The sequence below is a fragment of the Aphelocoma coerulescens genome, chromosome 4, assembly GCF_041296385.1.
Source record: "Aphelocoma coerulescens isolate FSJ_1873_10779 chromosome 4, UR_Acoe_1.0, whole genome shotgun sequence".
In the NCBI taxonomy this organism is placed as follows: Eukaryota; Metazoa; Chordata; class Aves; order Passeriformes; family Corvidae; genus Aphelocoma; species Aphelocoma coerulescens.
The window spans coordinates 38,779,412-38,851,500 of NC_091017.1; the positions used below are offsets into that span (position 1 = coordinate 38,779,412).

The 72,089-nt window shown below is 37.1% G+C and overlaps 1 protein-coding gene and 1 long non-coding RNA gene across 4 annotated transcripts in view; both read right to left on the minus strand.

Annotated features, from left to right (window-relative positions):
* Positions 1 to 24,216: 24,216 nt before the first annotated feature.
* On the minus strand, positions 24,217 to 46,853 carry LOC138109033 (uncharacterized). 3 transcript variants are annotated; one of them, XR_011150221.1, is made up of 4 exons: positions 46,725 to 46,853; positions 46,142 to 46,391; positions 41,826 to 42,019; positions 24,217 to 24,471 (listed from the first exon to the last, which is right to left on the minus strand). It is a non-coding gene; the product is annotated as an uncharacterized lncRNA (long non-coding RNA). The 3 variants fall into 3 exon arrangements; XR_011150222.1 differs by lacking the exon at positions 41,826 to 42,019; XR_011150220.1 differs by lacking the exon at positions 24,217 to 24,471 and having other exon boundaries at positions 41,291 to 42,019.
* Positions 46,854 to 61,138: 14,285 nt separating this feature from the next.
* Positions 61,139 to 72,089, minus strand: part of NAF1 (nuclear assembly factor 1 ribonucleoprotein) — a 19,273-nt gene continuing 8,322 nt past the window's right edge. The window contains exons 6-8 of the mRNA XM_069013617.1: positions 68,439 to 68,490; positions 64,384 to 64,489; positions 61,139 to 61,836 (exon numbers count right to left, since the gene is read on the minus strand). Of these exons, the coding sequence (XP_068869718.1) occupies positions 61,427 to 61,836; positions 64,384 to 64,489; positions 68,439 to 68,490 (568 nt within the window). The 3' untranslated portion in view covers positions 61,139 to 61,426. The remainder of the gene's footprint in view (positions 61,837 to 64,383; positions 64,490 to 68,438; positions 68,491 to 72,089) is intronic.

Below are 72,089 nucleotides of genomic sequence, written 5' to 3' on the forward strand. Positions count from 1 at the left end.
TGTAATGAGAATGAAGTTGTTACAAAATTTGTATTAATATCCGGAAAATAAAGTTGATTGTATGGGGTGGGATTATGCAGACAAAAATAACGTGACCAGTTTACACATACATGCATATGTATGAATGTGTATCAGATGAAAAAAACTTGCCTACAAAAAGTGTGAATTCAATTTCAAAGGCAATTTCAGTTTCCCTGAGAAAATTAGAGTATAAATTTTCTACTATAGCCACTTATTATTTGAATAATTTAACACCTAAAGCTTTCAAGCAACAGACACCATAGGACTTTAAAAAATGAAGAAACAAACTAAGTAGAAGATAGAAGAAAGGATGGAAAAGCTAAAATTAGAAAGGAAATATGTGCAATGTTGGACATAAAAGGCAAGAATCCATGGAGTTTTTTCCTGTCATTCATGCACCGTATGACCTGCATTATTATCTCACATGATTTCCTGACCCTATGAGTTGGATTCCAAGAAACTGCTCTGGTTTAAGCACCATGAATTGGTTTTCTATAGGATTTACTCATAAGTTTGTAACTGTAAAAGTGGTCTCTAACATCACTTAAAATATCGGTACAAATAGAAATATAAGATTCTTCAACACTTCATATCCATTAGCAGATATTTCTCTTATTAAGTTCTTTTTGCTTTTAAATTTGTCAGGTAGTATTGGAACAACTTGGGAAGCATTAGCAGCCTTTGAATTAGGATGTTTTATTTCTATAGTCAGTTATTTACCTGGGTGGCTGAAAAGTAGAAACTTTCTTTTCATTCAGAAGAATGACTCTGACTGAAGTGTTGCTTTGCAGCAAAGGGTATATTTTGCAGCTGACTTCATCCGTAGGAAGAGTGCTGGCAGCATCAGCCCCATGGCAAGCTGGTAAGTGCAGTGTTATGAGCCTACAGAGGGTTCTCTCTGGCCAGTGTAAGCAAGCAGACATACAGATGAAATGGTGGTGGTAGAGATTTTCAGTTAGGCAGACTTTTAACACAGGCAAGTTTTGCAATAACAACACATTCTCTGGTCATCTCTGCTGCACAGAAAGGGAGACCAAGTCCTTCCCAAGTGTAGCAGTGCCACCAGCCCTCCCAATGCAGTTCCTGAACCGCTCAGGGATGCCCCGAGCAGCTCTCTATCTGCACTCCTTAGCTAGTTCCAGGGTTCCAGTTTGTGAGCCAAATGATTGTGCCAAGAAAACTCTACTGAGAAAAAGGTCTGCATAACCACATGCTTAACCTGACAACGTTAACTCGCATGGAAATCTGCAAACAGCTACAACCTGCCCTGATATAGGTCCAGCAAATATTTTCTTACTCCTGAACTAAAGCTTCCACTGGCACTGTGTCAGCATCCTGAATATTGACAAAAGCTGCTGCAGTGTTCCAGAGCTCGAGAGGGAATGCTGAGTGCATGGAAGGCAGATGCATTTACCAGCCCCTGACACTAAGGTCACTGCTAACTCACTCCAGTGTGCTTTTAGCACCAGAGGGTGAAATCAGCTCTCCCACACACATCACCTGAAAAATGCTTTCTTGTCACCATATTGTCTTATTAATTGACTCAGAAAATTTTAATTTGTTTTGGAGACCTATATGAGAACACGTATCCTAGAGTGTATTTGAGACTGAGATTTCTTGTTTTATAAGTAATTTGAAATGTTGGTGTATTTACTCAAAGAACTACTGGTAAGTAAGCTATTATAGAATCTGTTTCTTATCAGTGGCAGAACATAAGTTATGCTACTTAATATAAATATGTATTTAAGCACATGCATAATTTATATTTATGTAAATTTAAATTACCTGTTCATAAGTTGACATGAAGTTTTCGAAATGACTAATATTCTTTGATTCTAGTCCAAAGTCTTTCATGTTAAAATATTATGAATTTTTGATTCAATGAATGTGCTGTTGGGTTATGAAATTTTAGTATCTTTGGTATTAGAAATAGATGAAGGATTTCTACATCAAGAAATTTAAAATGAATTTGTAAGCGCTGGATATTTTAACTAAGAATAATTGCATATTATTATTCAAATATTTTCTGTTTTAGAAATCAGAGTCAAGTCTCAACTATTGCATTTGTGTCATAAATCAAACAAGAAGATATTCCTTATAGTTCAGTTTAAAACTAAAACTATTTTGCAATCAGACAAATATGGTGTAGCTCTGAATCCATTGTTTTGCCCAAATAAAACCTTTCTGCTGTCAATGCAAGAGAAAAACTTTGGTCATGGCACAGCTTTAACATAAAACCTGCAACTGTTTTTCCTTCATTTAGAACATGTACAAATGCAGAGTAGGTACAGCTTTGTCTGTAGAAGATTCTATGTATATATTGCACATGGTTTAGCCTCAAAGCTCACTCTTATTCAGTGAATATAAGAAAGAAGTGAGTGTACAGGGCCACTGTTGGGGTGCTGCTTTCTGCACATTTCTTGTTTTTGCACCGTACTCTGACATGGACAATAAATTATGGTTGAAGAAAACACAAACACAAAAAAGGAGGCACACCCAATTTCCAGGAGATCTTCAGGGCTGACAGAAGCACAGTAAATCACAGATGGTCACTTTAATCTTATTTGTCCTTCTTGTCAATTTAAAGTTATGACTCCTTAAGCAATAAAAATCTTCTGTTCAACATTGATAAACAATCACAGATGTGAATGCTTGTTTTTGCATTCAGCACATTCACCTGGGAAAGAACCAGACATTGCAAAATACCAGGCATCATCTAAATAAAAGCAGCCTTTCCTAATGAGGCAATGTGGATACCAGATGAAATAAGTGAGTATAACATGCTAGGAGAATATTTACCTGTTCTATAAACCCTGGGAAGACTAGAAAAACAATGTATTAGACACACCCCTACTCTTTTGAAAAGATCTATACTGGAAAAGTAACTGGTTAGATCCACAAGACATTTAAATTCATTTCAGATAAGCGAACATTACAGTACTTACTGCAATCAAAATATCTTTTTCTGGGATTATTGTCTTTCCCCATTTCTTATGAACGTGATAAAAATCATGCTGTGTATTTGATCCCAGAGTGTTCATATTTATTTCTCCATGCATGAGAAAATTTGAAACCAACAAAATAATCTAATGCCAAGATGAAGACATAACTGATTACTGTGAAATGTTTGTCCCTTCTGATTTTCAACCCCACAATAAAAAATTCTGATTGTGAGGCACATAACTTCATAAATGAAGGAGGAAAATAATTTTCCATTTATTATTTTATGTCTAGAATGACAAGATTTTGAAACAAAATTAAAAAGAAATTGTTTTATGTTTCAAGGGACTAAGCACTTGCATTTTCACGCTGAATGCCTTTTTAATGCTGTTACATAAATCTCTGAGGTTTCATAGGCCAAAATCTAAGCTTTTACCAATAAAATTTAAAGAAAATAAAGATAGGTTTCTCTTAAAAATAACTATACAAAGTTTCAGATCAGGAGTTTCAACATGTACCTATTGAGTTCTTTGGAAAACTCCTTGGCAGGAGGAAAAAAAAAACAACAAAGAGAACTATTCTTATTTAAACTGGAATTAAGATTGGAAATAGAGCTGTACTCCTTTAACAAGGTTAAAAACCTTTCCAATAAGAAAATATAACAGCTTTTCCTTTCCTTCTCCACAAGAATACACTGAAAAAATATGCTACTAGTAAATTCCTTTTAAAATGTCAAAATCAAAAATTAATTTATTACCTAAAAATAAAAATTAATTTAAACACAAAAGCAAACTGCAAAGATAATCTAGCAGTATTCTTATGACCCTTGTAATGCAGAAAGTCGAGGTGAGGAATCCCAAGAGCCTCATTCTTAGCTCAGGTGCCTGGATGTGTGGGATGAATAATTGCCACCTAATTCAAGCCATTGCCTTTGTTCATCGCACACAACAGGGAGCAGTTTTACAGCTCCTGTTCACAGTTTACTAAAGTACCTCACTGCTACAGAAATTTTAAAATTTGGTCCTAGATATTCATGTGGCAGACCTCTTCAGGCCAGTAATTACATGGAATATTCAGCTCAATGCTATGGTTTGTTTTCTTCACTTATTTTCTTAATATGGCCTGCCACCCAAAAATGTTAATTTGATATCAGTAGTGACTGAAAAAAAGGAGGAGAGGGGAGAGAATCTTACACACCGGGGCTTTTAACCTTGTCCTGAAGCTGCCATGAATACTGAAGAAAGAAACAACAGTGTTGATAAAAGAAGATAAAGTATTAACATTCCTGACTACTAAAACAGATAGTTACTATACAGCACAGGATTATCAAGCAGTGATCTGTTTTGAAGATTACACTGCTACAATGGCTGTAAATGGTTATTGCAGTAGAGTATTTAAATTTTCATTGAGTGATTTAAGGAACAGTGTGATGAAGAAATGCAGAGATCTCATCTAACTACCACTGCTCCCGTATTTTAAACGTGAAGCTACTGAAGTTATGCCAATACACTTCTCATTCCTTTGAGTAAAATTTGTTATTCTCTGAGTATTTGAAGTTTGAGGGAGGACTAGGGAAAAATTTGTGAAATAATAAGTAATGAACAGAATAAAGAACATGCTTTTGAGATATTTAATCTCTACAAACAGTTTTGTACATGATTTCTGAATCCAAATAATAAGAAAAAGTCAAATATGACAAGAGTTTTCTATGGTATACTTAGAATACATTTTGAATACACTTGGAATGCATAGAATTCTCTACAGTGGGTAAGTCATTGTATTTTCTCTTTTTAAAGTCAAAGATATTTATTTTAAGTATGCTAGCATATGTTGAAGACAGACATCAATGAAGTAAAAATGCAAAACCAAACTCAAAAACTTGAGGCTCACCAACAGGATCTGCTCTAAAAAATGGGATTAAACAGAGGCAAAAGTGACCAGTGCAGCTGTGGTAAGAACTAAAGTTAAAAGAAGAAATGCCAGGCTGCTGCTCTTGCACAGCTCCACAGCCTTGAGCCTGACATGTCGTATTTAGTGCATTCTGCTGCTTTATCCCCAAAACGAGTGGCTGTTCAGATTTCTACCAACACAATATCTAAAAATCTTGTTTTCTTCTTAATCTATGTCTGCAATCATTACATTTCCAAAGATGCTAAAATATTACAGAAAAGCAATCTATCTGGTTATAAATGGACCGCATGTTCTGAAATAATACAACCTCTTCAGCCTATTGCTTGACCAGCATTACTGGCATGAATGAGAGAAGGGACCCAGCTGGGTCCTTATTTCTAACATTTTCCCCTTTGAACAGTTCAAAGAATAGAAAGAACAGTGGTTAGGATCGAATCTAACATTTTCAGTCAAGAAGGGAGTGGACCATGTATTAAAGCACAACTTTAAATAACACTGTAAAAACTTTGCAACTTTGATTTGGGAGGAGAATGAATCTTGAGTCCTATCCCAGAACCTTACTATATGCCCAATCTATTTTTCAAGTTGACCTGGATGTACTAGGAATGACCATAGCTACTCAATGTTTGGCCCTTTCTAACAAGGTAACATGCTAAATGCCTAGAAAATAAAGATGGAAAGAGCTGCAAAGTAGAAGTCAAATAACAGAATGAAGTAGAAATCTTAGTTATAAAATAAACATAGGGAATTACATAATTCAGATCTCTGGACCAACTTCGTAGATGGCCTCAGAGACAGCAATAATAAGTAAGCATAATTTGACCTGCTTTTTATGACACTAATAAATTGTGATAGTTATAATTAAGAAAAGCAGAGAGAGGGTGTTGGGGTTTTAGTTTAGTCCTAGTTTTTTTTCTGTTAGAGGAATTTTCTCCCATATGCACGTTGCTAGGGCACAAATGACTGTACTTAAGAAAGACAAAAGGGGCCTGTCCAAGCTTTTTGTTCTCACCTGGCGGGCAGTTCAGTTCGTTCTCAGCGTCTGGAGGGAGAAGGTGCAGAGAAAGGAGCTGCTGGTTCCCGTTTTCGGCGTCTTTCCTTTCTGCTGGAAACAACACCGGGGATCCCAAAGCTGCTTTCCCTGCCCTGCTGGAGCCTGGGCTGCGGCCGCCCTGCACCGCTGCTGTTTCGAGCCTTTGCTGCATTGTAGCCGTGCTTACCCTGCCTGCCTGGAGCCCCGGGGGGTTCCCCTTTTGGATACATCTCGTCTGCCACCCGGGATTTGTGTTTGTGCCTGCCGCTCCAGCCTGCCATTCCAGCCTGCTGTTTCCGAGAACCCGGGACCAGCTGCCCACCGGTTTGTGAAGCTCCTTTGTTCCATCCTTCCCCGGGATCCCAGGGCATCAGAGCAGCCGCGTGTTCCCCGAGCTCGCTCCGGAGCGCCCCCTGCAGCCGCGGGGGAACCATCGCACCTGCCCTGCTCACCGGGAGCCGCCAGCGATCCCTGCCGGCTGCGAGCGGAACTGCACCCGAGGGGAAAGGGCCTGACAGCCCAGAAGGCTGGGGCTGGGTTTGTGTTTGCTGTTACTGTCATAGTTGTTGTTTTGTTTGACTAGTTATATATATATATATATATATAGTAAAGAACTGTTATTCCTATTTCCCACATCTTTGCCTAAAGACCCTTGATTTCAAAATTATAATAACTCAGAGGGAAAGGGGTTATATCTGCCACTCCAAGGGAGGCTTCTGCCTTCCTTAGCAGACACCTGTCTTTCAAACCGAGACAGAGGGGTGGTTGGATTTTTTGCCTACCTAAAAGGAGTCTTCTGAAGTTTAACTACTCTTTTTTGAACCACTGCAAACTGCAGCCACCAGGCTTTGAATCCCCATATTCCTGCTGTAACTACAGCTGGCTTTCATCCACGCTGTAACTTGTTCTTTTATCATCTACTCAGGACAAATAATCAAGAGGGTCATAAAGCCAGAGAGTATCTGTCTTTATCACAGAGTTCAGCAAGACGACAGGCAAGGCCAGGGAATTATTTTTAGACATGAAGGTCATAAATATTGAAATTTGGTGTATTTATAATTTAAAAAGAATAGACCATTAGAAACTGTGCTGTTGGCAAGATGGGTTTTCTCTCTTTTCCTTTATAGACCTTGATTTCATTACATAGCCTACTGATTTATTTTACATCCAAATATATTTCAATAAAACATCTGGAAAATGTAACTATACTTCATTAAAATCTGTAAATATATTTCCCCAGGAGTCAGTACTTTGAAAGAAATCTCAAGAAATCTGTCCTGTTTTTTCTGTTGAGCATGCCTTCCAGGTTCTTTTGCATTAATCTAATAGTTTATGTTAGAGCACGGTGATAAATAATCAAAGAACATTATTTCTAGGACTTTTTTTTGTTCACTTCTCTATCATTAGCTTCTAGTCTCTTTATTTTTAATCAAATTTAGAAAATTTTCAATTACTGAAATGCATTTTTTTACGTAAATTTAATTCAAATTGGTATTTAACATGCACCTAGTATTTTTAATTAGTTTTCATCATCATCAGTTTTTAATCTGCCGCTATCTAGATCTTATATTTTTGTTTCCACACAGAAGAAGCTGCTTACACAAAGTGCAGTGTAGCACAAAGTTTTAGAACAGGACAACAACAAGTGGCTTGGTCATCTCTAGAATGGCTCAAGAAATGCTTTTGCCCATTCTCAGCCTTTGATGGTAAACCATGAGATGGATGTACAATGGCAGCACTTAGAGACAGAGGTCTGCCTTTTCTAGTAAGTGATCCTTCAGTGGGATGCAGTTTAGCAGAATCTGATAATGAACAAACAGGCATTTAAAACAGTCTTAAAACCTTTAAATGCACCAAATCCAGTTGTTCTGGAGGCTTCTGTTCCTAACAGTTATTATTGTTAATGACCCACAATATTTTTTTCCCTCAAGTTATCCTAAAGCATATTTTTGTTTAGACTTTTTACCCAAAATTAGCTGGATTTTCCTTCTGTACTACATCAGAGGAGTGTTTGTTCAGAACCAACATACTTTATCATCTTTCCAGACCCTTTTAACACTGCCTATGCCAACACTAAAACACCACTTTGAAGTATTTCTCATTCTTAGTAACCTCCTTATCAAGATGAGGGATAAGTATTTTTCATTATTAAAAAAAGCCTGTATTATTGTCTACGTATGCTTTACAACCCAGTGTCTGATTTTAATTACTGGGTCTTTTCCCTTTGAAAAATGCTCAATTGTTCTATTCTTTGCACATCTCAGTATGTAAAGGCAAAATAAAAAATAAAATTAAATAAAAAGCCCGAAAACCTGTGACCTTTTCTGTTTAATACCCGTTCTTTTTAAAAATAAAACAGAATGTTTCAGTGCAAGAGCACAGATTTTCCGGGTCTTAAAACTGCTGACAAAAGAACAAACTTCTGCCATCAGTAGAAACTATCACTTCAAGTATGACTAGAGACCACAGCAAAGTATGAACTTTTCTCTCTAGACTCTCATAAAGAATAGGGAAATAACTAAACCTGCTGACATCTAAAATAACAAGGCACAAAGTCAAGTTTTCCTGATTGTGAAACTTTGTGATGCCTCGAAGCAACAAAAAAATCAGCTCTGCACCAGTGATGACCTTTTAGTACTTGTCACATCAGAATGGAACCAGCAGGCTTTTGATTACTTACTTGTCTCCACACAACCTCTTTTTTTCTTATGTTTTCAAAGTCTGTGGCTGCTCATCTGCATGCAGTTGATATTGCCTGAATTATTCCTGCTTTAAGCTTCAAGTTTTGCACCTCTGCTCACAGCCCATAATCTTGGTGTGAGGCAGTTCCCTCAAAATGGGTGTAAATTACTCAGTAGTACATAAATGGAGTTGGTGGAAGAACTGTGAATCAAAAAAAACAAAAAAAAATTAAACTGCAAATAGGAGAAAATGTGATCCCATGGCTTGGAAAATATGTCAGCTATAAACACACTGGAATAAAATTAACTTTGAAACCTCAGCAGAAATAAATAGGGACCACGTTCACAAATTATGTCAGCAAATAAAAACACTAACTGTTGATTCATGTTACCTAGGTGAGCAGATGGGTTGTTGTTTTGTTTTTCTCTTTATGAAATAATGCACCCTTCAGGCACTGATTCTGAAATAACAATACAGTTTAAAACCTGACAAGATTATGTAAAATTAACACTGCTCCTAATAACCATGTTTTAAATTAAAAGCCTGATAGCTCAAGAGCCACGGTGCTGCAAAAGAAGGCTCGTTCCTGTAAAGAATGGTCTTTGAGGGAGCCCTTGGTTACTGTTTTTCTAAAGCAGTATGTGCACACAATCTGCTCCCTGTTGGTGCAAACACCTCTTCCTCCACAGCTTCTGGCACACAAAGCTGTACTTCTGTCTCTCATCCAAGCTGTGTATTTACACATAACTTCATCCTTCTTTCTTTGGAACACTTTTTCAATTGTCTTGCACTCTCTTTCAGTTGTGTTATATACAGTTTAAACTTTTAAGTCTAATTCTCTTAAACGCTGCAAAGCAGTTTTTTTGCAAATGAAGTTTACTACAGGTTACCAAAATCAGTAGATAATTCGCTTGATTTAATGAGTTCTGAATTAGGCTTTCAGCTATGTAAAAGCCACAGTGCACTCAGAATCCTTTCAGTCCTCCTGCATTTAGGTGGCATGATTTGGTACACATGTAATCAGATGGCCCTCATCAGTTTTCAGCTGTCATGACTTGGATAAAGATCCTGTACCAGCTATTTCAGTTTTATTAGCTTTGAGTGCACAGATTGCAACCCCTGAAAAAAAAAAAAAAAAAAAAAACACAAAGGTTTTTCAAAGGTTTTTGAAGTGAGTTAGTAGGGGACATAAAATCATCAAGTTAGGTCAATGGATTCTGTGGTGACTATTACCAACATCAAACCAGACCCTAAATATGAAAAGCTCTTGGTTAACAGCTTTAAAGAAAATCATTTAAAGACAAAAAGGGTCAAACAACCACTAAAGATATATTGACTCCTGCTTAAATCTTTTACACAATCCCACTTTTTTCTGAATAGTGAATGTCGGACAAAAATAACCTGAGTCAAAACACAGAGCTGCTAATCTGCAAGAAAAGCCAACACCTCTCTCCAGGACTAAGACTGTTGCTGCAATGATAAAGGAAGCCTGCCCTACTAACACTGCAGATGTAGCAAAAGTTTCCCTTATCATGGCAAAACAAGCCTTACAGTATCAATAAATCGAATTTCCACATAATGTGGCTTAACCTCAGTAGGCAGCTAAGCATCACACAGCTGTGTCCAGAAATAGATTTGATATAATGAAATTAACTTTTGAAATAATACACATAAAAGATTGGGATAGAACAGATCAAAGCTTGTTAGACAAGAAAATAAATTTTTAAAAAAATCTTTTATAAATTTAAAAGATTTTGTTGGTAGAAAAGTATGATTTCAAAGTTAAAATTTAACAGCAGTGAAGCAGCAAATGGATTATGCAGAATCAGTGTAATGTCATGTCCTTAATTCCAGACAAATGTGCAGTGTATTTTCTCTAGTTATTTGCAAACTGGTCTAACAGGAATTTAAAGATTTTCAAAGGTAGCAAAAGTTACTTACTTCATACTAAGAAAGTGAACAAGAGTCACACAGCAAAACACGAAAATATCAGGTGATAGACATAAAACAGTGTCATTGAGCAGGCATTCTATAAATATATCCTTTTTGCAGAACGCTAAGACAAGATGCACAAAAGGAAACAAGCAGATATAATTCCTTGGGACCTTGAAATTCCTTTTGACAGGGTCCCTGGAAAAAAGGTTTTAAGAAGTATTAATAGCAATAAAATAAGAAGTATGATTTCAGATGTCTCACACACCAGTCAGGCAAAAAGAATGATAAATGGCATTATGATAAAAAAGAACAGCATTTTGTACCAGAGATAAAGACTCAATATGGTTCAATTTTTTTAAGATATGAATATACAAGAGACTAAATTTAAAGATGTACATTATTAGCTGAATAGATAGCAAAACAACACCTGGTATTTTTAATCGTTCCAAAAAGATTTAATTCAACAACATGGTTGAAAGTACAATAAATTCAATTTAATTTAACTTATAAAAGAAGAACCTGTATTATGTAAAACAAAAATGGTTGTGCAATGACTGTAGATGAAATATCACACGTTGTGAAGGAGACAATAAAAAGCTGTATGGATGTAGAGCAATATTTTAAACTGGGTTATCAAGACTGCTCCAGGTGTACAGGAAATATCACTTTCCTACATTATATCCTTTGTCTGGAAAAATTCTTCAGAAGCTGTAGAGGAAGAAGAAATAGTTTTAAAATCCACCACTCTGAGAAAACCTGCAGTTCAAATTTAAATTCTTAGCCTGAGGAAATGGTATCTCTTTTTCTCAGTGCTGTGTACTAAGATTTATTGTACCTTAATGCTGCTGTGCATTCTGATGTACTGAATCTTGGAGCACTTGATGTGTGACTGTCTTGAAAGAAGAATGGCATAGATCAAAATAAAAACTAGGATACACTATTGTTTATCTAAAGACTCAGGTTTGTGTCTTTGTTTATTTCTTCACCTCATCTTTAATATCCCTTAAAAACACTGAAGGAAATTTAATCAAATTGTGTGAAAAAAGAAGGAGGCTACAGGATGATAGCTGGAAACTACAGTTCCTACTGTATCATTAGTCAAAATCCTCTGTCCAGATCTGCTTCTCTCTGAATGTCCTTTGAACCCCAAGGATTTCAGCAGAAAATAAGAAACTCAACTAATGCACTTCTTGGCATGGCACATTTGTTTTTCCAGGGTAACATAATTTTAAATTTTACATTTCATTAATAAGTTTTAACCTCAAAGTTCAATTTTAATTAATTAAATGTGGGGGGAACAAAGCCAGGTGACTTTCATCCCTTCAACTGTAGCTTTCATTTAATCCTTTAAAAGCAAGTATAAACATCAAGCCTAAAATATAATTGTTCTACCAGTAAAAGCTAAACTGAACATAATAACCTGCAGTCCAAATAACCTTGAAATCGCAGAATGCAATTTGAGTCTTAGTACAACTATGTGCATGTGTAAGCAGTCTTAATTTTTCTGCTCTACAAATTGTTTTTTACCTCCCCCTTAAGAAGCATAATAAACCTCCAGGACAGCAAGCTTTGAAGATTCAGTTTTCCCTGGAAATTTTAATCCATGACAAAAGATTTCTAAAAGTACAATAATTCACAGCTAAGCAGGTGTAGTTCTTCCCATTCTTCAATTTTAAAATAGTAATATAAAATATTTCCACTACTCAAATCCTAGATTATATTCTTCTTTGCCACGAGAAATGGCAAAGCTACAGTTGTTCCTTCTCATGAGACTCTGCTATGTATCATTGTAGCACCATTAGCAGGCTCTCTTAGGTTATTATAGTAGTTATTGATACCAATTACTGGCCTGTGAAACATTGATTACAAAACAGAATTTGACAGAAAACTTCATTCAACAGAAGTCTTTGATGTTAGGTACACTTTTCTTCATAAAGTAGGGTGAAAGGCAGCTCCAAAAAAGACCCCCATCTATTCCAGATACAGGCTAGCTAATATGGAATAACAGTGCTTCTATGGGAATGTGGGGTTCTGGAGAATTGTTTGGTGAAAGTAGACATTAGCACAAACAAATAAAACTGTGATATGTCATTTAAATTTGATATTCTTTTTCATCACGCTCTTCTGGCACAGGTCTCTAAAGCACTGCCAAGAAAGTTTGTCCCATAAACTGTTGAACTTACCACCAGCTTTAACCTCTGCTAACAAGATGTTTTGGGAATTACAAAATCCATTGCATTTTAATTCAGTACACCATTACACAGGGGACAGCATTTTGTCACCCATACATATTAGAAAAGTTCAGCTTCACATTCAAAAACTTACTTTTCAGTTATCAGAGAAAATAAAGGTTTTCTACAGTATTTTCATATAGCTTGTCTTCCAAACTGAAACGTTTCTTATATAATGTGGTGGGATCCAGTCCACTTCAAGCATCAAAACCTACTGAACCCTCCAAAGTAGTGTGCAATTTCTCATGTTCCTGGGGGAAGGAGGGGTTATTGTACAAGTCCACTCATCTGTTTCCAGGGTGGTTCATTAGAGCATTACATCTTCAAAATGCCACCAGGCTGCTTACCTGTAACCAAAGGAAAGTGTGCTAAGACTCAAAATCTCAGGTCTCAAAAATACAGCCAACTAACTTATAGTACATTTCTAATACAGCAGAAAAAGGTACAGGGTTCTGTGAGTTAAAAGGCCTACCCAGTCCTACAATCTTTGCTTCTGTTGTCAAAAGTAAATGATGTAGCAAACATTTTATTCTCTACACACGTCTCAAAAATTACCTGCAGGAATGTTGCCTTTTACAGCCACATCCCTTTGGCAATTCTTCCCCATCTGGGGAAGATTTCTGTTTACATTGAATTTACTTTTACTATTGCTCAAGGTCAAAATTGCAGAAAATATACTTTAAATCACAGTTTGAAATATGTGAATCTGACAGAAGCAATTTGGGTACCTAAAGCTGCTTAACTGCATAATGTAGTTTGGTAAATAGTACTTTATATCTTCTTTAAACTAGATGTTACTTTTATTGATATAGCCAATGGGAGGGAAAAAAATTTCCCCAAAAGTAAGGTTATATAGAAATAGTAAATGGAAAAGTTTGGGGTAGAAAGAATTTTCAGGCTTTTATAAAGTACATTAATTTATACTTTTGCTGTGAAAATTAAGGTTTTCCTTATTCTCTTTATTATAAAACCTCTAAATTCCTATAAAAGAAATAACTATAGCCACAAATATAACTTCTACTATTTTAAATGCAATTAAATTACACATGTAAATTGTTTATGATATGGCAAGTGCTTAAAGAGCTGAAAAAAACAACCAGGACATGCTGCAAAACAGATGTGATTTTATAATTATTTCAGCTGTCTTGTATAGACAGAAATACAGATTATCAGTAAACACACAACCATCAGGACACTATTAAAGTTAATAATTGTTCAATACCACCTACATTTGCAGATTACTTATTTTTTTTTTACAGTTCCAAACTGTGTGGGCACTATTCATGCCAAGTTGATAACTTCTACTCTCTGGAAGCACCTTCCCTGAAATCCTGTGTCACATTATAAAATCAGAACATATTAGAGGTGGAACCTGGAGCACCAGACTCAGCTTGCTCGTATCACCCTGGTCGTTTGGGCTGTATAATCCAAAGAGGAGCCTAAACTAGGAAAAGCCAAAGGAGCAAGAGGCAATGCACAAAATGCTGCACCTAGATAACTGCAGCAACCTAACTTCTGTTAGGTCTGGTGTGTAATACCTAAGGACTCCTCAAGCAGCAAGAAATACATACCTGTATTTCACACAGATTAAATGCACACCTGCAATAACATGGATAGCACCATTCTGCCCCCTTTGACATTTGGAAGGTGAATATATGCCTTACTCAAAGTAAATTTACAATGTAAACATACATATGGATGAATTTGTTCTCAAGTACTTCACGTGTTAGTTCAGCATAGTGATTTTTAAAGTTAAGGTAAAAGAGTTCTTTTCACTGCAAAAAAAAAAAATTGACACTTTTTGTTGGTTTCAGAATATTGATGATGTATATAGCAGAAAATATCCACAAAGGCTTACTTTTCCATAATCCTGAGCAGAAGGAGAAAAACAAATATGCTAAAAATCTCATGAGCCTATGACTAGTAACTCAGCTCTTCACACAGAACAGTCCTTTCAAGCAGAAAAGATGGAATTTCTTTCTCAAGGATAGGGCCAAGACAACAGAATGAATTCCCCTATTACAGTTGAGACAGTACAAACCATATTCCAAGTGCAAGGCTCATTCCCTTGAATCGCCACCTCATAGACCATGCAGGCTACAGATACATAAATCACATCTGCCAAAGGAAAACAGTAAATAAAAAAGCTCTATCAAAACAAGGTGCTTCATTTTACATTCCCTTGGGGATAAAGGAAAACGAATAATATAAAAAGGCCTCATGCCAGACACTGACACATTACTAAATGACAGCTAAAATATAGCATTTTTTATGGAATATGATAATGAGTAAAACAGAAATAAGACTAATAAGAAATAGAAGATGGGTGGACACTGTCCCTGTGAGTCCAACCTGGTTTCTAGAATTAAGAGAAATTATTAAAAAACATTGTTGTTTTCATTGGTTATTTGTGTGGTTCAGCCTTTCAGGAGTAATAAAAATAGTCAGTCAGAGATCAGGTTTGTATGGTAATGAACATTTCATAGATATCTGGTGTGCTTTTCTTTTCCAGAGAGCTCCCCTCAAAATCAAGGGAACCACTTTGCCTACACATTTCATTGCCTAGCGCTTCTAACTGGGAGGTGTAAGACTGTGTTCCAAAATACATTCATGGAAACTGTGTGCATTGCAATATATATGAATCACAAAAAATTTGTCAAGGTCCCTTTGTTAGTAGTTAAAGCACAGGCTAAAAGAGCCAACTCAAAATCCAACATGAGCAATGGCTTTAATTTTTCAAACAAAAAAATCAATATATTGAGTACGCAGTTTTATCATTAATAGAATAAAGGTCAAAGAGGCCCGTTGGGGCAAGACTGGCAGTAAACCATGCTGTATTCAAGGACAAAAGTACTTCACAGAATGGGTAACCCTCTGAATAAACCTCCTCAATTACAGTTCAGGCTTGTAAGGGAAAATTATATTTCTAACATGTTCATATTAAAGTAAGTAGAATAATTGTACCATAGCAAGGACTACACTTTTGTTATTTTTTTATGTTTATCACCTTTAAAAGTGGGACATGTGAAAGCTTTTTAAAAGGTGAAATATTGCCATTTTTATTAAAAATTTGAGTGTATTTCTCTAGGTGAGGATTTTTTTATTAATGGATAACACGGCTAAACCACAAGCAAGTTTTGTGCATAACAAATTTAATTGTTTCTGTAACAAAAACAATCACAAACCTCTTCTTCTTTCATAGGAGTTAAGACTTCTAAAAATATTACTTAGCTAAAGGTTTCTCCAAAAGGTCAACAGAAGAAGCAGCTAGAAAACCCAAGGGATACAATTTGCTTTGTGCTTATGCCCTGGGTCCTGTTTTTATTTCTTGTCATTCAAGAACAGAATCTTCCCAGCAGGTTTTCTAAAACCACCAGATGAAATTTAGTCGGGTGACTTTTTTGGAGCAGTCCACGTGGAGAGCTGATTGACAGCCACAGTACGCGCTCTGCAAAGCAGCTGGCAAAGGCCATTAGTGCCTGCTTTTCCTCATGCTGCCCTTCCACAGCAGGGCCCCAGCTTGTGCCTGCAATTAGGCCATAAATAAATTATTGATCTGTCACTTCTGAGTTCACACTGTATTCTAGCCTTGAGATATCATCGTTCTCAAATATGTCCTAGGGATCACTAAATTTGCAGAGTAACGGAAAAAATTGTTAATGCACATAAATCCAGACTTTTTTTAAATAGCTGTGTGAATCTGGGTCTCTCTTATCCAGAATTAGACTAAGAAATCAATTAGCAGTTTTTGAATGAAACATATTTCCCATCTCTTGACCAAGGAGTTACAAATAATAGAGAGAAGCAAATAAATCACAGTCATGCAAATGCACATGACAAACTTTAACCTGCCTGTGACAACAACCATTACACATTTGATATCTACAGAAACATCACAATGTCTGTTTGGCTAAGAAAATACTACAAAAATCTAGCTAAATATCAGTTTTATTGTAACTCATTGGAAATAGTGGCCCCGGAAATGTCTCAGAACAAGAGAGCCAGATTAGGGTAAAATATGGTTGGATAAATGACTGCAAATGACAGCTGAAATATCTGTGTATGCAATATACATAAGAGAATTATATTTATATACACAATAACATTTAATTTACATATATAATATTACATTAACATCTACAAAGACAGAGAAACTGTATATGGAAAAATGTAAGTGGTCTGTATATGGAGTATGTAGAGAAATATTGTGCATTTGGAAAATAGTTACAGAAATACATATAACAATAGAAATATATCTAGAAATATATATATAATCATATTTCTCTCTATAAAAAAAAAAACATAAGCAGAAATCAGAAAGAAAAATTACGAAAGAAAAAATAAGGCACAAAAGAAAATCACAGAAATCTGACAAATAGACATCATCAGATAATGGGGGAGGGAAAAAAAAAAAAAAGTGATACAAAACTGCACTGCTCCAGGATCACAAATCAAATTTCATCTGTAAAACAGGAGAGGTTTCCAGATCAAGGAATAAGGTAACATTTTGCTTGCTTTGTTATTTCTATTCTTTTCTATCATTCCAGGTTTTCTAGTTCTCTTCCTTTAATTTTTCACTTTTAATAGAGCAAATAATATCACTTCCTTTCCTTTCTATTTTTCCACGTTTTTAGTACATGGTTTGATTTTTAAACCCAGCCATCACACTTCAGTTGTTTTAATTTTTTAAAATATTTTGTGCTTAGTTCTTTCAGTTATAAAAACCAACATTATCCTTTTAATATTTTGTGAAATGTCATTAAAAAGCCAATCATCAGTCTCAACCAATTTAATGTTCCTCAGAGCACTACCGAGTCACAAAAAAGCCAATAGAATTTATTAGCATTTACCTTACTTCTCCCTCTTCCTTTGTTTTGTACAACTTAGCTGTTCTCGCAATAAATGTGAATATTCAAAATCCCTTGTTTGTTGTTCTGCATTTTCTTTTTCTTCTTACTTATGTAGCCATCTTTTTCTTGAATCAACAACTCTGTGCAAAAATTAACTAAATAAAGTAAGAATTTCTATAATCTTGGTCTGCACAGGCTGTACTTGGCTACTTTTCATTGTTATTGCCCTACTTCAGTGGGTTTTCTAAGTATTTGAGCAGCCTTACATTCAGATATTTTTTGCTGAAAGAATATCATGACTTTTGCATAAATCTTCTTTCCATTAAAATATATCAACAAGAAGCCAGTGCTTGAAAAAGATAGCGCTTGAAATATTCCAGTGCTTTGCAATCAGAAGTGCCTGGCCTTCTTTTGTGCTTCAGAGCCAAAATGTTGAAATGTTCATCGTAAGTCATTAATAGAGGCTACTGGTATTTTGTAGATACTGCTGTTTTACCCCAATTTTGAACATTTTGGAACATAGTCAAACTTAATGAAAGCTGTATTTTTTCTCAGTATTCTGATTGTAAACAACTTCAGATGATTCTTTCAATTCTTTCACCACTTGTGAGAGTCAGATAACTCTTTCAGTCCTTCCCTAGGCTGTTCTTTTCATAGTGCCTGCTCTAGAAATGCCATTGGTAACAACTCCTGAAGAAAGAGAAGCAAAGCAAAACAGTGAACATCACTCCTGGTGAGGTGAATGCAGGAGGGCACCGGGTAAACGGGGAAAAGAACAAGCTTATAAAGTGGGACTATGGCACAAGGGTGCATGTCAGGCTGGAAAGTGAGGAGGGTGAAAGCAGGAGGCTGATGTCCTCATCTGAAAGGAAGGAAGAAAATTTGAAATTGTGCTATGGAAAAGGAAAGAAAAGAAAGGCTCGTGACTATTTGTGATGACATGCAACCAACTCGTTCCCAATGATACTATTTATTCTTGCCAACGGTGTTGGGGTCCCTCCCCCGCGCCATGTAGCCCTGAGGGAGGCACGGGGTTTCCCTGCCCCTGCTCAGCCTCGTTCCCCATTGGTTGGTTTGTGTTCCCCTGCGTGGGCAAAGCAGCTCGGGCCCCGACTGTAAGAGTCCCTCAGCAGAGCCCGGCCATGCGGCTGGGGAAATAAACATCTCTGAAACATCTAGCAAGAATCCGTCCGTATATATTTGTTTCTTTTCCACGGGACTCCTGGTTTGATATAGGCGTGTTGCAGTATCCCCACTGCAACATAATGGTGGAGAATTGAGGGCAGAACGATCCCCGATCCCTAAGCGACTTTGTGTGAGTAAACCCTGGAAACTTTGGATTCTTCTTCTTGGTTTTGTTTTGCTATTCCATATCTAAACTATGGAGGAACCGTGGGAAGACTCTTGGCTTTCAGAGCCGCATATGGACATTTATCTTAAACTTAAAATAATTCTTGAACAACGATTTGTAAATTTTAGCTTGATTCAAGCTCAGAAAGAACTGAAACACTTCCTGGCATGGTTGTTTAAGAACTTTTTCTATGTTTCTTGGGATCTAATTCTTACCAAGAGCTTTTGGAAGACCGTTTGGACCCAGTTAATATTTGAGTCAAAATATATGCCGATGGAAGAATATTTTCGTGAATATTATTTAATAACCGAGACTGTTGAGCAATGTCAGCTGTGTCCTGGCGAAGAGAAGCCTGGCTCAGGGACCGTGCAGCCTCGGCCACGTGCACCGAGCGCTCTGCGAGCAGCAGCAAGGCAGCTCCCGCGCGCGGGCGGAGCCACGCGGGCCGCAGTGTCGGCAGCAGAGCGAGGCGCGGCAGGAGCGGCGAGACCCGGCAGTGCCCGCCCGGCCCCGCGCAGTGCGTGGTGGAGCGAGCCCCGTGAGCGCCCGAACGAGAGGGGCGGCGCGCAGGCGGCAGCTGGTGGCGGCGGAGCGGAGCCGTGCCCAGCCGAAACGCGCGCTGGAGCGGGGCACGGGGGGGTCATCACTCAGGGGCCTGGCCGAGATGCAGCGCCTGGCAGCGGCAACGCAGCTGCGACCAGAGGAGGCGACGCACAGAGAACGGAGTGGCGCGGCCCGGCCCGGCCCGCGCGGCCCCAAACGTGACCCCGGGAAAAGGGCGCTGGAACCAGCAGCGCCGATAATTCCAACACGGGAGCGACCGAAAGAGAGAGCAAAGACACAGCGAGACAGAAAACAGCAGCCACTCGGAAAAAGGAAAAGACCATGGTAGCTAAGATCTTAGGGACAGTGAAATGGTATAATGTTAAACAAAATTATGGTTTTATAACAAGATGTGATAACCAGCAAGACATATTCGTGCATAGAACTGCTATTAAAAAGAATAAACCTGAAAAATGCATCCCAAGCTTGGGAGATGGAGAGGTGGTGGAATTCAAAATCATACAAGGTAGAAAAGGGTTACAAGCGTCGCAGGTCACTGGGCCTGATGGTGTTCCTGTAAAAGGCAGTATATATGCAAAAATCGTAGTCATGTTAGACAATATCTCCATTGTAAACCCCCCCTACAGTCTCCCTTTCCTAATCCCACCTTTCCCTTTTACCCTATGTCCTATTACCCCCAGTGTATTCCCAATCTGTTTTTTCATCCATGGTTTCCCTCACAAACCCCTGCCTTTGCCAATTGTTTCCCCAAAAATCCCTTTCCGATGCCGATGGGGGGATGAAAAGGGGGAGGAAAGAAATTAAACCCTCTCCTGCCTCAGTTTCCCCACAGGCATGCTCAGAGAGTTCTGTCTCCCTTCTGTCAGCCCTGAGATGTTCCACAGAATTTGTTTGGACATTTAAAGACTCAGGAGGGTGGCTTGTTTTGTTTTGAAACTGTTCTTGTTATGTTTATCCAATTATCTTCATTCTCCTTTTATTAAAATAAAACGGGTGAGATGTTGGAGTCCCTCCCCCGCGCCATGTAGCCCTGAGGGAGGCACGGGGTTTCCCTGCCCCTGCTCAGCCTCGTTCCCCATTGGTTGGTTTGTGTTCCCCTGCGCGGGCAAAGCAGCTCGGGTGCGGACTGTAAGAGTCCCTCAGCAGAGCCCGGCCATGCGGCTGGGGAAATAAACATCTCTGAAACATCTAGCAAGAATCCGTCCGTATATATTTGTTTCTTTTCCACGGGACTCCTGGTTTGATATAGGCGTGTTGCAGTATCCCCACTGCAACACAACGGTACCTAAAAAAAAAAAAATCAAAACAAAAAACCCATAATGAGGCTTGTGAGTTAGGGCTTAATAATTTTCAGCATTTTACTCACCCTGTCAACATTCTCTCCTAGTCACAAAATATACTGGAAGGCTGGAACATTGTACACAATGAAATATTTGTGAGCTTTGGGCTCAACTGAATTGTACTCCATTGATAGCACATCTAGCTGCTCTTCAGATCATTCAGGGACAAAAGCATAACATTTGTCACATCAATATGCAAGACTATCAAGTTCCAACAAGACAGAAACTGAGATTTTGGCCAGCACAACTAAATATCATTTTTAAACACAGTTGGAAATCTTGCCCAGACAGTCTGTAGTACTTCTGAAGCCAAGGCATAGTTCTATGACTTAAATGGGATCAAAGTGAACCTGAATTTAACTCCAAGTTTGAAACATAATTAGAGGTCTAAACCTCAATAACCACTTGCTCATCCTGGGAAGGCAGAGGACAAAGTATTCCTTTTCCATTTGTTCAGGCCATAAGAATATTTTTACACTCAGTCCCTCAAGAATTGTTCAATTTCTTAAACACTTAGGGGACTAGGGACGAGGTATCTTTCTCTAAGATGGCATAACTTCAAAATTCAGTGTTGCTTTTTAAGTGCAGAATTACTACAACCAGGATTGCAGTAAATTGGTCTTTGACAGGTTGCTTTCAGTCTCATTTAACGGTAACTACAGCAACAGAGTTCTGCAATTATCAATCATGAGTTTATTGAAATAAATAAAGAAATAATCTGCCTTAAGTCTTTTATTACATCTGCATAATAAAGAGCTAATCACAAGAATTTTAAAGGGATCTTTGCATTATTGAATTTTTAATCACGTAATAGTATTGATATTTGGGTAGATGTTTAACTGCAGTCTGAACATACATTACTAGCAGAGATAATTGTCTCAGTTTGAATAGGCACTGCAAAATTTCACCAACTGGGAGGAATCTGAACCTGTGAAAATTACTTCAGCTTTGGTTAAGAACCTGTATGACAAATATGGGGAAGAAAAGTAATACAGGTTACATTACTATGAAAAATCAAAGACAAGTTTCTAAAGTGATCAGTTGTGAGAGATCTGTATTAGTTGCAGTATTCTTTAATAGGCTACTAGTGATAAACATTGTGATATTTTAAGTTATTGCTAATGACTTAGCCTAGTACTTAACAAATTTTATAATAGTCAAGAAACTATCGAATATTGTTGCTATATGTGAAAGTCTTACCTTTCAAAATATATCTGTTCTATCCAAACTCTCATGCTTGTATCTAGAATTTTATTTCATCTTCTGTTTGTGACTCCATGACCTTGCTCATCTACTGCGCTGGAATCTATAAAAGGTTCCATTGAGTGAAAAACAGACACTTCTTCTTAAGTTTTCAAAGATACCTTCCTAGTTGTGATATGCAGAAATAATTTTTTTTAATCTCTTTTTTTCTCAATTCATCACTTGTAGCTCTGTAAATATTTATAATACCCTGCATAAGTGTCAGCACTGAAAAATATGAGTGTAGTCCTGTGCTTTAAGCAAAAAAAAAAAAAAAAAAAAAATTACTCCAGATGAAATTTAAAAGATCTTCATCTAATAGGACATTGTTTTATAGAGATTTAAAAAGCATTTGATTTGAGTATTTTGAATTCTTGATTGTTTCTTAGAGAAAAATAGAATTTCTGTGTAGTGTGTCTGTTTCTCAGATGCTGAAATCTGAATACCAGAAGTCAAAGTTAACATCTGGGATATGTTCCAAAGATGTAACTCTATATTATATGCAATCCCAAGCTAACTTTAACCATCCTAGCTTGGATACTAAAAAGAATACAGATGAGGTACCAGAGTCTTCAAAGTGATTTCCACAAACATGCTCAGCTAAAGTCCTCATCACCTAGACCACGGCTGAAATTAAGATATAATTTTAAAGCTGATCTTCTTTTAAACCAAAGCTTTTTGTTTTATCTATGCTGCATTCATACCTGCCCATTCAATTACATATTGAGGGAGAAAAAGACATTAACAGGGAGAGGAGCTATTCAATTATCCTTGAACATTTTATCTTCAAGTGAAAAGCACGGATTTGTTTCCTTCCTCTCTAACATTGTTCAAATTGGGAAAATGCACTCAACAGGATAGGCACAGTTATTAGCAGGTGTTACCCATATATGCTGTTACAGAGATAATAGGTCTTTTGAATGATTTAGAGACGTTCTCTTTGTGAAGAACTGCCCCATTGGCTGCTAAAAAGCAAGCACTGTTCAATGCACAACTGAGAACATTGTTGAGCTGAGCACATGACTAACAGCAGTGGCTGTTGACACAGTTCTTCCTTTCAGAAAGGTGTACAACTGTAATAAATAAATTCCCATTGCACTTTTTTTGATAATATTACCCTTTGCTGCTTGCAATTCAACCAAATGGATGGCTATGATTGTTAAGGGAACATCAAGGCTTCTGTTTTCAGTCAGGTACATTTAGTCAAACACACAAAACATGAAAGCTTTACACAAGGGTGGAAGACATCAAGCCAGAAAGAAAATTTTAAAATGTCTTTGACACAAAAATCATTCAAGTAATGCTTGTCAAGACACAACAGCATCTATTACTCCTGAACTCATTCAATATCTAGCTCACCAGTACAGTTGAACCTCGTTATTGCTGTATTACACATAAATGCTGCCGTATCAAAAAACATTTTAGCTGAAAAATTTCAAGGTAAAGACTTCAGCACAATTAAAACACAAGTCTTAGGGCAATTCACCCAAAGAAATAGTGCTTCAAAAGTAGTTGGTCGGCCACTGCAAATTTAATACCCTCTACATCTACAGACTCATTTTAGAGCCCCATGACATTTTCACCATGTTGAAAATCTTTTAGCTAGTTTTTATTGCTAGCTTTATTTCCAAGGAATAAAAGTATAAAAATATTTAAGATTTTCTTCATTATTTCCCACCAACTTCCATTTCCAGTTCCTTGAGTTTCCACTCAAATTAAGCAGTCGGCACAGCTCTGGAGAAGGGACAGAGTGAGAGAGAAATAAAAAGAGAGAATGAAAGAGAAAGAGAGAAAGAAAAAGAAAGAGAGAGAAAGGGGGAAAGAGGGAAACAGGGAATGAGGGAAAGAGAGAGAGAGAGAGGAAGAGAGAGAGAAACACAGCAGGAACACCTAGACTCTTACTTGCACATTCATTTAATCTTCCCTTGGTGTTTCTCACACCTGTTTTGGAATACATTTTAATTGACATAAATCTGTTTCTCAAGTGCACGTGGTTCAGCTTCAGTAAAATATTTCAACTGTAACAGAGAAATATGACAGTCTATATAGCCTGCTGTTGTATTGAATTAAATTAACTTCCAGTTTTAGTCTCCTTTACCATCATTTATTTAAATTCAAGAACACTCACAACACTTAGGGCAAAAATATGATCAACTGTGCAGATTCCTAGGAATTCCAAACATGAAGCAAGAGTAGAATATGCAACAGAAACCTGTAATACAGATAAGGGATACACAGTGCCTGTCAGAAGTCTGCCTTGGGGACATGGTGGAAGCCCAGTGATAACATGTACATCCATTTCATAGTATATGAAATACGGGAGTCTCAGAACACCTTCCAGTAAAATTAGATTCCCCATTTCAGTGATGACCTAGGGGAAAAAAAATGATAAACACTTTGTTGCACACATAAACTGAAGGATGGAGGTAGTCCTCAAATAGGCATATTTAAAAGTTGCAGGAAGGGAACATTGATCTTTAATATGCTTTCATTACCTTTAAATTCCAATCCCACAGAGCTTTCATACATTGAGAGCTGGGAGCTTTTTTAGATTTGTTTTTCATTTGAAAGTTCCCATTTTTGAATCATAAATCTTTCACAATGTTTATTCATAATATTATCCTTTGTAGCCATGAGGTGTTGATATTAACATATTTTTTCCCTTCTCCCCCTGCTTATCACATTGAAGCTCATTTTAAAATAGCTCCTATACTGCCATAAACATTACTAAAGCATGAAAAAAAGCATTACTTTTGCATTTATATTGAAATTTATTTTCTATGCAGTTGTATGTATTAACCCACATTAAATAAAAAACATTGCAAAATCAGTCTTAAAATGAAGACTTTGGGGTAGTCAGAAGTAAGTCTCAATGTACTTTTGAAGACTTTGTCTGTTGGATCTGTAACAGCTAAAGGTATGACACAGCTGTAAAGGAAATGTAAAATACCTTTTAAATCATAGTAATGATAGCATTGAGCAGCATTTCTAGCAGAGGTAAACTGAGCAGAACCTTTTCTTGATGCCATTGATACTTTGATAAGCTTTCTGTTTTGAACTGGAAAATATGAATCTTATAGTAAAAATCAAAGTCATGCCTTTAACTGAAATTACAAAAAATTCACTTCCAGTATTTTCATCCCATTAACACAGGATATCTTACAAAAAAGTTCACCAAAAAGTATCTGGCAAAGAAAAAGCTACAGCCTAAAGAAAGTATGAAAATTTTATTTTGGGTAGGAGCAGATAAAAGGGAGAAATCAAGATACAAAAAATCATTGGTATCTAAAGGCTGACTAGTTCATTTTCACATACAAAAACCTAAGACTACATTTAATTAAAGCAAATTCTTAGACCTCTCCAATGGTTTTTTCTAATTCCTGAATTTTACAGAAATTCTTTAGCAAGCTCAATGAAAGACATTAACTTTTTGCTGATGTCAAGAACTTATTTTTTTATTACCCAAAACTGAAATAGGTATAACAGCTATGACATTTGACTCTCAAACACGTTCATGCACACAGTCAGCTAAAGAGACCTTGAGAACGCTTAGGGGGTTTGGGGTATACCCTGAGGTATTGTGTTCATACTAAAATACTAATGCTAATTTAAGCCATGGAAAGTACCACATGGCCAGTACCACAGTACATTGCCATATGATATTTTTACCACCAACTACCATATTGTATAGTTCAGATTGAGTCTGAGTGGGAAGATTCCTCAGTGGCCCAGCAAAGATGAATTTAAGAGATGCTGCATCAAATACCACCTGTAAGCCATACTAAAAGAACAGACTAGAGGCTCTTCTGGCCCTCCTTCAAGACCTTCCATCACAGCATCCCAGACCTCAGCAAGCTTGGTGTATGTTTGTGTCTGTTCCTTGACAGGGCAATTTACTGCCTGTAGTGCACAGGAGGATGGACACAGACAGCAAATGTGTGTAGGTCAGTGGGCTGCACCACAGGGGGGGACATCATGAGACCCTACACAATCATTCCGTGGTGGCCAACTGTCCCATACAACTCAAAAAGATTTCCACAGTGGAAATGGAACTTTCAAAACCAGAATGCCACTAAAACTGCTTTGTTCCCAAAGTAAGTTCTCCTCCAGGCGGAAGGCAAGCTTTCACCAACAAATACAACATTGTGAGTCTTAGGATGCTATCAGAATGTCCTTGGACTCTTTGGATCTGAGGTGCCACCACCCTGAGCCTAAATGTAAGTAGGAGCAAAGGGAAGATGTTCCAGTATTTTGTTATTAAAAAAACCCATTTTTTCCTGCCTTTTTTTTGGAGTGGGTCTGGCAAGGCTGCAGGATAAGACGTCCAAGGTTGCAAAGGTTTTTATCAGCTTATAATTCACATATGTATGTTGTACTACTAATAAAAAAGTATAATTAATTACAGCTTTTCAATTTTGCCCAAGGAATAAAAATCCATTTGGGAGCACTGATTTTTATTCTGACATCACCTATAGTTACTAAATTCAGAATAAGTGGCTAGAGCACTTTTTCAGTCCTCTGAGAAAGCATTAATAATTTCCTTCTATTAACAAATCATCAGTTAATTATGCAGTAATAAAGTTAACAGCATACATTTTCATGAAGAATGTGGAGTCTTAGAATTCTCCAAGGGTTGTCTAAACCTTACAAACATTGAATCCAATAGCTTGAGAAGTGGGGTAAATAAGCTTAGTATTTAAAATAAACAAGTTATAAAATCATTAAATTTTTGTCACTTGGAAAGTTTTTCTGAACAACACTCTTAGATGAAAAGTTAAGATTATTCTACACTAAGAAAATAAGGCATAACTGACAACATTGTACAGATCTTACATAGATGGTGACAAGAATAAGTACCTGGAAATATTATCTGAGAAAAAGACGAAAGCAATATACATATGATACTTCACATGATCACAGTTTGCTGTTTCATCCTAGTGAGAATTCAAGCACTTATCCATATTTCCATGCATCCACATATCTGTGCTTACAGTTACATTAATGGCTTATAAAAACTACAACTTCTAAGTAATTTTTTAAGCATCATATTTAATATGAACTCCTGCTGGATACATCTTAAGGGGCCTGCAACTGTAAACAAATCAGAACAGCAGGCAGAAAAACAGAATTTAAAAAAAAAAAAGACAAAATTTCCTATAAATTCCTTAAAATTCCCTTCTCTGTACAGAATTCCATTGTGCCATGCTAGCTGGAAGATTACATCTTATTTTAGAAACAACCCAACCTTCTTTAATATTTTCTGAAATTTTTGAAAATAATTCAGAAGAATTCAAAATAGTTGTGCTATTTACATTGCAAAACAATTTCTTTCCCCAGCTCAAAACAAGTAGTTTCACACAATTTTTTAACTAGAGGGTTCTTTTTCTTATCATAAAATAAATTTACATTTTTTAGCTCCACTAGTAAATAAATTGGTGACTGCTTTGCCTTGCCAAAGTAAATTCCTACACATATCTGTCAGCAGTTACTTCTAAATCCAGGAAATCACATTGTTAAGCTAGGAAATACATGACACCTGAGTACATGAGGGATTTTGCAGTCCTGTGGCTCTTCAGGAAGCAAGTTCTCAGTGTAAATATTATCACAGAATATTCCCAACAGATTGCTTTGCCATCTGAAAAGATCTGATCTCTTATCAGTTCTTTGGGTAAGGGAGGTCTCTTTGGAGCCAGAGTTTGTCACAATACAAATACGTACTTCTGTCTCTGTTACTCAGACATGGCCAAGTTTTATAGACCAGCAAAAGTAAATGACTACATTAAAAATTAAGAGAAGAAAGACAAAAAAATACAAAAACCCCCAGTGAACTATGCTATTTCCTGCACTGTGATGCTCAGTAGCAAATGTCACATTTTTTAGGGGTGATAGCACAGAAAAAGGAAAAGGAGCACCATGCCATGACACGTATGAAATGTGCTATTGCAATTTTTATAATACCATATCACACCTTAAACTTCCATCCTTCAACTTTCTTGCTTTAGCTCTGTGTTGTGACACCATTTTTACAACTGTTGCTGAAATCAGAACCAAGGATTCAATGGATTCTCCCATCCACAGAAATTACTGCTTGGGAATTAGGAGATCAATATTAATAGTCTAAAAAGTCTGATTAAAAATAATTAAATAATACTAAACCCACTAAAGCGATGTATTTCCCAGCAAAAATATTAGATAGAACTGGACAAAAAAATAATTTAATAACAAATGAAGATATGAGTCACCCTGAATAATTTCTTAATACATATATAGTGTATTACCTTCCAGAAATGACAAAATGTGGGAAGGTACAGGAAGCAGAATGCCAAAATAAAAATCATAAGGCTTTCCCTTTTATCTTTTTAATCTTCAGGATGAAGGAGAGATTTGACAAGATAACACAAGCAAATTCTTGATTGCTGTGTTTTGTTGCAGCCCATTTTGTTGTGATGTATGACTTATATATCAGTAATAATATTCAGAGAAGGTTAGCAAAATAGATAATAAAAATAAAGATGAATTTATTTTGTCTATCTAAAATTAAATACTATACCTGAAGAAACATCACCTGTTAACGAGGGCTGTGTACAAGAAAGCACCCTCGGAAGTTTAGCCTTGTTTTTTTTACTATGGTTTATTTTTTATTGTGTGTACACCTCCCACCCGCACACACACCATCTGCATTCCTCTTTGATTTTAGGATTCAGCAGAATGGCAGTCTGAGTGGTTCCTAGAGCTTTAGACAGAATCATGACTCCCTGCTGAGAAGCAGCAGAGCACAACAGTCCTATATCCACTGTGGCCCATGCTGCAGACACTTCAGCAAATCTACAGAAGAAACTGGGGTGCAACTGGCAGAATAATTGAGAGGTTTGCTGGTTCAGTTGCTTTTGCTTGAGGGCAGAGTGTATTCAAGTAAAAAAGAATTGATAACATGCACTTGAAAAGTACAGTGAGGGTTCCCAGAATTTAAAAATCATGGTGCTAAAAACATGCATTCTTTTCATGATCTTACTTGCAAATCAACAGTCTGAAAATTTAACATGCCCATTTCTTCGTGCCACACAGTAGTCATTCTACTCAGCAATTAAAGGCCTTGAGAAATTTACTCAGTGGAACAGAACACAAAATCTCGATGTAATTAAATCAATTTAGAACAAAAAGAACACAGATTCATAAAAACGTACTCTCTCCATTGAAAAATAATCTCCTGAGGAGCATCAACATTTCATTCCAAAACCGCTTTCTTACTGCTATTTAAAAATACTCTATGCAATTCCTTTTTGCAGAGTAAAATTTTCTCCACAATTTTACACTTGATAAATGATTCAAGAAATTATCTTCTCCTTAATCCTTCAGATTCCCAAGCAGTTACCAAACCATCTCAGCTTTACTTCTAACATTTTCTTTAGGAGAATTATAGGCACACGAAATGCATTTGCACCCCATTAATGCCTCCAGTGATTCAAGAGGTAATTTTAAATACTAAGCCCCAACTGCACTAGACAGTTTTAGATAATTCAGAGCCCTCTTTTGCGTTATTTCAAACCTTTTCATCACTCATTGCAAAGCATTAGAAGAAATAATAACAAATGACAAAGACTGTGCCTGAGGGATTTTATGTGGGCTTGATGACTTCATTGTCATTAGTTTCTGTCAGGCACAGAGAATAAACACACTACAACAAACTGATGCCTTTTTAAGAATCGTAACTACCATAACTGTTTCGTTGTGGAGAAAAAAATAGACACAACATTTATCCTGCCATTAAATGGGTACTATAACTCAACTCTACATAGAAATGTATTCATAGAATTTAGGGCCAGACATTAACTTCTCCCACATAAACACAGAATCAAGCTAAATTAACCAATTTGTTTGATAAGTACTTCTGCTTTGTCTCTGTTACTTGGACATGTGTACGTCTAGTCTTCGACCCTAACTAGAAGAAGATTCAAGAAGTCTACCCTAAAGACAGATAACAGTGGAAAATGGGCAAAAGGTTAATTGAAAATTCAGTCATATCAGACAGGGAATTCTGGGTATGAACAGTGAATATGAATGTATTTGAGAGAGGGAGAAAGGGGAATTAACAGATTCTGGACATTACTGAGAATTCAAAAGAACTTCCTCAATGCCCTTCTCAATACCCTATAGGAACTGCAATCAGCTTGAAGTTTTTTTCGCTTATCTTCCCTTTCCTGCTCTTCTACTGGCCAGAAAATGCAATGGAAGATTTTGTGTGGGCAGAGAAACTATCCATTTGTGGGAGAAGTACTGAATATAGGAGAGATCTTTTGATATCTTCAAATTTTTATCTTGTGCAATTAAACATCATGTGTGATTAAACATTACACATATTGATGTCATTTATTTGCATGGATGGAAATTCTGTGGCCCTGTAATTTCAGCTTCATTTGTTCTAAGAACTCTTATATTCAATACTCATTCTGCTATAAACTGACTGGTTCATCAAAATACAGATTATGTTTTACAAAGCAATAAATAAAAGCCACCTCATAGATCCTTTTATTTCCCCTGTTCAACTCCAGTAAATTGCTATTGGAAGGTGATAATCCAGAGCAACTTTTTAACAATTTCTAATCTCACCCTTTGCTCCAATCAAGTGTGAAATATATAGAAACAGAAGAATACAGAGAAAAATCAAGAAAAGCACTGTCAACAATTAGCCCAGTCTGTACCACACATTATCTTTTGCTGTTCAAACGAATAGTAGGGTGGAATTAGTGAAATTTGTTTTACATAATTTAGTTATTATAGGCATTCCATTCAAGTAAAACAAAAATTATTTGCTGTTTCTTTCAGCTTTTAAAACGGTAAGAAGTCTTCCTATGTGTTAATGAAAGATCAGTAAAAATAAAGATGATCAAGTGATCAAGATGGACTTTCTTCTCAGAAAGTTCTCTGTTTATCTGACAAAACAATGCTTATGTCAACTCTAAATCTTGTTATTACAGGTGGCTTTCTGACCTGTTGATTACAGTCTCTCACAATCTGTTACATTATTATTTTTCTCATTCCACAATACTCCACAAAGAATGGAGGTTCAAGACACAATCATACCTTAAACCTGCTGTGAAAGGGTTTTGACATCCCTTATTTCCAGGAGACAAATGTGGATATATTTTCATTGTGTTTTGAGAAAAAGTATTAGTGCAATTCATTTTCTTCCTCTCTCAAAATAACCAAATATTTTTTTAAAACAAGTCACATTATGAAGAGAGTGAAAAAACAGATAAAAGGAAAACATTTACAGGTATTCACCTGCACTAGTTGCTATCATCCTCCTAGAAAAAGATTGAATTTGTGTGAATATTGTTCTGTAGTTGAAAAATAATCTGCAACATGTTACAGTTTTTTAGCTGAAAAAAGAAGTTTGGTAATAATTTTGGGGTTGTTTTTTGTTTGTCCAGAGCATGGCAAGATATTAGTTTTCCCATAAAAGCATGGGAAAATATTAGTTTTCTGGGTGCTATAGACTGAGGATAAAATTAAAAGTGTTTACATTCTAAAGAAAGTCTTAGGAAGAAGGAACATAAAAATACTAATTGACTTGAAGAATATTGTCCATATCCTCTTTGGTATTTTATACTGGTGCATAACACTCAGAATTTTAGTGAGAATGAGATATTTAAATACCACTGAGAAATGGGGTTTAAGTGCCTTCTTCCCTTCCTATCTCTATTAATAACTTTGTTTAGCCAGCGATATTTTTCTACTTTTCTTTTTTTAAATAAGAACAGTAGAGACCTGACCTCCTTCTGTTAGTGTTTTTATTTTAAGATCTAATTCCAATGATTTTTAATTCAGATCAGTAGAGACCTGACCTCCTTATTTCAGTCTTTTTTTTTTTAGAGCAGGATCTCCAACAATTTTCAGTTCTGCATTATGGGAAGCAGCAAGTCCCATTTCCATACATACTATTAATAAAGCTTGAATTGTGGGTGAATAGATTCCCTCCACTCTTAATTACTTGGGACACATCTCTGAAAGGGTGATCTAGCTACGTACTGGCCTCAGGATCTACATGTTAGACCTTGCACATTGCTTAGTACTGAGTGCCATGACTATTTGTTAATAGGTCCAGCTCCTGAAACATGGGACCCCCAAAGAGCACTTCTTGGCCTACCTTTAGGCCAGCTGCTCCTCTTCTCCCAGGACAGCCTGGCTGTTTGTCCCCTCCCATCACCCAGGAAGTCTCCAGCCACCTCCAGGAGCTTGAGTAAGCCACCATATTCCTGTTTATTTTACTTGCACATGACCAGAAGCAAGTTGGCAGAACTTAAAAGATGAGGATGTTCAGAATGGAAAGGTGGTACTGGAGAATTAGAGAAGAATTATTCTGTCTGATCTGTCTTATTCTAAAGCAGAAGGTTGGCACCTGCCTTAAGGTGAAACAAAGACCTTTACTTAAGTTGAACATGAAGACTCCATGGCCAGAGTCTGGTAATTTCTGAAGTTTGTTATACTTTCAAAGTCCAACACAACTTAAGGTAAAGCCTTTACTAAACAGGATTATCTTTCACATCCTTAAGACACATGTACACAGAGTAAAGATTCATAAAGATCTTAAAATTTTCTTAATAGCAAAGAAATACCTTTATTCATCACATTATAAAGTGTGGGCAATTATTTGGGGTATTATTCTTGGTATAATATATGTGGCCTCGCTTACACTGATCATAATTTTAATTATCCTTTTATGTTGCAGTCAAGTAAACATTCTGCTGCACCACATTCCAGTTTTGCACTACGCCATTAATAAACTACTTATGGAATACATTCTTAAAACCGAGTCTCTAAAAATAAGTGGCAACTGTAAAAAAACCATCAGCACTATGAGGAGTCACCTAAGATAGGACTGCTAGAGCATGTGACAGTGTTTCTGTGTCCAGGTTTCTTCTATGCTGTCCACAGCACACCACCAAAGACCTGGTGTGTCTAAAGCAGAACTGTTACTTATGAGTTCCTATCATACGGAAAAGAACTGAGCTATATTTACAATACAGACATTTCTGACAGTTCAGACCTCCTTTTGAAGTGCCAAAGGAGCATTACCTGTTAAATATTAATATACCTGAATATTGAGAAAATCAATACACCTAGACCAAGAAATACCCTCCTGTGCACCAGAAATTGAAACTTATTCTTTGAAATATTCAAGATAATTGCCTTACTATATAAGCATATCTTCCAATTGGAATTTAACTTTGCAGTCTGGGAGCTCTGGCAGAAAATCTGCCTTCTAGGGTCAAAACGAAGTGAAATTGAGCAGATCTGAGTATTTTACAGCTCTGTAAGCATAGTCATTTTCTAAATTTCTTGAAGTGGAAAAGCACACTGATGGTGGTATTAGAATTGCCCCCTAGTGCTGCAGATACTTAGCATCAAAATTTTAACACTTTACTGATAGCAAGATGGCAAAAAGAGTAATTCAGTGAAGTATAAAGCTAATTGCTCTAAAAATTCCTCGGATGTATCAATAAGTCATCTACAAACATGTAACCAATATCCTACATAGATGCAATGAATTACATTCCACAGATGAGGAAAAGGACAATAAAGATTGCAGAGAATCAAAGTTTCCTGAGATGGAAGGGACCCACAAGGATCATCGAGTTCAACTCCTGGTCCTGCAAAGGATACCCCAAGAGTCACACCATGTGCCTGAGAGCATTGTCCAAATACTTCTTGAACTCAGACAGGTTTGGTGCTGTGACAATTTCCCTGGGGAGCCTGCTCCAGCAAAAAATGCTATTTGCGAAGAAATGTTGAAAAAGTAAGAATATACAAAGCTCTTGACTTCTCTTCTGTGACAAAAACGATGCCAGTAGAAGAAGAAAGCTATTATTTTGCACCCTCAATAAGGTGGCCTAAAGATTTTTAAAGATATGGGAATCTACTATATAGAAAAACATAATAAAGAAATTGATTTGGACAGCATATCTGAAACTGAGTTTGCTAGATGTAAACCAAAACACCAATTTTAAGGATTTTTTTTTTCAAGAAGAAGGTACATTTCTAATCTCAAGTAGTGATCAAAGCTGCAGAGTGAAAAGATTCTAGAGAGACTTACTTTGAGCAAAATCTCACAGGAACAGATTATGTTGGAAGATCTGCATATATAAAATTCAGTGAAACTAACTGATTTTGTTATTTTCAATATATCAGCACTACAATAGACATAAAAAATAAAATCATCACTTCTCATTCACTGAAAAAGATAAATTTGAGTTTGCCACAAGAGACTTCATTTTTAGAGTATGGAGGAAAAAACCAAAACTGTTGTTAACTTTCCATTTCTATGCTGCCCACAGCAGAAGACAGGCGGCTATCGCATCCAGGCACAGTAAACCGGCTCTGTTAAATATAGCAGTTGTTGCATTTCTATTTTTCCCAAACTTTGCAACACCAAATAATAACAAACCTGGCATGCTAATTTTGGAATGAATCCGTGGAGTACTACTATCCACAGCTTTAGTTTTAATTTTTTGAAGGTTGGATGTTATTTTAACATCATTCTCAGCACTGTTTCATCAGAGCCTGAAAGAAAACAAAGCTATGGCATTATTCTCCCAAGTCTTTGGAGAAGTTTGATTCTCAGCATCTCATAATAAGCAGTAATGAGCTACTACAACCCAACCCCAAATGCATATCCTCACAGCTTTCAGTTCACAGGGTAGCAATGAAAAACAGATTTTGGTTTACAGGTTGTTTTCCAAAGGTACCAGGAGATTCATCAATGATCCATAAACGTGTAGGGTACCAGTCTAGTGAGTAGACCCTAGGCATAGTAGTTAAGGCTTTTTTAAAAATACCCTGGGATTTGAGTTCAAATAGCTGATTAACGAAGAAATAAAAAAATCAACTAGCAGCAAGGTAAGTCATTTAACACTAAACTGAAGAAAAAACAAAAAGACCCCATAGCAATAATCTGACTCACAAAAAAACCTGAAAATCTTTTTCTTTTATGTAATCATATAAAGTGCACCAAAGCAAAGGTTTTTGAATTTGTAAAAAATCGAAATGAGTGTCTCATAAACACCTCGCAGAGCAATATTCATAACTTGAAAATTAATCAAAAGGGACAATAAAAAAGATAATTTGTTTACAGACTGCAATCTGAACGGACCTGTGTATAAGAGTTGAAATTAGAAAGTTGATTGCTATGGATGATGATGTGTCAAATCTCCATAATGCTGTACATATCAAACATTAGGAAGAGCATGGTTTGGCATGCATTTTTCTGATTAGGCATATAGGAAACAAGCTAAGTAGATATCCAGCAGCATCTAGAGTAAGCTTACTAAGAAAGAGGCCATTAAAAAAACCTAATAATGCTATTTATTTAGAGGAAAGCCTCTAAAATGCATTGCTGCTGCTCTCTAATAGATTCAGTTCTGAAGTTCTTGAATTCAATATTATGTCTTTATCTATAAGGGGTACTGGAGAGGTCTAACATGTTTTTTAATTACTTAAGACTCTAGAGCTTACAAAAATTTTGTTTTCTACTTTTTTCAACATAGCATGAGGACAAAAGTTAATTAGCTGACTACATTTTCTGATTATCATGAAAAAGCATATGCTCCAGTCCCCAAACACATTCCTCTAAGTACATAAAGTTTAAATTTAAAATACCTTTATTTATATTGGGTGTTTCCTATCTCTTTTTCCTCCTAACCACACAGGACTCCCATTTGCTGTGTTAGTACCAGTTCTGCAATTTTAAGATCTTTTTTTTTCTTAAACTAAGCATTTATCAGCTTGGACTATTTGCACCTATTTCACTGGATTTTTTTACTGCAGCATTTACATGTCATTTCTGCCCTCATAATTTTATATTATATTCAGAAATATAATACAGCATAAGTTTTTACCTGCTGACAAGAATTTTGTGTTTGAATGTTGCAGATTAATTGGGCCTTAATGGATAACTGTTCAGATGCATCACTGTTTGTTAATATAATTTAATTATATAATTACTATATTATATGATTATATATAATTTATCATATAATAAATAATCATATAATAATTAATTACAAAATTTTTACTAACATTATTTAGTTGTTCCTTTCTTCCTGCAGGTTGCACTGACAGTACCTGGTCCAAGAATGAAGAGTCCAAATACATTTTATACAGCATGAGCCAGGACACACTTTTCTGTAACAACCATCATTACCCACTCAAAAAATTGTGCTCATATGGGGCATGATTCTGCCCTTCATCTCTGCTCTCTCATGAGACAAAATTAGTACCTTAAATAGAAGAAATGAATATCGGTAGTAAAACAGGGTAAGAAACAATTACTGACACTTATTGTTAGTCTTGAAAGGATTGCTCAGAAATCACAGGGAGAGGGATGGTGTTCCTTCAGTGCTGCATCCTGCTCAGGCTTTCACAGGCCATGTGAGTTAACAGAAGGGCCCATGGTGATTCACAGAAAAATGGAAGTTTGTAAAATTTTAGCTAAATCAAGATGCTTGAATAGCAGATTCTTATTAAGGGTAATTTAAAACTACATTCACTGCTCTCAGCCTAGGTTTTTGGGGTTTTTTTTCTTTTTATATTCAGGATTTGAATGCTGCCTCATACTTTACTACTTCTGCAGGTACATGGGTTTTACATATAGCTGATCTCCCTCTGATAATGAGTTTTCTATGTTTAAACATCTATTCTATACAAGAATTTATGCATGGAAACTGGCAATTTACATCTGGTCAATTTGCCCAAATTTTCCTTCAGCCCTTGCCATCCTGGTACACAATATTTTTCTATATAAATTGAAATATGGTAGATATTAAAACGAAAAATACTCTGTGATCATATGAATATTGTTTGTAAAAATGTCACATTTTAGTGATGTACTTATATTAATTCTGTCCTTACCTAAACCTGGCATGGTAGATATTTTCTTTAACTGTATATCAGCGCTGGGAAGCAGAGTTGTTTCTCCAGCTTCAAATTATTTGGGTCCAGATTTTTTTTTTTAGCATATTCTGCAATAACAATTTTTCATACTGACTCTGATAAGTGAGCCCAGACAAGCCCCAGGATACTAAGGTGGTTCACCAGCAGTCATTTACTCAGCCTGAAAACCGCTTTTTTCCCCAGCACTTTCTGATGTGACAGGTTCTCATCGATACCATTCCCATAATGAAATTCAGCAGTTCATTTTCACCTCCTGGATTTCTTACCACTTGCTACAGGTAGCTCAAAGGCTTTATCCAAGCTGCCTTATGGAGAGAGAAACCCAGGCTACAAACATGCTGTCCCTAATGTTCCCACTCCTCAGAACTAGCAACCTGTGGAGAAAACTGATGTAAAAATAATGCCTAGCACTTGGCCTGGTCTCCTCCAGGTTTTGCCTAATGTCCTTATATCCCCAAAACAGGAGGATTTTTTTCTCAAAGAATCTAAAATAATATCCAGACAGCACTGTACTTATTATCACAGTTTGGAGGTGGTTTGTTTTTGTTTTAACAGATAGTATTGAAACGTTAGTGTATTATTTATCTGTATTGTCAAACTTATTGACAAGATTATTCTACAGCTATAGAAATCAAAAAGAGACATTAAGAATAACTCTGCAAGCAAATCAAAACTACATTATCTCTGAAAAATTATAGTCAATGCAGTAATCTTGCCAGCGATATTTTTCACTTTGGACCTTGATTAGGTCTAGTCACCATCACTAAAATAGGAAACTCCTTTAATATTAATGCTGCTAACCCTATACTATATCAATTCTCCAATTGGAAAACTTAGTGTAAGAAGACAAGAAAAAAATACTCTGCACATACACTGCGAGGGTGGTGAGGCACTGGAATATGTTGCCCAGAGAAGTTGTGAATGCCCCAAGCCCTGGAAATGTTTTAGGCCATGTTGGATGGGGCTCTGAACAACCTGGTGTAGTGGAAGGTGTCTCTGCCTATGGCAGGGGAGCTGGAACAAGACAACCTTTAAGGTCGCTCCCAACCCAGGCCATTCTATGATTCTATGATTTATCAGTATTCACACAAACAGAAGAGAGACTTATTAAGGAAAAGTAAAGTTTCCTAAAAGATGTCTGAATTTGTTAGACTATTTCACTTATAATGCAACTATGTTGCCTAATTTATTATTTTATTATTTGGGGGCGTGGGGTGTTTTTTGGGTTGGTTGGATTTTTTTATGTTTTTTTTTTTAATTCTTCTCTGTAATCCAATTGTTATTTTAAAAAAATGTACAAAATAACAATCCACTCCATTCATTTAAACCCTTCAGGTTTAAATGGGCTAACCACTTGATTCATCTTACTATGATCATAAAACTTCGTTATGTTGCTTAAACTGCGTTGCAGAGCAGAAAATCTGCATGTCTATAAAGGTTTTGGCTAATTTACTACTCCAAGAAATACAGTAGGAAAAATATTTAGCATGCATGATGTACTTCAGATTCTTAGAGCTACTGAACTCTCTGAAATATCTGATTTATTCTCCAGGCTCTTGAAACATAGGTTATCTACACAATAACAAAACTACTTCAAGGACTAATACACAATGCATGCCACCCCCTTGTGACAGAGAACTGGACAGGAGTACTTGTCTCCTCTCTTAAATACATTCTCCAAAACTGAAATGCATATCCACAGTTGGCTGAAATGATAAAACACTCATTTCAGTCTTCATCCAAGATTCAAACAGACATTTGTGGTGCTGGAAATGTTTAGTACATAGAGTCTCCCAAGACTTTCTATGAAGAAAATTCCAATAAAATAGGTCATGGAGCAGTTTAAAAGTAGAAGTGCTCAGTAGTAGAAGCTATCAGGTGTTGCCACTCTACATTATAGTTTTCCCACCCTGATATTTTAACAATAGCTTGAAAGGAAAAAAAAATTACTAAGATGACAGCTCAATTGTGCAGCAAAACTAAGTCATATTGTATAAAGACATCCAATCCCTTTTTATCACTGAGTTTTTTCCTTTGTGATCTTAACATACAGCTTTCCTTGATGCCAAGAAACAATCCATAAAAAGAAGCCTTTATTCTTGAGCAGCACCTTTGTTCTTCCCAAGCCTTAGCAACTGTTCACGGATATAGTAAGGGCAGAATAAGAGGAAAGACTGAGGAAAGAATAAGGAGCGAGAGTTCATATGGATGAACTCTTTATTGCTTACCTGATTCCAGCTTTAGTCTCATATCTGACACTAACTCATAGTGCTAGAACTGTTAAATACTACCTCTAGTGACAAAACCTCTAATAGCAAAAAGCACCTTCCCTTTTTGCTGTTTATTTCAGACCACATCCCTTGACCTGAGCACTGCCTGATGCGATCACTTTCTGCAAGCGTGAAAGATGAAAATTTTTAAATGGATTTATTGTGGTGAGCAAGCCCTGTTAAGTAGCTAGATTAAATATAGACTATGAAATTTCCTTGACAGATTTTACTGAGCAAGGAAAGAGTACAATTCCACTGAGGAAATGCAGAATGAGACCATAACACTGTGCTATAACAGCCTCAACTGAGGACGACACCTGATGACATCTCTCAGTTCTCAGGTTCGGGGGTCATTATTGCCAGCTCTGAACAGTGTATAAGGACAACATATGGAATAACAAATTCTCCCACACACAATAGATTTCTCATGTGGAAATCCTGAATTAGAAGTCATGGGATACTTCAGCAGGATCCCAGGGCAGGGCAATCAGAGGATGGAGAGAGTGGAGGCTGCAGCCAAGGGGAACATCTGCCACAGAGCTAATCTTTGTGAATCAGAGCATTTTACATTTTCCTCACCATACTTTGGCATGAAAGCTTGGCTTTGTGTCTCACAGAAACCTATATTATTATTTTTACATCACTTTTCTTTTTAATACAAATGTACTTTTGACAAAATGTGCTAACCAAAATATTCCACCAAAATTACTTGGATTGCAGGGACAAAGCACATGTTAAAATTAAGGTAATTAGACACAAAAGCAAGTGTTGGGGTAGCTAATTCTTCACTGCTTGAGAATTTTGCATCAAAACTGGATTTTATGGCTGTGTCAAAGCTTATATGCACTGTAAGTCCACATGGAAATTCTTTGAAAAGTTATTCTGCTCTGTGTGATCCTATAAATCACAGCAGAATCTAAGAACAGGCGTTTCATGTTTCAAAGCACCTTGATTTAATTGTGCAACACAAAATCTTAACTAGCTCTTTTTTAAGACAGGTACTCAATGATTTGTATTACCTCTCACACAAAGAATACTGCTTTGACACTCTAAGTATCTTCCCCTTTTTTCTATATTAAGTGACAAAATTCCAAATTAAGTGACCTGTGGTCCCATGAAATTGCCTTGCTTATTTTCTATACATAAATTATTTCCATCTCTCTCACATTTAATGAGAGTACTATGATTTTCTTCTATTGGTACAATTCAAGCAATAATGGACTTGTTCTACTTAGGATGAATACAAATATTAAATTCAAGTTTATCAACAATACACTTAGCTTGCTCTAATAAACTCTTTGATTACTAGAAATACTAGAAATACTAGAAAGTTTATCAACAATACACTTAGCTTGCTCTAATAAACTCTTTGATTGCTAGAAATACTAAGGGTGTCTGTTATGTTTCAGTTCATTTAAACCAGCTAGCTTAGGATCTCAGATGTCATGTTGAAGACATACTAATGCTCTTCTACATATAACAATGAAAACTGGTATTTAAAGCAGTGTTTCTTCACCTTATAATTTTTTGTATGACCCCAGCTATGGGATAGTCACTGCCTGAAAGCTTCAGACTCAGTTTTGATATTTCCATCAGAAAGAGTTAGTTCAAATTACACCAAGGAGATTAAGAAGCCAATTCATATCCTTCAAAGAGAAAAAGCTACTTACATTAATCTTATACAGCTTTACATCAGACCCATAATTTAGGAATGTGCTGAGGTTCCAAAGAGTGTGACATTTTTAAGAAGCTTCTCATTTTAGTTCCATGAGGACCACAGGAGTATAACATACACAACATTTTGAATCAATTCAGTTTCAGGCAATCTTTTTAAATAACTCTGTTTTTTCTCTCATGAAGATACAGTTTAAAGATATGGTCATGTCTACTGATGCCAACTGCAAACTCCCAACAAGCATTACAACAGAATCCTCAGTTGCTGAGTTTATTTCACTATGAATTTAGCTTCAGCAAATAATTCAATTTTTTTAATGTGAAGTTATGCTTCTTCCTGAAAGCACCTTATATTTGCAAGGGACAGATTTCTTTTCAGACTCTGCTTCAGAAAAGGCTTGTAAAGAACAAGGTGGTGTCAGCTGAGCACCATGCAGAGTCTTAAAGGGAACAACAGGAAAGACAGCTCAGGATGGGCACACTGTCTGACACCCTTTATTTTACTACTAAAACATTTTTCACGCACAGAAACACATGATAATACTGCACCGTTCCTGGTTACACTGCCAGTGTAGGTGCTGATATGCACTGCAGAGGAGCTTGAAAATATGGATCATGACAGAAGGTACTGTCCTCCCATGGCAAGCACCCAGTGTGTCTGCAATCCCATCACTTCTGTTTCAAGGCTCTGGACCAAAAAGGGTAAGAATTTTCCAGGACTGTTTCATAACACCTTTAGCATGCATATAAGCAGGTCACCCACCCACACCATCACTAACCGCCAAGGCTGTACAGCCAAACTTCTCCCTAGCACACAGTGTCACTCCCCCACCTCGTCTGCCCAGCCTGCAGCCCTCCATCCCAGCACTCCATCATGGGATGCATTGCACCAAGTCTCATCAATGCTGGTGATGTCATAGTTCTGGGAACTGACCAAATGTTCCAGCTCATCCTGTTTCTCATGCTGCATGTGTTGGTCTATAAGCATTTCCGATATGCTCCTCAACCACTTGAAGGCATTCGGGTCTGCTCGTTAAAAAAAAAAAAGAAAAGACAAAAATGAGTTTTGGTGGCATTTAAGTCTCACAGTGATCATCTTCAGTCTTGCTGCTTGTTTGTAGTCACCTCAGAATACAAAATGGGTCCTTATGAAATGCTATGAAATCACCTACAAAAACAAAGCTTCCCACACCTTTCCTTATGAAAAAGAATTTTATTTTCTATATGATTTCTCTTTGATCTTAAATTATAAGTGGTTTAAGTGCTAACTATTTTTTAACAGTGTTGAACTGCCCTCTGCAGCTGAATCAGAGGTAAAACGTGTAGGAAAAATTTTATCTCGTGATTCATGACCTGTGTCTAAGGGTTCATGACATCAGGCTCACTCTTTTTAGATCTCAAACTATCTCAAATAAGCCAATGGGAACTTTACGAGCAAAAGTTTTAGAATACTGAAGGGATATTTATAGAAAGATTGAAGTATTTTTGAAAAACTTGCGACTACTTGGGTTCTCCTTTTCAGGAATAAAAGGGAAACTTTTTGTTAGGAGATCAAAAAAGGTTTGGGTTTCACTATTTACCTTTTGATCCTGTGAGATCACACGGTTAAGAAAACATTCAGAACAACTTACACAAACATGTTCATCTGCAAAAATAATAACAACCTAGCTGGCAGCTTTCAAAAGCAAATTCTTGTCCAAGAATTGGGGTGACTTAATCTATTGGGGTTTGATTTATGCTACAGATAAAAGGTCAAGTGTCTCAAACTGAAGCAGTTTTTTTTTTTCTTCTGTCTCAACAAAGACAGTATATTAGAATTATTGTTCCTACTCACCTGGATTTAGTGCCACTCACACGATCATGTAAATTGTGATTCACTATTCTACATGCTGAATAAATACCAAATAAATGCCAGCTCCCGTGAAAAAGATGATAAAATTTACAAGACAAGTAGTAAAAGTTGTCACAGGATTGATTAGAGTTGGGGCACAATGGTTTAACTTTTCTCGGACACCTTGATCAGTACTAAGGACTAGTTAAGAAATCACACACATTCCTTCACGAAAAAAGAGCAAGGTTCAATAATATACATTTCAAACTAAACACTGCCTTATTTGCCAGACATTAATGAGAGGTAATGAATGATGCACCCACAAAGCCAGAAAATTCCATTTTCTGCCCCTGAAAAAGAACTTGTAGAACCATGAGTGAACTTAAAAAAATCCAAATCATACCTTGACTTTAAGATATTGGGTTATATCTTTAAAACAATAATCTCTAACTGTGCTGAATCAGTCAGCACAGTGTAAAGGAGTCAGGTAGCTTGGTAACAGTGGTGAAAGTAATCTTTAAAATTTCATCCATTTAATTCCTTGGGGAGAGAACTCTTAGTGAGCTAAGGTTGCTGCTAAAAATGACAGCACAGCACCTACAGCCATTGTTCAATATAAAAATGTAATAAAAAACTTCAGAATTATTAAAAAACATAACTTCTGAAAAATGATTGCTTTTCAGTTGTTGTGATGATTAATTAGATTTGCAGGTTAGCACTGAATACCTGTTATTTAGAAGACCCCAGAAAAGATGATTCCTACAGAACTGTATTACTGAATTCTAGTCTTAGTTTAGGATAGGTTTCAATTCTTTTATCATTTCCTTGAAACACTGGAATTTCAGCAGAATGATAAAAATAAAAACCCCAAACAAGCAAAAATCACACAGCAATTCTCAGAGTCTTTGAAAAAAAAGCTTGGGTTTGATTTATGAAGTTAATTTCCAAATCCAATAACTTATACACTTAAAAAATTGATGAAATCTATAATTAAGGATAGCTTATAACATACTAGATACAAAGTAACATCATTTATAAACACAGTCAAGTGACAAGTGATGTCCCTCAGGGGTCCAAACTGGGACCAGCGCTATTTAATGTCTTCATTGATGTCATAGATGAAGGGATCAAATGCACTGTCAGAAAACCTGCAGATGACACCAAGCTCCGAGTGGTGCAGCTGACACACCTGAAGGATGGGACACCATTCAGAATGACCTGAACAAGCTCGAGAATTGGGCCCATGGGAATCTCATGAGGTTTATCAAGACCAAGTGCAAGGTGCTGCACCTGGGTCAGGGCAATCCCTGGTACTAACACAGGCTGGGGGATGCACAGACCGAGGGCTTGGATGGTGTGGCTGAAGCACTTGCCATTGACGAGGCACAGAAGTCATTAATAACCTCAGCCTTTCTTTGTCCAGATCTCCCATTTCCTTCTGGAGAGGAAAGAAATCATCCTTAGGACATTATCCCTTAGTCTTTTGTTTGTTTGCAATGTATCTACAGAAGCCCTTCCAGTTACCTTTAATATCCCCGGCCAGATTCAATTCTAACTGGGCCTTGGCTTCCCTAATCTTTTCACTAGCTTCCCATATAATTTCCCTGTGTTCCTCCTGGGCCACCTGTGCTTGTTTCCACTTCCTGAAAGCTTCCTCAAGCTGAGCAATGTGCAGTTGTAGCTCAGAAGGCCAACTGTGTCCTGGGCTGCATCCAAAGCAGTGTGGGCAGCAGGGTGTGGGAGGGGATTCTGCCCCTCTGCTCTGCTGAAACCCCACCTGCCGTGCTGCCTCCGGCTCTGGGGTCACCAGCACAGAAAGGACATGGACCTGTTGGAGCGAGTCCAGAGGAAGGCCCCAAGTTGACTAGAGGGATGGAACATGTCTCCTGCGAGGAAAGCCTGAGAGAATTTGGTTTGTTCAGCTTGGAAAAAAGAAGGCTTAAAGGTGACCTAATAGCAGCCTTCCAGTACTGCGAGGGAGCTGACAAGAAAGATGGAGAGGGGCTTTCCACAAGGGCATGTAGTGACACAACAAGGTGGTTTCAAACTGAAAGAGAGCAGGTTTAGATTAGATATTGGGAAGAAGTTATAGGTGGTGAGGCACTGGAACAGGTGGCCCAGAGAAATTATGGATGTCCCAAGCCCTGGAAGTGCTCAAGGCCAGGTTGGATGGGACTCTGAGAAATCTGGTCTAGTGGAAGGTGTCCCTGCCCATAGCAGAAGACTGGAAATAGATGAACCTTAAGGGCCCTTCCAACCCAGGCATTCTGATTCATGAGTTCTTGCCAGGGTTTAAGAAAGTGCAAATACTCTAGAGATCACACTTATTGGAAAAATGTTAAAAATAACATTGTGCAATTCATAGCTGAGTTTGAACGGCGTTAATACTGCACTGCCACATGCAATTACACTTACATACGCAGAGGTGATACGTTCAAATGTCCATAAATTTAACTTTAACCTTATGCCCACCACTTGCACTTGCTTTCATTACATCTTTTAATAACATTTCATTTTAATAACAGTATTTTTTCAGTCTACAGATCCCTAACAACACAAACTTCCCCATTTTTGCTGAGCTGAGAGTAAAAGTTGTCTGAAGAGACTTTTTTCTGTCCATCTGCTTAAAAGACGGCCCCTGTCCAGACCTGGTATCCATCAGAAAGAATGGGAAGAGAGAAGAGAAGAAACTGAACTCTAAGGGTTAGTGGAGAGAAAGGAAAAATTCTGACCTTTCTCTGCACTCTTCTCCAAATTGCTTAAAACTTTCTCCTGTATGTGAGCAGAAATCTCAATTTTTTTCTCTGTGGTTGCCCTCTCAAGGACAAAGATGATGAAAGGCAGAGCTCTTTCTTGAAAAGGGCTGCTATTGATGACAGAACTAGAGATTCTGGTGCCGTGAGAAAGCTGCCAGCTCAAGCTGAAAGAATTCAACTCCCAGATGCTTTGGAAGCCAGTAACTGCAACTTGCTGGTAGCACTTAAGGAAAGAATCCCTTCAGAATTTAACGCTTACGAACAAGCAGAGTATGAATAATGTCATTGCCACTCCTAACAGAGATCAAATCCCAGTGAATCAACTATGTGGGAACCAAACTATCACAGTGACAGGCACTTCAGAACTGTATCGTAAAGCCTCTTTTGTAAATACAGTGGGTTAAATCTTAGCCCTATTGAAATAAAAGCTCACCAAAAGTCAAAGAACAGAGTAGCATGGCTTGTAGGGAAGTAAATTTTTCAAAGGCTCATCTTCCCAGCAGTATCGGGCTGCTTCTCACACCCTCTGACCTGCTGAGCAGCCCTGAATAATGCACTCACCTCTCAGCTCCATGCTGTGAACCCTCTCTCAGACTGAAGCTGTGCTCTAACAGGAGAATAGGTTGCTTCTTGTAACATAATGAAAGTCAGCAGCTGCTACAGACCTAAACGCTGCTGTTATATTACATCTAACTGCAACAGCAAGTGTACTGTATTCTGTCTTCAGAGAGATGGGACTTCCATTGCTGTCGTCCTTTAAACACCATTTTCATTTCACTTAGGAGTCTAAGTGATATAAACAAGAGATTGCCTAACAAAATAGAAAGCATGAAAGAACTCATAAACCTTAACCACCAGGACGACAGCACATCCCAAAATGAGGCAATGCATTCTGAATCACAGAAGAAAAGCAGAAAACTGAAGAAAAAAATTCAGTGAGGCTTGCCAATAAAACCTTTTTGGGATCATCTCAGCCTCTAAACAGGTAATAAGTTAATTGCAATAATTATCAGGTAAAGATTGTGGAAGGTATCTTTTTAGCTTTATACCGGCTAGCGCTTGTATTTCAATGCCTTAGAAAGCCTCGAGCAGCCCAGAGAGGCAGCACGGGCGATCTAGCACTTTAGTAGCTCTAAATCAGTACCTGTATCAGCTGCAAAACAAATACCATCAGCAGAAGCAAAGAGGGAGAAACAGAGCTCCCTGCCCGCTCAATTTCCTGCAGTTAGAAGCTTTCACAATGAGACAGACAACCACAGATGTTTACAGGAGATAGCTGAGCTGAGAGAGAGGGGGGAGCTTCCCCCTCGACCATCTTTTATTGGGAAAAGGGGAAAGGGGCGGACTGGGGCGGACCCGGGGTGAGCGGCCAATAGGACACTGATGAAGAGTCTGAGTTACATTTGGTTTTGCCCGCGCTTAGAACAAAGGAGCTCGGAGCACATGGCAGGAGCAGGTGTCTTTGGGAGGGGGAAGGGAAGCTCAGAACAGGCAGCAACAGAAGATAATCCAAAATTGACAGTTTTCGCTTCCAGCACTGAACACAGAATCTAGATGCTCTTAGAGCAATGCTAAATTCACATAAGCAGCCAAGCAATAGCATCTTAACACATGCACAGGCTACTGACCAAGCATGGAAGAAGACTCAGAAGACAGGAAGGAGCCAATCTCTTCGCCGAGCTGCTACACCACAGGACTAGAAAAGCAGGCAGGAATTGATGCACAGGAAGTTCCAGTTGAACATGAGGAGGAACTTCATTACTATGCAAGTGACCACATATGGGAACAGATTGTCCCGAGAGGCTGTGGAGTCTCCCTCACCAGAGATATTCCAGAGCCATCTGGATGCAATCCTGTGCCATGTGCTCTGGGATGACCCTGCTTGAGCACCATAGTCCCTTCCAACCTTACCCATTCTGTGAAGACAATTTCAGGAATCCATAAGTGATGGCAATAACATCCCATGGCAGAGAGAAAACATATCTAAAAAGCATGTAGATAACTGACCCTCTGACACTACATCTTGAGGCCACACAAGGCTGTGGAAGAATTCAGCTCAAAATGTACAGGACAGAGTGATACTCCTGCATTTATCACACTTATGAAGTGAGCTCCTGAACAGAAATGACACACTATTATTCCACATATTTTTTGTGAGAAACTAATCTTGTAGATTAGTAATCTTGTAGAGGATCCTTCTTTTGCCACATCTTCTTCATGATCTACACAGCAGTCATTATGGAATGTTTCTCATTCCTAAAACTGATGTCTTCTATATTGTAAACACACTCAAAAAGGAAAACTACATATTTTGCTACATGTTTTGGAAAACAAGCACAACTTACTACATGGTAGTTACAGTCCAAAGGAGCAGAAAAGCAGAAGTAAATTTGGACCAAATTAGGTGAATAGTGATTCTCTTGGCATGAACTATAAACAGGGAGATTATTTCCAGCAACAGGGCATCAGTCTAATGACTGCTGATTTTTTTACAGGAGTCCACCCAAACACGTGGCAATGACCAACTATTCAGGTCCTGAGAGGTAGCACAGTAAAGCACATATATACACAAAGTTTCAGTTCATAAACTTACAGATAAACTTGCATAGCAGGGTGTTATTTGCATGGCAAGCATGATGAAAAAAAAGAAGACGTAGAAATCACAGATTAAGAAGTTGAGAGAAGAAAAGCTCGTAACACCTAGGAAAGGGTGGGGCAGGAATTACCTCAGTAGGATTAAAAATTTATATTGGAAAAATATGTCCATATTACTAACTTTTTTCAAGTCCTTTATGGCTCAAACTTCACATTAACATGAATTTGTTTTTTAAATCATCTCATAAGAAACCCACCTTGTTCTGGCAAAGTCCCAAGACTTGGTCACTCTAATGAAAGCCATTTTACAGGTACAATATTTATGGTTAGTCCTTAAAATTATTTCTCTAATAACTTTTTAAGGTATCATTGTTGTCTAGAAAGTATCTGAGATTATTATGCACATGATTATGTTTAGTTTTTACATGTACAGCTTCATCAAATACTTACATGGCATGCAGCTCCTCTTCTGCAAATGCCCAGGAGCATCTTACTTAGTGTCAGCCAGTTAATCTTTTTGTTTTCCTAATTATTCTAACACCTCTGTGCAAGGTAACATTATTTTTTCTTACCTTTTCATTTTTTTCTATTTAACTACAGCACATTACAATGACTCTCTGCTTTTCAGATCCCTGTCTTTTCAGGTAAGGATTCTATTTTTTTTTCCCTTTAAGAGCTTTCTTCAGCCTTCTGCTCTGCTTCATCCCTTTGATCTTTTGTTTGTTTTAAATATACAGGTGTCTTTCAAGGGCAGGAGGGGTTTTTTTTGTGTGTGGAGGGGTTTTCCTCACCTCTGGTTTACCTTACAAAGATCTTATCTGAGATTAACAATCTAGGCATCTCACCACAGTAAATGACACCATTTCCAAATTGATTAAGAAAAAATATTATTCCTTTACTTTCACTTTGTCTACAGAGGTGAATAAACATTAAATATGTTCATTTTTCAAACAGATTTTATTTTGACTAAGAAAACTGACTTAACACTTTTCAAAACCATCAGAGCACTGACCATTCTCAACAAAACCCAAATTGATGTTTCTTGCATCATGCAGAGTTTTGATTGCACTTACAGCTAATGACCAGTGACTTCACCAAAGAGTAGCAATACTAGAGAAAATAAAACCATGTATTTTGAACAGACACTGACTCACAGTACATATTGCAACTACCTAGAGCATTATGATAAGATAAAAAGGTAAAAAATCTTGAATATTGCATGAAAACTCAAAATGTATTTAGGGAAGCTGAAAATTGTAGTTTATTTTCTTTGTTTTTGTCAAACATCAGTATCTACCTCCCAGTCTGGTGATTGGTTCTCCCTCACAGATATTTGCTTTTGGATATAATTGCTGAATACAATAGGCACAATAGATTTCAACATATATTTTGGAAATTTTTTCTTTAATCCCGTTTTTCTTCTCTTACTAACACCTGAAGCTGTGTTGTTCCCAGTCTTTTCTGTGTGAAGCAGTAGAGTTAACACTTTTTCTACTACACCTAGTAGATTTTCAGCTATATTACTCCCTATAGTTCAAACACAGAGCTAATATGCAAACCCAGTTCCTTTGCAGAAGAAAGCAAAATTACATGTTGAGTAAGGCATATTACAGAGTATATTTATTTCTAAGTAAGATAATAATAAAAATAAGATCATAATACTTCTTCTACCATGAGGAATAATAACAATAATAACAATGCATTCAATCTTATTTCCCAGCAGTCCATATCTACAATCAAAGATGCAGCTCTGTGTTATAGAAATCCCCAAAGCCGCCACTCCAGAGAACCCTATGTCAAGATAAAAAATTGGTCTGTTCTCATTACTTGTTACCTCCACTCCTGGTCCTCTGTGGTTTCTCTAGCTCTAACCCTGCATGAATTAGTGCTTTCCTGATTTACTCCTTGCTCTATGCTAGGCCAGCACAAGCACTGATACACTTATGCACGAGTTAGACTAGGGCACTAAGGAAGCCAAAAAAGATGTCTAGCAGCACAAAATAGCATGCAAGACTATATTGGAATTGCCCCTGAAAAGCTATAGACCAAATTTCATCCTAGAGGAATGCCCAAAGGGTTTCTTTTTGAGGTTTCTTTGGTAGTTTCTAGTAGGTTGGTTGGTTTGGTTTTTCATAGGTTGTTTTATTTATTTTGTTTTTATGATTTTCTGTGTTGCTTTTTTTTTTCATTTGTTATTTTAACTAAATCTGTGCTTTTATTTAGACCAAAATCTTGCATATGGCATTTTCAAGCTTACCTATACTTACACAGTCTTCTTTTTTCAGTTGTTAGCACTTTAACCCTCCTTCTCTAGGTCACTTTGTTCAGCAACTTCTACCAGGTGCCAAGAGAATCCACAAATCAGGATATACAAAGTTCAGAAGAACACAGCAATTATTTACTTATGAATACACACAAGAGATGCCAAGGTGTAACCAGCAGTATCCAGAAGTTAATTTGCTCTCCATTCTCATGGCAGTCGTCACTCAGTGGAAAACAACTGATCTCCTCAGAATGGGTATTCCTCAATCTTACCGAGCCATCAAGTTCTAATTCCCTGCTTTTTCTCTTAGTATTTAATAACTTTTCTAATCAGTGTTCTTCCTCTTTAATTCTTCCAGGATTAAAATAATTCACATTTTAATAATTTTCAGAATAGAAAGACAAGAAGCTAAGACAACATCACATTGTTCTGTAGCACCAAACCGTTTCAACCACAAACTATCAGGGAGTTGGGGGTATCTGTTGTTCAGGTGGTCTCAAGCCCTTATAAAAATGCTTTGTCTGCCTAGAATGAAATGGGAATTTGTTACAAAGTTCACACAAGTAAGGGTGATCCACTCCTGAACATCCAGCTGAACTTAACCACAGCACAAGCAGATAGTGCAGACCATCTCCAACTTAGTCCGGCCTCAGTGGTGCTGCTGCTTTTTACAGTGTAGAACTCTTCCTTCCATGTAACTAAGTGCCAGTGCAGGCAAGAAAAAGGAGAGCAGTCTCACATAGAGGGAACCTCACACAAATCCAGCACACACAAAGCCTGCCAAACTAATAGGCAGAACATTGCAGCAGATTTTTAAAAATTCCCTAAACCAGAATTTCCCATCTGTCAACACTGAAAATATCTGCATTCAGTTCCAGGAGGCCTCTGATGGAGCCAGGTGACTTTGCCACACAGCTGCCTTAGGGCCTGCCACCTCCTCTGCCCCAGCCTTGGCCACAAAATGAACTCTGAGCAGTAAACATGGTTTTCAGAGCTTCCAAGTTTTCAGAATATCGTCCCAGGAATTTCTCCAAATGATACTTTTTCAATAGATGCTTCCATTATGACAGATCAGTATTTTCAGATACACAACAGCAATCTCCACTTTTAAATACGCATTTTAAAAGGTTTTATACATTTTGTTATATATATTCTATATAGAGATATATTATTATATTTAGATATTTATTACATATATCTCTAAAAAATATATCTAAGACATATGTACATGTTTCCTCTATCTAAAAACAAATTTTGCCATCCTTGCAAATCAAAAATATGTTTGTGGGTGTATGCACGTATGTATGTGGATGTGACTAAGTGCTACTCGGCATAAATCTAGTCAGAAGTCAGGCCTTTAAATATTCCTGAGGTTATCCTGCTCATCTCTCTGGTTCTGGCCTGTACTCGACTTCTTGTGTCCACAGAAGTACTAAGTTATAAACTGGACTACTGAGCTGATCAGTCTAAAAACAAATACTTCCCTAGTACAAACATCTGTCTACTTACTGAAAACCCACCTTAGATATTATTAGTTCCTAGATTTGTCATTACAGGAAAACAGTGGTTCGCACTGAGATACTACAATATTTAAAGTGGATTGCAGTATTTTTTCAGCAGGTTGCATAACTCTGGTGAGACTATGCAGGCTTTTCCCTGTCCAAAGGGTTATTTCTTCTGATTCTGAACCATAAGGCATGTCATCCTAACGATTCATTGCACTGAAATGCAAATAGCAGAGATGGGCAAACATAAATGAGAGAGTTTACTAGCAGTACAAGCCCTGTAATAAATGAAAAATGGAAGAGCATTTTTTTATAATAGTAAACCATGTGACCAATTGTCTATGCATCATTTTTCAGCTCAAGTGTATGCTGAAGCATTTACTCATAATGCTCATATAATGATGATGCTTCCAATTTTCACCCTTGAGAGATGAAGGTGATCTGTAGCCATTGTATTTAAAGGCCATCAAAGATGGTAGTCTGTCATTATGCTCTAATAAATCACATTGCTTTCTGTTTTAGCCACATCAAAACTGCTCAGTTTTAAAGCCTTAAAAGCGAGATCCTATTAGTACTGGGACAATTTGTGAGTGTAAACAGAAACTTTAAAACCTCAGTGTTGGTTGATGGTTATTGTGCTTACAGCTGACTAACAAGCTCTTTAACATACTCCATTCCAAGTTCATTTCCACTTTCATGTCTCCTGCACAAGACATAATACACTTGCATACAAAACATTTGTAGCGTAGCACTATTTATTAGCCTATACAAATAAAAATTCAAGAGGTACTAGCAAATAAATATTACTCACAGGTATGTGTTGTCAATTGCTTTTTATTTTATTCGAAGTAGTACAAGCATCTGATCTCTCAGTCATATTGAACTTCCTTAGGCCTTGTTCAGAAAATCTGTAGAGAAAATCTGTTAATTCTTTTGGATAGATGCAAGTAGAGACCCCTTTCTTTTCTGTTTTTATCTCATACACTATTGTTTCAGAAAATTATTTACATGCCAGAGGAATAAGGAAGGACTTCTTTAAAGAAAAAAACACTGATAGTTGATTCTGATTCAATTGCATACAAAGAAAACTAATAAACATTAAGGGATCCAAAATTTCACACTAAGTAATGAGCAACATCAAGAACAGATTTTTGTAGTTCTCTTTCCTTACTGAAATTTTGAAGTGTATTACTTACATGTAAAAGTATCTGTTTTACTGTCTTTGGCTTCTGTATGATGTTGTAAGTGAAGGCAAGAAAATACTTGACAACAGGTGTTTTTAAAAATTAAATTACTTGATCATCAAGAGATACTGTAATTACACCTGGAAGTTATTAAATTGCTTCTTGAGTTTAAAAAACCCACTCTTTTATAATCACAACTTTAATGGAATTTGAAATGCACTAATACACGACAAAAGAATTGAATATAGGAAACAGGGTATGATAGAGAAATTAAACTAATCACTTTGGAGGTATAAGCAGTAAGGTTAAGGCTCCAGATTATTATTCTTTTATTCACTGACATTTGACAGTGCTAACAATCTGGAAAAAAAATATTCTAGTACAATGAAATTGTAGTTTCATCATAAAGATGTGTGGATGTTGAAAACTTCCAAAACAATAACACCATCCACTTTAACAGAATCACAAAATGGTTTGGGTTGGAAGGGACCTTTAAAGATCACCTGGCCCAACTCCCCTGCCACGGGCAGGGACATCTTCAATGAGGTCAGGTTTCTCAAAGCCCCATCCAACCTCGCCTTGAATGTTTCCAAGCACAGGGAATCCACAGCTTGTCTGGGCAAGCCATTCCAGTGTTTCACCACCCTCACCATAAAACACTCCATCTTTACATTTAGTCTCAGTCTACCCTCTTGTAGTTTTAAACCCTTAACCATTGTCCTATTGCTACAGGCCCTACTAAATAGTCTCCTTTGTCTTTCTTTTAAGGCCCCTTTAGGTGCTGAAAGGCTGCAATAAGGTCTCCCTGGAGCCTTGTCTTCTCCAGGTCAAACCACTCAAAGTGTCTCACTGTCTTCAAAGGAGAGGTGCTGCAGCCCTCTAAACATCTTTACATCTCTCCTCTGGACCCACTCCAACAGGTCCTTGCCTTTCAAGATGGTATGGGAAGCTACATTATCATTCAGATCCCCTCAAGACCTTTTGTCTTACTACTAGATTTACTTTTCAGCTGACTTAGAAAACTGATCCCATTGAAACATGACCACTTATTTTTAGAAGACATACAGTAACATAGTGCAGAGGTGACAACCACCTTTTCAGTGCCTTTTTACATCCACTTAACCACTCACTAAACGTGCACTGAAAACTCTTTTAACTTTATAAACTTTTGTTTAAAAACTTTAAGTTTTAAACAAAAAATTAAAATGCAACCAGGCAGAGCTCCCGCATGACAGTGAATCCCTTACGTGACAACATAATCACATGAAGCAGAACAATGAAGTGACTTGAGAGGAGTGTGGATCCCTCCCATCTGTCATTTGCACAGGGAAAACACAGGGCACAGCCATCCTAGCACCACAGGTAAAGTGAAGAAAAGAACAGATTCTCCCAAAAAAATAAGTGCTTTCTCCATCTCAAGAGATGATTTAAATTAATGTTTTACTTAACACAGTGCAATGGAGTAAGAGCATTAACATGCTCAATTGCTTTGATTCGGCAGCCTTGCAGAAACTGCCTAGGCAGTGCCAACTCAACAATTGTCTGTCTGCTGCAAAGTTAGCACGAAGCAGGCAAAATTATAGTAGTTCAGAATAACTAATACTTGCTTATATGTATATATTCACACATATAATTATTAATGATAATGTAATATTTATAAAGGGTATGTATTATTATATTATTTATTCTATTACATATACATGCACACTTTCTTTATATTGATACTACAACTGCTGCCTGGAAATAAAACATCAGATGATAATTAAGACACTATAAAAAAAATTCTTCCTTGATTAAAAGATTTGCTTCCCAAGATTACTTTTTAAAATTAGAATGTAGCAAGACATAAAACATAGCTTTAAAGATTTTCTAAGTCTCCTCTTATATTACATTATAAGCTAGCTCAGAGTCAGTCATGATTACTGTTCACTCTTGTCCTCTATTCTGAGACTAAAGAACAGCACAACCTAACTGGATTAGCTATTGACCACCTGTAAGAAGGCAGCCACTTGTGTAGGTTTTTGGGTCTAAAGTAAAAAAGCTCAAGATTAAAAATGAAATCAAAAGAAAAAAAAATCACTAAGCAAAAGCACTTTACACTCATTTCTATGATATCCTTGCATCACACAGAAAGGTAAAAATGGGACTTTGAAAGATTTTTAGCTGGTTTAGACTCATGAGCCTGGGATAAGAGAAGCCTAGTGTCTGACCCCACGTTCTCTCTGAAATGCAAGCTGAATTCCTCTTAGGATCCAAAGTTTAATGTTTTCCAGACATCCACACTAGATGGATTGATCCTGCCCAAAATTCCTTTTTTAAACGAAATCTCCAAACCAGTTACAGAGCACAGGAGACACTGACCTAACTTGTGCCTAACTAGAATTGTCTGTTCTCTAAAAGGACAGTCTCTCTAGGTTCATTATAATAAAGCCATCTCCAGTGTGCTACATATTCCACCAAAATGAGTTTGAACTCAATAGGAAATATTTTGCTAAGAAATTCACATCTTTATAAATGCTCTGCCTTTTCTGGTAGTTTTCCCCTGCTGCTTCTCCAATACAAGAAATGGCTGATTTTCTTGAGATTCATGGTGGCAATTAGATGATCTGAATGTTCTACACTGTCACACCCAGACACAATTTTGGAGGCTACGACAATCCTCTTTCTGCTAAGGTCAATAAGCCTTTCTTCTTTCACTACATTGGAATTGCGAAAGGAAACAGCAAACAGGACTCTCTGCTCACAGACAAAGGAGCATCATGACCTACATAACTTACCCAAGGCTGTATTTTTCTCTAGGGTGCAGTTATTGTTTCCATCTCAAACTCTAGTATCATCACTTCATCATCTTATGCTGGAGGGATGGAAATTGTTCATGTCCAAGCAATTTCAGGGTCAGAATTGTACTGAGAGCAGAAATGAGGTACACCATAAAGAGAGCATACTGTGTATATATGGGGTACATTGCAAGGGGAAAACCAAACGCCAGTCACCAAAAGCAGAATATCAATGCATGTGGTACTGTACCTCTTTTGGATATAATGGTGGCAGAGATGAGTGTTGCAGTGTCAAGAAGGAGGAAAAAGTGCAAGATACCCCTGTGTTCTCCACACTGCAGAAAGCATTAACCAAGACCAATGATCAAGTGCATCACTATGTGGCAAAGCCAATCTGTGGAGACTGAGGATTGCAGGGTAGCATAAATAATGTAAAACTATGAATTAAACACATCACGGTGTAACCAAGAATTAAACACATCACGGTGTAACCAAGAAACTAAATGCCGACCATGATTTCTGCAAAACGTGCTCACAAAAATGCCATTTAATAAAGGTTTGCTTCTAGATAAAGGTGCATATTATTACACAGGACAGCCCAGGAAAGGTGGAATCAAGACTGAAGATCCAGTAGGCAGGTTTAACAAGTCTTTATAGTCTAGGTATAATTTTCAGTTGCAAACTGAATACTGTAGAAAGCGTTATCTGAGGTCAAACATTCACATAAAGGAATCAACTGAAATCTCACAAAATATACTCTCTTTTCTTGAGTCTATGTTGAAGAAAAAAATTTTTTTTACAGGTCTCGCATGCAATTCTCACAAAACAGATTTGAGACCACCTAATGTACATATTAAAAACTGAGTTAACAGTATTAAGTGGATATAGGTAACATTTTTCTTCTCTTTAAAGAAAATATCAGCTGTACCACTTCTTCCAAAAGACAGACCTTCACAACAACTAATTCTGGCATCAAGCAGCAGTTCACTCTTGACAATTAAGAAGTTCCTAGATTTTTATCTCCTACTTCCAACAGTAGGAAACTCACTGAGTGAAATCTTCCTGTTTAGAATGCAAACAATAGCCTTTGGGACTTAATATAAGCAAACTTAGACACTTCATAACTGTAATTGCTCCCATAGTAGTTTCAGCATTTTGTGGAGCAAGTTATTTTCTCCCCAGGTACTCACAGCTACTCAGGTGGGCACAGAAGAGTCAGAGAAGATTCTGTGTCCAAGTTCAAAGCTGGAGTATGTGACAGTTGCTCACTCCTGTTCCTGCGTGTAACTGGCTGGCTTTCTGCTAATAAATAGCAAGCATTATGCACTAAGCAAGGCCAGACTGGATGGGGCTCTGAGCAACCTGGTCTATTGGAAGGTGTCCCTGCCCATTGCAGAAGGGCTGGACCCAGATGATCTTTACCAATCCAAACCATTCTGTGATTCATAATTTCCATTGATTTCAAACCTCTGCAGCCAAACAGCAAATTCTAATAAAGCATTTTTGCAAAACATTGCCTAAAAAATGCAGAGCATCTGATTCACAGGAAAATCAACAATATTATTCTTCCATAGTTACAACAGAGTTCATTTACAGCAAGTGAAGGCTACCCCACATTCAGTAATTCTGACTAAGCCTTACAGTGATTGAGAGAAAGAAAGATCATTATTCATGCTTTCCAGAATTATGTATTTGCCCTGACAGGTAAACTGTTCTGTAAAAGTCTTGTCATCATTGGCAGTGTTTTCCATTTTTTCCACCTGTCACTATAACAAATTTATTACCAACTGTTCAGTGCAGATTCATCAATCCTTTAAATCAGATTATGTGCATCACTAAATTCACTAGACAAGAATAACTGACTATACCTTTGAGTTGCAAAGAAATAGAAAATGGAACCTGGAAACATCTAAATATAGCCTAGAAAAAAACCTGCTTATTTCTCGTTTTCATCTGCATGTCACTAATATGCATCCTGGCATGAGTGTCTTGCATTATTAAAAAGGTCTCCTCTAAGGCAAAAATCCCTACTTTAGAGAACATTATAATGTATGTTAAAAATAGCTCTCAAGGGTTTTTTTGTTGTTGTATTTTATTAAAAAAATGTTGGATAGTTATTCCTTGATAACATTCTCAAAATAAGTTGTACAATACAAAATGCTTTATCCCTTAAGGGAAAATGACAGCAACCAAGACTCTCATTAGCATTAGTTTCCAAACAACTAATAAAGGAACAATTCTTCAATTCATCTTACATCCACTGAAATGGAAGCAGTCATTATCTTCTGCAGCAAGTCCAACTTTTAGTACAGCATGGATATTTTATTTATAAAAATCTGAGGTATAATGAAGGATTACAATAGCATAAATAAAAAGCTAGGCTTCCCAAAAAACAGTAATTCAGGCTAGGCTATTCATGCCTCTCAGCATCTAGAAACAAAAAAAAAAACTCTGGTGAGAAGACAGAACTCCAGAAGAATGACAGTAATGAATAGTTTGGGCTTGGATGGATTTCACAGATCACTTGGTCCACCTCTCCACTAAAAGAAAGACTAACTTGGACATTACATCCCACAGACCCTTGTTCAAAGTCAAATTCTGAATCCCTCCAAGACTGTAGATTCCACCATCTCTCCAAGCAAGCTATGGCAGCATGGGCTGCCCTGCTTCCCACACCACTTGTCAGAACTTTCCTTTCAGAAGCCTGTTTGTCCTTTTCCTGTTCACCTCCAAGACAAGTTCATCCCCTTCCTGCTGCTGACTTGTCTAAATTAAAGGCCAGTGAAAGCACCACTCGTTTAAAATTTAAGAGGAATGTCGTCAAATGTGTGATTACAGTTTTTCATTTCTCACATTATTATAGTCACAATAATTTATACACTCCAATAGCTTACAAATAGAAGTATGTGTGCAGTAAGTCTCAGCCTTTTGAAAAATCATAGCAAATCTTTCCCTAAGCCTCTTTTCCTTGAGTCTCTCCCCTCCATCCCATGCCTTAAGCTTTCTCTGGAAAGCAGTCCATGAAAAAACGTCCTAAAAAAAGGGGAATAACTAAAAATGTTACAGAAGTGATGGAGCTCTATTGCAGCCAAATGTGCAAACAGACAACAGGAGTCAGAAACAGAGAAATATTCAACTACTAGAAAATACCCTTATTTTCTCTACTTTCTCTACTAGAAAATACTTATATTTGACCCATCACAGCCCATAGCCTAGCAATCTCTGCTACTTTTTGGCAAGATGCTGGGCGTCACTGCTGAAAATTGTCTTGAACTCAAAGATTTTTCTGAAGTTGAAATTGCTTTGTGCATCTTTCAGAGAAACTAATAAAAACAAAAATTGCAATATATTTCTGCAATATATTGCATACATTTTTGTTACATGCAAAAATATTATTATGGGAAAGGAGAACACAGTTTAAGAGAAATCTTAACAGCTTAATCAAAGCATTATTAGTCCAGATCCAATTACTGCAGAAAAGTGAACATTGCTATACATAAAAAACCACCAGTTGCAATAGTAGTAATAATTAAGACTGTTGTACTTGCACTTTCTAGTACCTCACTCCTTTTCTTGATGTTGGAAGTTAACTCTTCAACCACCCCTTCGGATCTCGACGCTGACGATGTCTGTGCCCGAACAACCAGCAAGCCACTGGCATCCCAAGTCCAAGTGTGATGCTGACAGTTTCTTCCTCCTTACTATATAATTGACTTGGAAACACTTTCACATTTGGTAATCCACTTGTAATATCCCTATCACTGTTAACATCCCCTGTCACTGGGAATGGTAATATCTGGGTTACAGCTTAATAGCCAGAAATTCAGCCCCTTCTCCTTTCCCCTGAAACATAAATATTTACCACAAACTGGAATTGGACATTCCTTTTACTACAAAAAAATAATCCGCAGGACCTGAGGTAAACATTGATGTCTAGAATGCTGCTGTTCTCAAACTATTTGTTGCCACTACACAGTACCTGTTTGCCATAAACGGACATCTATACAACATTCTCAGTTGCACACTTGTGAAACAGTTCTAGATATATCAAAGAGTATTGTTACTTAAAATATATTACAGCAAACTTTCAAGTCTGAAATTAAATTCTAGTTCTGAGTCGCACCATCTTGACAAGGCAGTCCCCGCCTCTGTGCATTAAAATTTTGCTTCATTCTTAAAGCTCTTTGGAATTGAAGTCTAAGCAACACCTGCACAGATTACTTAGCCTATAATGGCATATTTAAAGTAATAAGGCCAAAACGAGTTTGAGAATAGAAATACATACTGCACACTTTCATCAGTTCAAGGTGACTGCATTGGTAAAGATTCAAAAATCACAACTAGTAATGACTTTTCAGTCCAAAAATAATCTTTAAGATGTCTGTCCCACAAAAATTTTTTCCTCCTGTTTATAAAATATTGATGCAGTCTAAGGCCTTCCCTCCTAGTCAGGCAGAGTCAATTCCATACAGATTAGGAAGTGCAATTGCAGGACCAACTCTTTGGACAGGAGGAGGTTGCTCCAAATGATCCTTGGTTGACAACTTCACCTCCCTCCAACAAGCTGGAAGAATTGATGAACCTCATAATTTCAGAAGAGACAGTTTAGACTGTAATCAAACAGCAATCTAGTGCCATCTGCATTTAGAAATTTAAACAAGGGAGTTCTGAAATTACTTCCTCTCCCTGACAGACCCAATGACTCCTTCCTCGAAAGGCTGACTGCACATTCTAGTAGGTATTTATGGGCATCTCTGCATTAGGAGCTAGAGAAGCTAGAGGCAAGCTAGAGAAATCACGCTGGTTTTAAATTCTAAATTAAATGCAAAACATCTCAGGAGTAGGTTGATCTAATACCATTGCAGAACACTAAATGTGACACAGTAAGTCAGCTGCTGGTCCAAATTCAGACCTAGCTACTCCAGCTATTTTAAAAAAAGAACCATCCAGATCCAGTCTTTTAGTTAATATGAAATAAGTGAAGTATTCGAAGTTGGATAGTGTTTTATGCCTTACATATAGTGGAAAACCTAGCTCAAAATTTAGATGTCAGATTTTTAGTTCCCAAACAGGTTTGAAAATCTGCAGAAATTGAGGAAAATGGTTTAGCACAGCAATACACCACCATTCTAAAAATATTAAAATATTGTCTATGTGAAATATCCTCATTGGTACTTAACAGTAGTTATATATAAACTCTTACATTTATTACAAAATAGATTTCCACCACTACATACCAGTCTCCAAAAGGCTTTTATTTATCATCTTAAAGTAGCAGATAGTATAAAAATAAACCATTACTTAATATACAGTTACTTTTATCATATAAATTTCTTTTTGGAAACAGAAAACGTAAGTAGAAAAAGAATCATTTTCTGTAGATGCCCCACATAGCACAAAACTCTGCATTTGGTCTACTGCTGCAGTAAAAGAGAACATCTCCAAAATAAGGAAAAGCAGTCTTGGCAGCCTGTTCTTTCTCCCTGCAAACTGCACTGCTCTACATGGACATGTATGGAAACTTAGTAAGGCCTGAAGTGAGGAGGATGGCTGTCGGGAGGAGGTGGTGGCGGTGGTGGCAGAAATGAGTAGGGTGAATTGTACATGCTTGGGCCTGTCCACATCATATTCATATTTGAAGGTGAAGGGTGGAATTGATGCCCACCACTGACAGAATCAAAAACTGGAGGAGGAAAGGAATACTGCTGCATCATTGGATTTTCTTTTCTGTAAGGTTGTGGAAACACTGGCGATTCCTGGTGTATCCTCTTGTCTGAAGAGTACAGCTGTGGTGGTCTTACTTTTGGTCTGAAAAACCCTCGAGGGCCTGATGGAGGAGGAAATACATCCCTGGAGAACCCTCTGCCGCGGTATCCCCTTGAGTAACTTGAAGCAGGCTGTTGCAGTGACTGATCAAGCCCTTTATTCTCACCTAAAGAATAAACAAATGTAAGAACCCACATGCACAGAGCTGTAATATTATTTTGGAAAGATCAAGCTTAGTCTTCACAAATCTTTCAAGATGAAGTCAAGGAAATTTGAAAAGTAATCTTACCAACAAGTAATACTGGCAACTAATACATAAAGGACAAAATAATACCAGCAAATCTGCTGTTTAGTAACTCATCTCATCTTGATTGATTGGAGTAATATAAAAAGGACAATCCTGAGAGTTGCAAATTCAGTCTTTAAAAGAATTTCACCTTCTTTCCCTCCAGACTTTCCCATTTGTATAAATGGATCTCAGGAAAACGCAGATTTTTAGTATTTTGGAAGCCTTCATTTAAAACAAGATTTAAAAACAACACATTTTAAAACTAAACATAAATCAACACTGCATTACACTGAAGGGGTATCCAACTTTCAGTCCCAAGTTGGTATTACAGCGTAGACACAAGACACAAGAAATTATTCAAGCTCAAATTAATAAAATTAACTTACTCTATCTGAAAAAGAACAGTCTGTACCTCTAGCCAATTAGCTTTCAGCATTCATCTTTCTAAGACAAATTTTTCCCTATACAGCTCACTGTAAGCATATATTTAATGTTTGTAACAGCTATACTGCCCCTTTATATAAATATCATAGGAGTTTTAATGGGACTAGGACTATAAAATGAAAAGCACTGAAATACTAAAAATGCTCCAAAGAGCTGCTAAGATATTAAGAAAGCTGCAGAACTTAAACCCTCAGAAGGATTTTATGGCTGGGAGCAACAAGGTATTTAGGAATATAACACCGCATAAAATCACGGAAATTTAAAAACCTATGTGAACCTCATCCTTGGCACTAGACTACATAGCTTTTCAAAGGTGAAAATGTTTCTAAGTCTGGAAGGGCAGTTGGATACCAGAACTCCTACTCATTTTCATGGGGGATTAGGAGTTAAGACTCCTTTGATACAAGCAGGCCTCTTGGAAGCACTTAAGTAAAGGACTTGAATGAGTATTTTTGTTCTTCTCCTATCAAATACTGTAACAATGGACAGTTTTAAATATTCATGTAAATCTCCATCTGAGAATGACTTTGTGCCTCAATTTGTGACATATCCTTGCTGTTGAATTCTATAGCCAAAAGAAACTGCACACAATTTCAATTTGTGCCACGTTATTTACAAAAAGACCACAGCAAATCAAAACCTATCCCCTTGACAGAGTGCAACAGTTCCTCCTGTTCTCAGTTACTGGAACATAGTGACTCCCATCGTTCAGTAACAGCTTCAGCAAGCCCTAGGCAAAGGCAGGTCTGCAATAACCTGGCAGAACAAGGATGTGGTGGAAAACATACATATGGTAGGTAAACAGAAACCAGGAGAAAATAACCATCGGTAATGACAAGAAAGTACAGCACAATTCAGATCCATCTCTTAAGGGAAAAAAACCCTGTCAAAACCATAGGCCAAAAGCCAGTCCAAGAAAGATTGTGGCTTTATTTGATTGATACAAGGGAGGATTGTACTGTACAGAAAGTGTTCCAGGACAGCTACTGATCTCCCAGATCAAGAGAAAAGGGTTTCAGTGGGGCACAGTGTATATCAGCTTAACAAAGGAAGAGCAGCAAACTCACAGGAGGAGTCTGTCTGAGAAATTCAATGGGGGAAACACCATGCTGCAGGTAGCTGAAGCAATCTGGTAAGTAAGCAGTACAAGAGGGTAAGGGATAAGAGTGAGTCGTATTTAAAGGGAGGGGTACAAAAAGCATGCAGCTAAAGCACTGAGAACAGAAAAAGAGATGCAATATGAATTATTCGACCAAAATGGCAATCAAAAAATGAAGTTTTGGCAGTAGAGAGGCATGAGAGAAGAGAAAATGTGGTTACTGTAAACAGAGCACAGCTGCAAGCATACACCTGGAACAGATATGACAACAGCAGGAGAAAGGAGGGTGAAGAAAGCTATTCATATTATGAAAACCTATACACAGCTTTGTTCATCTAATGACTGCATTAGGTAAACACGAAAGTTCTCAGCAAGATATGCAAGTCAGAGTTACTTTGAAGAGTATTATATGCCATAGGTAAGGAAGAGCTTCCTTTTCAGACAGAGGAATAAATTCTCCATTGAAGATCCATGTCTCCTCCCCTGATTACCAAAGAAGTGGGTTTCCAAAAACTGCACATGGCCTTCCTCTGTCTTCTCCCAGCACTCCAAAGCTTTAGCTGAACCCCATCCAGGTGGTGGCATCTATTCAGTATCTTCACTGTGTGTCAACCAACACTGTTCTAAGAGCCTTTGACCCTCCCCTGACAACTGCTCTTCTGCTATACCACATCCCTTCCACAGGGTTTGTATTTCAACAGAATACAACTGAATTTTTCTTATAAAATAATAAATACAGAATGTAGCCACAAATTCAAATATAACTTTGAAAAGTACAGAACTAGTATTAACTGTATGAAAACTCCATCATTAAGATAGGTATAGATGTGCATTCCAAACTTAGTTTAACAGACAAAAGTACTCACATAGCATTCACTCACCTGACGGAAGTGTTTCTGATCTGACTTTCTTCCTTCCTTGACTTTGAGGCTTCTTTTTCTTCTGTTTTGCCTCTCTTTCTTTTTCATCATCACTGAAATCCAAAGCCTGGTTAAAAAAAATAAAGATCAGCTGGCTTCTGAGCACAAGCAAGAAGTTAACACTCCAAAAATTTATCATAACACAATTAATTCAAGACTCAGTTATCCTTTCTATTTTTCCTGAAAAGAACAACATTCAAGGGCTGAACACAAATGTTTGATTGCCTGTATGTTAGGAAGAAAAGAAAAGGAGCTAGCTGGTTACTGCCACAAAAAAGCTTTCGAAGAGGAACTGCAGACTGAGTGAATTAAAAAATGAATTTTTAAAGTAAGTAAAAATTAACTTGGCAACAAATACATAATTCAGCAGTTAAACTACCTTAAAATCTCTAAAATTGTCACTAAACAGGAATTTTCTGTAGTATATTTAATAACACTTTCTGTTGAATTTGCAATAGCAATGTCATTCCAAAGAAATTTTCAGCTTTGAGGAATGTTGTCATTTACAACAGATTGAATGTCCCTACAATGTTTTCTTCTTGTTACACAAAGTTTTGCTACCTTTTGAATCCTAACTTACAAGAATGAGGATAAGTTATCAGTGACAGGGAAGAAAGCAGTCAGCATTAATTAGTTCTCCGAAAAACAGCTCACTCTTGCAACTTAAAAGAGTCAGATTTGTTCCCACGCTCCTCTTCCCAATTCTGAAGTAGGGGCTTTGCTGCTTACTTGTATCTATTGTATAAACAGAGCATGGATCTCAAAAACACCAAAACATGCTTTAAAAGCCTCATCAAAGTTAATGCTGAATACAACTATTTCTTCTACTACATAACTGGATGACATACTTACTCAGAAAAGCCACAAGAAATACAGCAAGATGACATATACCATGAAATCAAATCTTTCACTAACTCCTGCTTTTTCTAAGAACTCCAGTACACCATACTCCAGTAGTGCAGAAATAATGAACAGCAATAGGTACCTTTTACTGGTACCTAATTTCCATGTAACATCCCATAAAAGTCACCCCATAGAAAAACTGCAATTATCTGCTCCTGCTAGCCTTGCAGCCTACAGATCATACTTTGTAATCCTCTGACTCCAAAGACAAAGCTAGAAGAGACTGTATTACAATCAACAGCCCTACAAATAAGTTGGGCTATTTAAGAGCCTGTCAGAAAAAGAGTGCTTACCATATACCTTAAAGTACCAAGTAAGAAAGGCCTAACATGGATTAATAGGCATTCAAAAATAAAGCTTCACACTATCACAAAAAGAACTGACTCCAACAATTGCACAGTTTATCACAGGGGCTAGCAAGAAATCAGCTGCAATCTGAGGTCTCTAAAAGGGTCTCGCTGTACAAGACAATTTTAAGCATCAGTAGCATAAAATTTGATCTGCGCCCTTGTCAACAGCTATTACCTTCACAGCACAAGCTACTTTCCATCAGCTCATCAACTGTCACAGTTGGGGATAGCGTGGTATAAACTCTGCTAGAACTAACCAAAGATTATTCTAATTGAGGATTACAAGATGTTAGATGTGTTTTTTTCCAAAAAAGAACACACAGATCACATAGTCAGAACAGTGCCCCACCCTTGTCATCACTAACTTTTTTCAAGCTTCCTGTGGTCCTTCCTATAGTGAGGTACTGTCCTGGGTTGAGGTGTATTCTATTACCATCCTCATGAGCTGTGGAAATCAGGTGGGGCAGTGTTTCCTTGCCTCCTCCCCCCAGACTATCTTTCTGTTAATGGCCCATCATTGTCCTGCTGCATGGCTCAGAGATAACTCCCTCCGGACTATCTTCTGTTAATGAGCCTAATCAACACCTGGCCTCATGACTCATTACCCCATTGTGAGATGCTCCACCCAGAGGGAGGAACCAAGCATCCCATCGTGGATATAATTTGGGACTCTGAACACCAGAGACACTCTTTCCACTGGATTTCCAGAGGACAGGAGCTACACAGCCACCACTGGACTTTCTGAGGAAGAGCAGACCCCTTCTACCACAGGATCACCACTTCAGAGGACTGCAGCCACCATTCCACCAGACTGCTACCACTACCCTGCCTAACAGGGACTCAGGTTGTATCTTGACTCTGTCAGTGTTTTCTTTTACTTTCTTTTCCTTTCCTTTAATTTCCATTAAATTGTTATTCTGACTTGGTGCCTCCCACTGGTTTGTTTTCAAACTAGCACAGGTACAGCAATCTTAAACTCAGAAAAAGTAACAAAAAAAAAAACCCAACCAACTTTGGAAAAGGCAATGAATCTGTATCTGCAGACTTAACTGACTGTATTTGGTCAATAAAATTTCATGGATTCCTACAAACTCAAATTACATATCTACAAGCTTATCTCCTGAACAGCTTTTAAAACGTGATAAGAAACAGAAGTGCTCACCATTAGCCAATAAGCCCAATTTGTATCATCACTATAAGAAAATTGCTGAATGAAAGCAAGTTAAGACTAGCCAAAAATTTTTAAGTACAGTCTTTCAAAGCTCTGTAGACAACATACCTACAGTCCAATTCTTATACAACACTTCATATTCTCAAATTCTGATTCTCTGTGAGATAATGGCTCCACAAGAAAGGAAGGCAATTCACAGTCAGAACTGACAGACAAGAACTCCTGTCTAAGAAACAGTTAACACTGCACAGCCCAGTTTCTTTTATGGGAAACAAAAACAATTCAGATTGGAAATAATGAAGAATTTCTTTACTGAGAGAGTGGTCAAACACTGGAAGAGACTTCCTAAAGTGGTGGTTGACACCCCAAGCCTGTCAGTATTTAAGAGGCATTTGGAAAATGCTTTTCACAACATGCTTCAGCTTATGCTTCAGCATCAGCCCTGAACTTGTCAGACTAGATGACTGCTGTAGGTTCCTTCCAACTGAAACAGTCTATTCTATTCCATCCTAAACATCAGTTAGAACACTTGAGAAACAAAACCAAACAAACAACAGCAACTACTCCCCCCCAAAAAACCCCAGACCCCACAAAACAGATCTTTCCGACCAAATTATAGAGTGAGAAGCACGTATTATGTAGCATAGAATTATGCTAAAAAGGCAAGCAATTGGAAGATTCAAAGCAAGCAGACAGATATCTTTAGAATACTAGGGTAGACACAAGGCTTCTAGGAATTTCAGCTACTTTGGATATGTTTCAAGTAGGAATTGCAAGGAAAACTGACGCAGGTGTTGTGCTGTAAAACAAAACTCATGAAAACACCTCAATAAAACTAGCAGCCTTGTGATTCTTATCGAAGACAATAATCACAAAATGCATAGCTACAGTGGAGTTAAGGACCACTGACAGAAAGCCTGTGAGTCACTGGAGAACTGTTTACAGATTCTATAGCAAATCATGTCAATGGTCACAAGGAGCTCTCAATTCTACACAATGCCGTATGACAGCCTTTCTAGGGAGGAATGGCCCATCTCCTCTCGTGGAACTACTGTTTTATAACAGCATATTGTAGGGAAAGCTTACTAAGAAGCTGTTCAAAGAATGCCACAGAAGAAGTATCAAGCTAATCTAGAAGAGCAGACAGCTTAAACCTCCAAGTAGTAAGTTGGCAGAGTACTAGTAAGCAATTAGTATTAGTAAACGATTGCTTCTGGCAAACTGAAAACAAAGCTGCAGTGAAAGAATGACAGGGTCAAAAATTCCCTATCAGAAGCAAAATTATTAGACAAGGTAAAAGCACTGCTACATAAAGTTAAACACTCAGGTTGTCAAATATGTTCTTGAAGGACTAGATGAACTGAAGAAACACATTTTGCCAGCTGCAAAAAGTAAATAGAGAAACAGCTAGTACTCTCTACACTACAAGACCTCTCCAAGAAGAGCATGATCCTTTCTTTCAATGAAGAGGTACATTCAACTCTTGTCTACATAAAAAGATAAGCTTGCTAATTAGTTGCTCTGCACAGAATTTTTTCCACATATGACTTGTGTAATCAAAAACAATAAACAAAATAATCCTTTATAGTTACTTCAGGCGGTGGTTCTTGGTCATTCTTCCAAGATGCATCTGAACCTTTTTCCCTAAAAGAAAAAAACAAACACAAAACACAAATTAGACAATCCAGACAAAGGAAGACTAACACGTTCTATAAGGTACCAGGTCTACAACAGGAGCTTCCTGTTTTCAAAGAGTTATTTGGTTTTTAATACTGTTTATAAGCAAACAGTAATGTATAGGTCAACTTAGGACTTCACTATACTTGTAAAATCCTCCTACTTTGAGTGACAACTGAACATTTTGTCCAGCTTATAATAAATTTTGGTCAATATTCTCTCAGCAAATCCTTTTGAACCTTAATTGCTTTGAACATGAATTGAGGTAGTTCACAGCAACTTTCTCATGCTAACTGCTGACGACTATCACAAGCTTTCTTATTCTTCTGGTTTCAGAACATGTATCTTTAGCTAAAAAGAACAACAAACTCATTCAGTAGGACAAAGGCTTTCTGTATAACTACAGCAAAGTAAATTGAGAACCAAAAGACCCTCAATGCTTGCCTTACAATCCTATTAAGACAGTGGTAGCTAGATAACTAGGTTTCACCCTCTATTTTGCAGTAAACACAAGGCAAAAGACATTTAAAGAAGCAAAAACTCAATTGTCTCACCTGACAAGCATCAAAATAAATTTGGATTAGCTGAATTTATTTCACCTACTGGTAAGCCCTTCACTAAAAATCAAGTAATTTCTTTGATTAGCAAAGAATTTGTAAAATAAATTTAAATTATGTTGCCAGTAGTCTGCTGAAGGTTTTTTCCACACTGCTCACAAATTTAATGTGTTTTGGTCTGAAATGTCAAGGTACAATCCTTATCTACGCAGAAAAAATGTATAAAACAGTGCAATACTGGAAAGTCTTAGTTGCAAAATGGAACCACACAGTTAAAAACATCAATGTGTTCAGTGTGAAATGTCTTCAGTCAGTGCTCTAGTAACCAAGGGGGTTTTATGTATTCATCAAGTCAGCAACAATCAATAAGTAGTAACTACAAAAAACTACATAACCATCAGCATCAGCAGCCTGGACTTCAGAGGTCCTTAGTCACACCCATGAGAGCACTGGCAAGTCATCTGGAGGTACATCGTGCCTCAATCCCTAACCATAAAACTGAAGTTCAACCTCCACATGTCATTAGAAAACCATAGAGAGACACCAACCTTTGAGATCATGAGCAAAAGGAAGGCAAAGAAGACATTTTAAAGTTCAATTAGAAGAAAACATTACAGGGAGAAACAGGAGATAAGGACTCTATACAAGTAATTTCACAGCTGCAAAACTTATTTTTATTATTATGAACTGAACTGTTTCTTCCTTTCATCTTGTTATTTTGGAGCAACACATGCCTGCCAGAAATACCAGAGCATACAAAAATCTCCAAGACCTGTGGTCATTCAGCAATATGTAACACCACTGACTACAAACTTTAAACCTTTCCAGGTCAGGCAGCTTATCTCATCCTCCCAAAGCAGCCTTCCTCGTTTCAGAAAAAAACCCCCTGCTTTTCATTCTCCAAGGTACTTAATATCTTCTGCAAAGAACAATATAGTAATTCTTTGATTTCTGAAGTCAGATACTATAAGATCTGGAAGTCTAACAAAAGGTAATTCAGAGGAATCATGAAAATACATGAGCTTTTTAGAATTGTGTTTCAGGCAATACACCAAGTCCATCTTTAGCAACACATTATTTTGCATTCAAAAAGTTTTACACTACACTTTCACTTATTTTTCTATAAAGTGTAAGGCTTATTCATATAACTGCAACTTTGTACAATGCAAGCAGATTGCATTTCAGATTTCAGAAAAAGCTTCAAACTCAGTGCTTCTTTCAGATCTTAATCTTTATTCCTTTCCTTTTCAAAGTACTATCACAGTTTTGAACAGCAGTTTTAAAACTTTAAGCCTGTAATATTGCACAATCTGGTCTGCACACAGTCAAACTAAGAAAAAGCAGAAAAAAAATTATTGGCTATCAAATTTGCCATTTATCAAGGTCCAAAAGTCTTCTAGTGGACCACTGACCAAAACTTGACTTTTCTACTATCCATGCCACCTTCTTATAGCACTAAGGTTTCTTCATATAGCATTACAGCACAAGTCAGAAATTCTTCATCTGTTTTTAATGAAACCTATTTAGTGAAAAGGTAGCTTCAACCAGTAGTACCAAAACCCTCACACAAGCTTAAGAAATTGTACTGACAAACCCCAGAAATAAAATATTGTTTCAGTGTACCGTAACGCAACTCACGCTACTTATCCTAATCAAGGCAAGAAACAACGTCTGAAGCGCTGTTCAGCTGTGCTGGGAAGCCCTGGATGTCTGAAGTGTCTTGCCGAGGTTTCAGGTTTTTACCACCGACGGCAGTGAAGTACTACCACACGAAAAATGGTTTCCAAAACTATTTCCAAAGCATGAAACAAACTAAAACACACGTCTCCCATCTTAGATGCTGAGTACAGCACACGGTTATTGATGCAGAAAGCAGATGATTAAAGTCTGTGCATTTACTGTGCTAAGCAACAAAGTTTAATAGCGCAAATCAAAGACCAGCTGGCATCAAAATGCTGCAGAAAAACAAACAAGCATCAGAGCAAGAAAGTGATCTATTCCGGTCCTCACTAAAGGGGAAAAAAATATGCTTGTTGCTTGCACAGAAATGAGGAAGTTAAAAAAAAAAAAAAAAAGACTCCTGCAGGTCTGACTACACGTTTGACTACAGGAAAGACCTATTCAGTATGAATAATGGCACAGCTGTAATGAATGCAGACAATTAACCAACCCCTGAGAACTAATCCTAATGAACAGAAACTAAGTCACTTGTATGACAAAAGATATTTAACTTTGATCAACATATTGATGATTATCCATCAGTAATTAGAACATTAATACCTAGCTGTTATTTATTATGTTTTATTTCTTAGTCTGTCTTTGAGAACACCTCCCTCTAAATGGCATCAAGTCCTATTTATTCATGCTACTTTCCTCAGTCAGACTGGGATACACAAACACTACTGAGAAGTTTCTGAACATTATACTACATTGTTACTCAAATCCCTCCTCTCTTGCAAATTTACATAGGGTAATTTTTATCTAGAATTGTTATCCTCTAACTATATAATTGATTTAATGATGATTACATTTCAATTCTAGCCTTGTAATATGAAACAAAAAAAGTAAATTAATACAAACTTGTTCAGAATGCAAACAAGTTTATTATCAGTTCTGAAACTACACAAGAATCTAAAGAACAACAAAATCTGGAAAGTTCAGCTTGAAAAACTGTCCTTTTTTATACTTACGCATATGTGTGTAAGAGGGTGTGGAAGAAGTGTCAATGAACTTTTCTGGTTGTGGTATTTTAGTTAACAGCAGCATAAAAAGAAAGCAAGCTTAGTATATTAAGTAGAATAAGAAGCTAAACTTTAGTAATTAGAGCACTTTAAAAAGCTTGCAGTTTACAGCTACTCTTTATTGTTTTCAAAGGCAAAACAGTACACAATCTTGTTATTAAAACACAGTTGAAAATACCTAAAGTAAATATAAAGTTTAGTGTCAAGCTTAGTACTAGAGTTTCTCACTGGAGACTCAACTTGAATCCAACACTTTTAGCTATATAAA